General features: G+C 41.0%; 1 protein-coding gene across 2 annotated transcripts; it reads right to left on the bottom strand.

Moving 5' to 3' along the window:
* Positions 1–12,776: 12,776 nt before the first annotated feature.
* Positions 12,777–52,708, bottom strand: rtv (QVR superfamily protein rtv). 2 transcript variants are annotated; one of them, XM_067778512.1, is made up of 3 exons: positions 52,470–52,708; positions 33,086–33,259; positions 12,777–13,069 (listed from the first exon to the last, which is right to left on the bottom strand). In XM_067778512.1, the coding sequence occupies exons 1-3, from the start codon at positions 52,516–52,518 to the stop codon at positions 12,852–12,854; spliced, it is 441 nt and encodes a 146-aa protein (XP_067634613.1). In that variant the 5' UTR covers positions 52,519–52,708; the 3' UTR covers positions 12,777–12,851. The 2 variants fall into 2 exon arrangements, with proteins under 2 accessions (XP_067634613.1, XP_067634612.1); XM_067778511.1 differs by having other exon boundaries at positions 52,499–52,689.
* Between the last annotated feature and the right edge of the window lie 19,381 nt (positions 52,709–72,089).

The raw sequence follows: 72,089 nt of genomic DNA, 5'->3' as shown, positions 1-72,089 counted from the left end.
TACGAATAAGCACGAAGGCAACATCCAAACGTCGCCTTTTACCTGCCTCAGCCACACAAATCGATCAGTAAAAACCACCCTCGGTTCTGAATGAACACACAGTACATACACATAAATATACACATAAAATCCATTTTGACAAAACCTGCTCGCGTACCTAGGAACCATGATGAAATGAATATTCAGGTGTTCTTATCCCGTTGAAGCTTTCCCTTATTCTGACAAGTTCGGCATGCATATTTTGGAGGATTGTCTATCATACAGCACTGCCTTTGAGTTCTACTACGATCGGAGTAGATTGTGCTATACGTTTATAAATATTATAACTATATAAGCCGCTACTAGAATTGTTTAGCCAAAAAGATTAACGTAACCTTGTGTTCCACAAAAGAATATGGAAATTTTCATTGTTTCATTATATCAAACACTTTTATTTAGTTATAAGCTTATGTATTAAGAATAAACATATTTTAAAGGCTTTTTCTATTATAATAAATTAAAACCGTACTTAAAGAATGAGCTCAGCGTTGGTTTGAGGTGCGGGTGAGGAAGCGTTTTATTCATGCCATTCAAATAGCACTTCAATAATTTGCTCGCTTTCCTTTTCTAACTTTTTTTGATTCATTTACTCTTACTAGTATTTACTATTATAAATAAAAAAAACTTCTTCTCCAACTTATAATATTTCCACACAAATTTTCACTATCGTTATTTTGTTTGTATAGCACTAAAGCTGCAGACATTGGTGCTTTATCGGTAACCGTATCGGTAACCTTATAACAGCTGATTCGACCAACCATATGAGAATCAATGCAATCGATTATTGGTGCCGCTAAGGTCGTAACCGTATCGTATCCAACCAATTGGTTTTTGGTTACCGTCGTAACGATAAACAGCTGATTACGTTAGGGATGCGACTACAGCGATACGACATACCGCACCAATGACTCCCGCTTAAGGATGAGTGATCATGTCGTGCAAATAATCGATAACTGTGACAATAATCATAACATCAAATTTCTAGTGTTATTCGAATCGTTTCACAATCGAATTCTAACCAAGTTCTCTAACCTAGTTTTCGATTCAAAATGCATTAAAGAACTACATTAGAATTCTAATGTAAAATTATATCCCAGCGAACACAGTTTCTAACGTTTGAGAAATATTGTAATTTTACATTAGAATTCTAATGTAGTTCTCTAATGCAATTCGAATCGAAAACTAGGTTAGAGAACTAGGTTAGAATTCGACTGTGAAACGATTCGAATAACACTAGCAATGCGATGTTATGATTATTGTCACAGTTATCGATTATTTGCATGATATGATCACTCATTCTTCACAAATCATCCACAGAAGATTATGCATTCACCAGTTCAAAATTGCTTCGTTCTGCGCAACTACGTCACACTTGACTGCTTGAATGGAAGAAAGAGAGAAAAAAACAAGAGCTAAATGAAAATGACGTAAAAATTGACCATAAAAAACAGCCGAACTAATGTTTACATGCGCAATGTGCCACCTTCGATAATTCCATACAAACAAAATAAAAATAGTGGAAATATTACAAGTTGCGAAATATTTTTTTTTTATTTATAATAATAAATACTAGTAAGTGAAAATTAATCAAAAAAAGTTAAAAAAAGAAAGCGAGCAGATTATTGAAGTGCTATTTGAATGGCATGAAGAAAACGCTTCCTCATCCCTACGTCAAACCAACGCTGAGCCCAATCTTTAAGAACGGTTTTAATTTTATTATAATAGAAAAAGCCTTTGAAATATGTTCCTTCTTAATACATAAGATTATAATGAAATAAACGTATTTGATATAATGAAACAATGAAAATTTCGCTGATTTTAAATAATTGAACTTAATTGCGCATCACTTCAAAATTCTCATTAGAAACTCATTAGAATTTGACGTTGGAATGTGATTAGAATTCTAACCCTTTCCTCGATATCGAGAACGAATACCCCTTTTTGTCGAGAATGCTATAATTCGCGACAGTTTCGCAAACCGTCCTCTAACCTTCTACATTAGAGAAATACATTAGAATTCGATTCTTCTAATCGTTTTCTAACCTAAATGTTTGGTGGGATGTCTCTAACGTTAGAAACTGTGTTTGCTGGGGTTATGTTGTTGACATCAGCTTTATTATTACATCATGCCTACGAACTAGAGATATACGCCGTCGCCGATTTTCGTCGTTTTTTGCACGCCACCACCGGATGTCAAAAATATCGGCGCGGCGGCACACAGTGGGCTGGAATTGACTTTCAGTGGACTTAGGGAAATGAAAAAAAGTTTAGTTAATAACACAAAAACTTTGATTGGGATCGATTTTAAGCCTCATTACATGACGTTTTTATATATGAGTATTTTTTCATATAGTCTTAAACAAAAAAGTTATAGCAAATAAAAAAATTTAAAAATTTCCTCACATTTCCTCAAAACTTCATTAATTGATTTATATAGTTAGGGTTATATACTATGCAATGTACTCGGTTTCATGGTTCGAAAAGGTTCGCGTTTTTATTTTTTTTTATTTTATTTGAGTACTGCGAATCACTTTTTAATTTTTGGTAGAATTTAAAAAATATTTTTTTTGTTTTCATTTTTTTTTGGTTTTTTTTTAATGTTAGTATTGCGAAGCACTTTTTAATTCTGGGTAGTATTAAAAAATAAAAAATATTTGATAATTCATATTATGCATTTAATTCTTTTATATTGAATTTGAATTTAACAATCCAAAAATGGTTCAAATCAAAAATTTAACTATTCCAGCTTGTTCGTTAATTGTGTGTTTTTTTTTTTATATGATGCTTACTATTCCAGCTTGTTCGTTAGTACCAAAAGAGTAATTAAAAGCAAAAATTATTCGATCGGTCAATGCTCCATAAAATCTCCAAATATACATATAGGTATTTGACCTAAAAAAAAATTAAAAAAAAAGAAACAATTTTTTTTTTATTTTAAGTAAATGTTGCGTTTCTATGTACTATTTATATTCGTACCCAATTAAAATTGAGAGACTAAAATATTAAGTTTTCTGTATCATAGTTGAGGTTTTGCGGTAGGAGTAGTAGAGATTTCACTTCTTCGGATATTTCCTCATGCTTACTAGGTAATTTCGATCTCCTCGATGAAATAAATGGGTCAGAAGTAACTAACATATTATTTAAAATGTCCTCATTTGTGGTTTTGCGGCTAATTTTTCTTGCATGGTCTCGACGATATGCTCTAAAATCTTTATTTCTGGATTCAGCGGCTTCTTCGGACAACTTTCCGATAGGAATGGAACCAAAATGCTCTATTATTGAAGCTCCGTGTGCTAAAATTTTATGTACACTTGAAGGCATGTAATACCATTTATATAGTTCGACGTAAACTCGAATAGTTTCTCTGGCGTACATGTTGAACACCAGTTATAGAGGCGGTAGTTTTAATGTCAACGAAAAATCGTCTAGCGGTATTTCCATCATTCGATGTACCATGCCCTTGCTTTACCACGTCTACCAATAAACCAGTCTGAATAGTTAAAATTATTTTAGTGATGTCAAAATTGCTGGAAATTGGAAAAAATACCTATATGTACACATATGCTCGTTAGGGTATGTCCATGGCGCAACGATACAAGGTGGCAGCTTGGAACAGCTGATAATAAACTTTTTTTTATTTAATTTGATACATCAACTTCCGGTGCCGTACGATTTTGACATTTGTCCATCGAATTTACAAAAACAAAGTACATGAAATTTTTATATATGTTTGTAGGTATGTCACCATGCTGCCACCTTGTATCATTCCGCTATGGGTATGTCGATATGAAACCCGGTTACTAAACGTGTCATAACTTTTTTAAATTAGGTTTTACGAAAAAATGTTATATAACAATAAATTATGGAAAAAGATCACAGAATACGAAAATGTACATTTAAAGTCCTAAGTCCCAAATTTTCAGTTTCGTTCCACTGTGCGGCGGCGTTCGGCGCGTTACTATATTTTGTACTCATTTAAGAATGTCTAGGCCATTTATTGTTCATGTCGAAAATTGGCCCGATATGGTCGAAAGGGGTATCAACGGCTGCGCACCAGTTATCCAATTGCGAAATTCAACTCTTTCCACACATTCAAAAGTTATTTACGGCCGCTTTCAATGCCAGCTTAACACGGATTGTGCATCACCCAATTCACCAAGTTATTAACACAAAGCACTAAAAGAAACGTTATATAAAAAAATTAAATGCTCACTTTGCATAATTTTTTTCAACAAATTAATAAGGAACAATGAATTCAAATAAAATGATCCAAGTCGAGCATGTTTTCAAATTGTCCTTAAGTTATTAAAAAGCAAGTTACCCGAAAAAAGTGCAGATTTTTAAAAAAATTCTTAATTCCGATTGGCTAAAATAATGAGCGAAATCAGTGATGCAAAATCCTTTAGTAAGTTCCAGGGGTTTAAACACTCCTTTGACATGATTCCCACCTTATACTTAAGTTTATGAGAGGGGTTTGAAAAATCACTTGGCCTTATACTCAAACATCTGTTGTTTATTTGCGAAACTTTAAAATATCGTCTGAAATGTTAATTTTGATTTTCACACCCCATCATTCAATACCCAAGTCTCTTGGTTTGACACTTCTTCAAGTTGGCGGCCATATCCCCAACTAGCCCAATAGAGTGAATCACATTGTTTATAGCCTACCAAGAAAGTTTAAATATAACCTACGCGTTACGGCTCCTGTTACATATGTGAATACGTAGGCACATATATTTACCAGGTGAGGCTTTATCCTTCGCAAGAACACTCAAATTGGTGAAACTAAAGCTTCCCAAGACAGTCGTACAAATGACCGGGTGTGCTCACAAATCACACACAGAAGATTGCGCATTCACCAGTTCAAAATTCTTCGTTCTGCGCATCTAAGTCACACTTGACTGATTGAGCGGAATGAAAGAAAGAGAAAAAAAAAACAAGAGCTAAAGGAAAATGACCCAAAAATTGCCAATAAAAACAAGCTGATCTTTTGTTTACATGCGCAATGCGCAATCTTGTGTGAATGATTTGTGGTGTGTGCTACTACCCTAACGTCACTACAGTCGAACTAGGCTGAAAACTGAAGCTACGCGGTTATTTATAATGAATTCTGGTATCAAAAGGAATGAAAACAACAGTTTGGATTGAGCCTAACATTTACATCTTTCAACATAAGATCGGCCGACTTTCATTCTTAAATATCGTTTTGGTTTAACCAAAGAGGATGAATACAATAAGAGCCGTCACTCGTTATTTTGTGGCGAGTATCTCGCTGGAAATTGAAAAAATGGATGCCGAATGTTTTCTGAGAGGGACATTTTTAATTGTCTCGCATTTATCCATGCCGTGTAGGCCCCTTGTGCAACTGTGATTTTTGGAAAGAGAATTAAATAAATTAATTAAATACAGTCGGAAAAATAAACACAAATACCCCACGAAAATGTATAGAAGACATTTATAAACATCTCGCCAAAAAAAAAAAAGTAGCGACTACCTCTCAGTATACATCGAGTAAATGCCTAAAAAATAACGAGTGACGGCTCTTATTGTATTTATCCTCTTTGGTTTAACGAAGACTACTGAAACCAATGTTTCGAGCACTTCGGTCAGTGTCAAACCATTGTGAATGATGCCAAAGTGTGATCTCTTATCTGTCAACTGCCTGACAGGCTATTCAATATGGCTACTTTTCAGCGTTTTGACAGGCTGTTCAATATGGCGGCGCCTATCTTCAGCGGGTGATAGAAAGAGATACAGAATGAGACAGCGATAGTCAAATACGAATCAGGTGATCCAATCACTTTGGTATTTTGACGTTTATGCAGAAGAGATCACACTTTGTCATCATTCACAATGTGTCAAACTAGCGTGGAACCCAGTGAAACCTGCGCGGAACATGCATTTGACACTGAACGAAGTGTCAAAATTACCCGGGTTGCTGTCGTGGAAAGCGACGCAGGGAAACAAAAAAAGGAGCGGAATATCAGATATGGGTTGCTGTGATGGTAAATTTTTTTGAAAGAATTTAGTATGAAAATGTAGTGCATCTATATGGGTCCTATAGAAAATTATACAAAAGTCTTGAATTGGGGTATCTGAGGACGCGTAGTTATTCCAGTATTAAGAATACAAACACGGGTGCTAAGTTTTTCTACCCGTTCAAAAGCCCTCCGCGAAAAACAGTTTGAAACCGAGGTCGCCTGCAATAACCCGTCCAAAAATATGGAAAGAGAAATGAAAAGACGCGTCTTGTCTTGTCATCAATAGTCCAACGGCGAAAAGGTATTCGAATTATTGGAAGCGAGGCAAAAACGCGTTTATTAATACCTCCCCCGAGGGTCCTGGTCGTGTTTTAGCAATCGTCCCCGGTAATAAAGTATCACAATTTGTTAACTAAAATTGTTCAAAACATATGGATTTTAAAGAGAGATATAATTAAGGGCTCGTTCGTTTGGTAGTAAGTAAGGATATTTCTTTGTAATTTTACAATAAAAATTTTACGCAGTTTTCGTTAGCAGCTTGTACACTTTTCTTCGACCTAAGAAGTACGAAAGTGCCAAATAGCATCCACAAAAAAAAAACGAACAAGAACAAGCATTTTATCAGGTGAGCGTGGCTGTGTATGTACGTGCTGCTACATATCCTACTTGCAGACCTTTACAATGTTCGAATCATATGAAAATGCTTGAATTTCTTATGAAAGTGCCAAGAAAAAGCACTACCGTAATCAAAAACATTATAGTACTGAAATCAAAAATTTTAATCAAAATTGATTCATAAATAAAATTAAAATATATAATTGACCGCGGGGCTGAAACATATGGGGCATATAACCAAAGAATGTAAGCAAAACTGTACTAAAACAAGAGGATCCTATTCTAACTTCATATGATATTAGTTAATTACCCTCAAGGGAAGTCAGTAACTAGTGATACATAATTTGGTTCAGAACTAGACCTAGAGTGCTAAATAAGTATTAGTTCGGTAATAGCTAGATTTTCAGTTATAAAATCGACAAAAAAACTGCTACCAGCTTTAACGAGCTGCGGCTACATATGAGTTTGCCTCTTTCTCAACACTATTCCACCAGTTCGTAACTATCGAAAAAGTACCAAAAAGAAATTTGTATATAGTTAGGAACTAGTGAAAAGTTATAGTAGAGGGGGCAATTTCCACCGCCTAGGACATCGCCATGTTAAATTCGCCAGTTGAAAACATGTAAAAGAGATAGATGGCGAACTATTAGTGGTTCAGAATGCAGTAGAAATGCACTTATTTTGAACTAAAGATTCTCCTAAAGGGGTAGTTTCTGTGGCTTTTTGTTTCAAATCGGTGTATTATTTTTCGTAACGTAAAGAAACCATGCCTATCATTTACTTGCATGGTGCAATTATGTACAGGTTGGCTCATCTCATCAGCTGATTTTATTTATGTCATTGCATGGTCGAAGGGATTGTCAAAAGGAGATGGCAAACTCAAAATGAAACCAACACATTGGCAACATTTTACTTATACATACAAAAACTGCTAAGTTTTATGTTTCCATTCCATACCATTCGCACCAACAGCAATACACAGATTTTGACAATTTGAACAGACATATTTTGTTGCTTTACAGATGAGCCAACCTGTATATAGTTGAACCATGATTTACTTGTTAAATATTTTATTAAATTCAAATGTTATTTCAGCACCTCAGTAATCTGTGTTGCTAATATATGTATGTAAACTTGAACACACATTTAAAACAAAAAACACGCGGAGCCCTCTAATTAAGCATTTCAAAAGTTTTCAAATTCAATTTCCAATGCAACATTCGCGAGATCTCTACATACACTTTTAGTATGATTATTGAAACCCAAATTCCGACGATATATGTATATAGAATATGTTACTACAAAACTTGAGGCTAGAGGTCGATGTAGTTTTTGCCTACATTCAGAATTAAATTTATTGGCTCTTGTATGTTGGTTAGGTACATACATAACTATTGGCGTAATATTTTAAGCAAATATTTTGTAACATGAAACCAAATATTCAACTTTTTTCGACCTCAAACAATTAAAATTTTTTAAATATATTTTTTTAAATACAAAAAAGTTTCAGTGCACATACAATTTTGTACATGTATTATATATACATACATGCATTGTGTGTTTTCACCTATAAGTTACGCAATAATATAATAATAATAAAATATATCGCAATAATTTTTCTTACAAATTACTTGTTTTATGCCAACTCCGAACGGCATCTGCTTTGCCCGGATCGTTAACCCAGGATCTTCGATGTAGTAGGCACGCTACCACCACACCACCTAGACAGCATAGCGCGACAAAAAAATCAGTTAGAAAGTATTCGGTGTTACACCTAGAGCTTCTAGGAAAGTGACGTCGACGATGGTATGAGTTCGAAGTCGCAGTCCTATAGCTTCTTTGCTGGCATGTGGTGTGACCGCCAGGCGTCGCGGTAGTGACTTATGGTGGACAGGATTACTACTGTTTGCACATCGGGAATTATAGCTCTTAAAACAGCCGAAAAAACTAGAGACGCCCTTTGCCGCGATCAACAATAGGCCAGCGTTGGTGTTAATCGTTAAAACTGTGCCACGAGAGCCAAACTGAAAAACCCTATCAGAAACCAGGACCTATGTTATAAAATAACTCCGTCCTCTTGGCAAATACTAGAAGCTTCTTAGCACTTAAGCCACTTGCTGCTTCTAGATCTGACAGCTCTATCACTCCCAATAGCTGGAGTATTAGTCTGGCAAGTGCAGGGCACGAGCACATAACGTGCTCGATCGTTTCCTCCTCCAACCCGCACTTCCTACATCTGCTATCACTGACCAAGCCACATTTAAAGGCATGTGACGCCAGAACGCAGTGTCCAGTCAGAATACCCGTCATGTGTCTACATTCCTCTCTTTTTAATGATAGAAGCAACCTTTCCCGCTTGGTCAATCATGTGCAGCTCTCAGCTTCGCTTAATCTCGCCCAGTCTAATTGGGACGTCTACGGAACAAGCTTCAAGGGATGCGCCCTTTTTAGCTAGTTCATCCGCTTTTTCATTCCCATGTATTCCCATATGCCCTGGGGCGCAATATAGATGTATGCTTCTCTCTGTCCCGATTCTCTCCAGAGACTGTGTACACGCTAACGCGCATTTATGCGAGATTGTTGCCTTAATTGCTGCTTGACTGTCAAAATAAAAGTTAACACGGTTGCAGCTTAAGCTGTTCTCTTCCAGTGTTTATACTGCTTTGGTTACGGCTAATATTTCCGTTTGGAAAACGCTACAGTAATCCGGCAGCCTGTAGGATCTCTTTATTTCCGGATCAGCACAGTATACTGCAGACCTACTCCTTCCACTACTTTGGAACCATCTGTGTACACATGTATCGCCTCGTCCGCCATTTGAGCACCCTTGCGCCAACTATCCACCTATATTGTCGCCTTAAGATCTCCCTCGAAGCGCAGATAGGGAATCAGGTAGTCTGTTCGTCTTGTGATTGATGACGCTATACCACTAAGACCGTATGGTCGGCGCTCAAGCTGCCCCGAGGCCCCGAGGCACCGAGCCTGGTTGCAGTTGTTAATGCTATGTTCTTTGCTGCCAGGTCTGCAGGTGGAATGTGCAGAATGGCATACAGTGCAGCCGTCGGGTTGTTTTTAGGGCTCCCGTAATGCTAAGCGTCGATATTCTGCATACCCCCTCTAATTTTTTGAGGTATGTTGTTTTTTGTGTGGCTTTCCACCAAACAAGAACTCCATAGTATAGAATAAGGCTTACAATCGCTGTAAAAACCCAATGAGAAAGATAGGGCGATAAGCCCCACGTACATCCCAGCATTCTTTTACATGCATAGAGTGCCGTTGAGGCCTTATTCACCCTCTCCTCCACGTTGAGCTTCCATGACAGGATGATTCCTAGATATTTTGTGCAAGTTTTCTCCTGGAGGTTCACCCCTTCTAATTTAGGCCTGGTCCAATTTGGGACCTTGTACCTCTTTGTAACAAAGACCATATCCGTCTTCTCCGCGTTGACTTTCAACCCGACATTAGATGCCCAGGTATGAATATCCGGAAGCGCCCGGTCCATCAAAGAGCTAATCGTTGGAAGGCACTTTCCACTTATGACAACTGCAACGTCATCTGCGTAAGCCGTAAGTTTTACGGGACCCTCATCGAATCGCCTGAGCAGTTGGCTGATGACCAGCGTCCACAGCAGAGGTGATAGAACCCCTCCCTGCGGAGTGCCCCTGTCCACTGATTTCCTGGCCTCGTACAATCCCCATTGTGATGTAATCTTCCTGAAATTTAACATGCAGTCAATCTATCTGGTTAAGGCTGGATGTACTTTATCTATATCGCCATTACTATCCATAATCGCCCATTTAGAAACATTATTGAAAGCCCCGGCAATGTTTAAGAAGACTCCTAGAGCATATTCCTTATGTTCCAGGGCCAACCTTTCCTCCCGATGAGAGCCAGGGCTCCTGGATCAGCGCCACGTCAAACGGACCCTCCTCAAGGGTTAGGAGGAGTTCGCTCGACGCCACTTTACTGTGTTGGAGGTTTATCTGTAGGACTGGAAGCACCGTTGGGCTGTTTGTCCCCCTGATGGTGATGTCGTGACGTCGTCGTCGTCCCCTTCCCTTTTCGGTTTCGGTTGACGGAAATATTTTTGGGGTCATTTCGGGATTTTTTCGGGACTATTTCGGGCTTATTTTGGGACCCTTAGACCAAGGTTAGGTTCGAAGGCTCCCTGAAGTAAGTGAATGCAGGACATTCCCTCCGTAAGGAGCTGAATGATCTGCGAGACTTTGAGGCCGCGGATCTTTCCGAAATGGCTAAAACGTTGATTTCTTTAAATACATACAAACAAAACCTTTCCTAAATATTATTATTTATAGAGAAAAATCAAGCTTCTAGAGTAAGAACACCGGCGTAAGCCGCCGCCGCCGGTATAATAGTGCCTACGCCGCCACCGCCGATATAGTTATCGGCGTAAACCTCTACTAGGAACTATAAATACAAGACAAACGACAACCACGGATCAGAACGGAAATCGACACTGATGATGGCACAACACCGAAACCGGTTTTTCTCGAAATCAAATTTGGCAATGTTGACGGAAAATCGGTCCAATATACATCTTATCTTATCGGGGTCATTTCGGGATTTTTTCGGGACTATTTCGGGCTTATTTTGGGACCCTTCCGGGAGCATTTCCGGACCCGTTCGGGATCCCATCGGGGACATGCCGGGACTATTTCCGGATCATTTTGGGACCCATCCGGGATATTTTATGGATGGTGTTTGAGATCCGTCCGGGAGACCATCAGGGTCATTTCGAAACTTTTTCGGGACTATTTCGGGATGAAGGGTATCCAATACCCTTCAGGTTGTGTGGTTCTCTGGATCGGTCTAAAATCGTGTCATCATTTCGGGACTTTTTTGAGACTATTCCGGGGACCGTTTGGACACCCCTCCGGGAGCATTTTTTAATGGTTTTCGGGATCCATTCGTCAGAAAAAATTTTTAAACAGATAACTTGATAAGCAGGCCATTGTGAATAGCCCATATATTTAATTTTCTCCTTGCGGACGGGGCCGCGGGTAAAGGCTGGTTGATATTATAAATGCGAAAGTTTGGATGTTCAGACGTTTGTCTTTGTGACTCAATCACGTAAGAACGGCTGGACGGATTTGGATGAATTTTAGCGCACATATAGCCAATAGTCTAGATGGACCTACTAGCTATATAAGTTTTAAAAGGGGGGAGGTCCACGCCCCCTAGGAGCAGTTACAATTTAATTATATTTTCACGTCTTTGTGACCTAATCACGCCAGAACGGATTTTGATGAAATTTGGGACACAGATAGATACAAGTCTACTGGCTAAAAACTTTTCGAAAATGGAAAGGGGAGTCAGGGTCATCTTGGAACTATTTCGGGACATTGGGGAACCTTTCAGGCATAATTTCTGGATGGTTTTAGGAATTAGTCCAGGATGCGGTCAGGGTCATTTCGGGATAATTTGAGGATCCTTCCGGCATCATTTCTGGATGATTTTCGGGATCCGTCAGGATACTGTCAGGGTAATCTCGGAATTTTTTCAGGACTATTTCGGGATAATTTGGGGACCCTTCCGGCATCATTTCTGGATGGTTTTCGGGATCCATCCGGGATCCCGTCAGGATAATTTCGGGATCATTTGGGTCCCGTTCCGGCATCATTTCTACATGGTTTTCGGGATCCCGTTTCGGGGCTGTTTTTGGGAATATTTCGGTATTATTAGGGGATACTTCAGGGATCATTTCTGGATGGATTTCGGGATCCTTACGGGATCCGGGATGATAGTGACAAAACGAAGTACCCGCTGTCAATGAGAAAAGAGTCAGCCCATTTACGCCTTAGCAACCACGCCACTGTTGGCAGCCATAATTTCGAAATAGTTAAATACTTCGTTTATTTGGGAACCAGCATTAACACAAACAACAACATCAGCTCTGAAATCCAGCGAAGAAAGACTCTTGCTAATAAATGCTTCTTTGGACTTGGTAGTCAACTAAAAAAACTAAAGTCCTCTCTCGGCGAACGAAAATCATGCTCTACAAGTCACTTATCGTACCCGTCCTGCTACGTGGTGCATACACATGGAAGATGACAACAACAGATTAAGCGGACGGTTACCGCCAATCAAGTAAGTAATATATGTAGTAAGTGTACATACATCTCTTGTGGAATAACTTCGTAAGTAAATTACTTAACTCATATTTATTGAAAAATAAAAAAGGAAATGTTCTTAATATTATATCATTTCTGAGTATGAATATTTATATAAAAATACAGAGATCGTGACTAAAAAGGTCAAAATAGTTTTACCAATAACCGATGCCTTGTTACATAAGTCACCCTGGCAAAAGCACATGTATACTTTTTTATAATTATAAACTGTATTGGCACAACGATCTTGATTGTCATCCGGACCTCGTTGTACGCACATTCGTTGAACGGCTTGGTCGTAGTCTGAAATAAAGTACATATTATATGTATAGTCAGGTAAAGTGAATCCACTTTTTTTAGTGAACTAAGTATTTCATAATAATAATAGAATAATTATTCCTCTGATTGCAGCCCCAGATGATTGCAATACTTTTTTGTTGGCCCGGAATAATGAATTAAAATTTTTAGTCACTATTCCTTTTTTCATTCCGGACTAATTATTCCTTCGTTTATTCCTATTTTTTATCCCTCATTTTGCATTCTTTGGAATGCAATACTCGGAGGAATGCATTTCGAAATCCTTTGCATTTCTTTGAACGTTTGTCTTGATCTTACGTACATTTAAATTTTATTGTCGGGCAAGGAGCATTACTGATTTTAGAAAAAAAAAAATATATAAAAAATAAGTTCTCCGTTCAAAATATCAGAAGGCGTAAATGTTCGTTGGCATATGATATGCCGTATTGTAGAAAAAACGCGAGAGCAGATGTTCAGGAGGCAAACCTAGAGCCAGAAAGTAAAAATGGCGTAGGCGATGAAATAACAAAACGTAATATAATAAAGCGTTACAAAATCAGTAAATTAGGAGTTTAATATTGTAACGAATTTTGGGGAATTCCTAACTATTTTGCAGTTTCTGTTAACGTTCGAATCGCTGAAATGTCGAATAAACAACTCAAATATTAAGTATGGCAACAATACTCGCGTACTTCACTAATAGCGTGTTAAAATCAAACTCATTGATTCTTCATCAGCTTGCGCTGCTTTCATACGCTCTGTTGCCTCGTTCCTACCTTGGTCAGAATGTAACTCCATTGGTACACCATACCTTGCAGTTCAATTGTTTGTAAACACTTCTGCTACTGTTTCCGCTTCGTGATTTGGAATTGGGTATACCTCTGGCCATTTACTGAAATAATCCATAACCACCAGTACGTATTTGATTCCGTAGTTACTTACTTACTTACTTAATTGGCGCTTAACCGTCTAAACGGTTATGGCCGTCCAACAAGGCGCGCCAGTCGCACCTTCGCTCCGCCAACCGGCGCCAATTGGTCACACCAAGGGAGTTTAAATCGTTTTCCACCTGGTCCTTCCAACGGAGTGGGGGCCGCCCTCTACCTCTGCTTCCATAGGCGGGTTCCGATAGAAACACTTTCTTGGCCGGAGCATCATCTTTCATTCGCATAACATGGCCTAGCCAGCGCAGCCGCTGCGTTTTAATTCGCTGGACTATGTTGATGTCTGCGTATAGCTCGTACAGCTCATCATTAAATCTTCTTCGGTACTCGCCATCGCCAACGCGTAGAGGTCCATAAATCTTTCGAAGGACTTTTCTCTCGAACACTCCCAAAGCCGCTTCATCTGCTGTTGTCATGGTCCATGCTTCTGCCCCATATAGCAGGACGGGTACGATAAGTGACTTGTAGAGTATGATTTTCGTTCGCCGAGAGAGGACTTTACTTTTCAATTGCCTACCTAGTCCAAAGTAGCATTTATTGGCAAGATTGATTCTTCGCTGGATTTCAGTGCTGATGTTGTTGCTAATGTTGATGCTGGTTCCCAAATAAACGAAGTCTTTTACTATTTCGAAATTATGGCTGCCAACAGTAGCGTGGTTGCCAAGGCGCATATGCGCTGACTCTTTGCTCGATGACAGCAGGTACTTCGTTTTGTCCTCATTCACCATCAAACCCATCTTTACCGCTTCTTTTTCCAGCTTGGAGTAAGCAGAACTAACAGCGCGGGTGTTTAGGCCGATGATATCAATGTCATCAGCATATGCCAGTAATTGCACGCTTTTATAGTATATTGTTCCAGTGCGGTTAAGTTCTGCAGCTAGTATAATTTTCTCCAGCATCAAATTAAAGAAATCGCACGATAGGGGGTCACCCTGTCTGAAACCTCGTTTAGTTTCGAACGGCTCGGAGAGGTCCTTCCCAATTCTGACTGAGCTGATGGTGTTGCTCAACGTCATTTTGCACAGCCGTATAAGTTTTGCGGGGAAACCAAATTCAGACATAGCGGCATATAGGCAGCTCCTTTTCGTGCTGTCGAAGGCGGCTTTAAAGTCGACGAAGAGGTGATGTGTGTCGATTCTCTTTTCACGGGTTTTTTCCAAGATTTGGCGCATTGTGAAAATCTGGTCGATGGTAGATTTACCAGGTCTGAAGCCGCACTGATAAGGTCCAATCAGCCGGTTCACGGTGGGCTTCAATCTTTCGCACAATACACTTGAAAGGACCTTATATGCGATATTAAGAAGGCTGATTCCACGATAGTTGGTGCATTTTGCAGTATCCCCCTTCTTGTGGACTGGGCAAAGAACACTTAGATTCCAACCGTCGGGCATGCTTTCGTCCGCCCATATTTTGCTAAGAAGCTGCTGCATGCGCCTTACCAACTCCTCGCCGCCGCACTTGAATAGCTCCGCAGGCAATCCATCAGCGCCCACGGCCTTGTTGTTTTTCAATCTGGTTATTGCTATTCTAACTTCGTCATAATCGGGCGGGGGGACATATATTCCATCATCATCGATTGCGGGATCGGGTTCTTCATCTCTGCGCGGTGAATTGCTGCCTCCATTTAGGAGAGCAGAGAAGTGTTCCCTCCATAATCTAGTAGTAGTCCGTAGTTGCTAGTAGGAAATGGACCTGCGACATCCATGGCGATCCTTTAAAATGGTCAACCTGAAATATATTGCTTCATCTAGCCATGACTTCGGGTTTTTGGCCCTATTGCTCTGCTGCAAACCTTGCAGTTGGCAATCCACTCAGGGACCGACTGACGGCAACCAACCCTATAGAATCTCTGCTTAATTTTCTCGAACGTCTTCGTGATTCCAAGATGACCTCCACTTGGGCCGTTATGTAGCTCATTACGAACTTCAGGAATCCTCTTTCTTGGAACAACTATCAGTTTCCTCTTACATTGACCATCCTCACTCTCCCATATTCGATGCAGACAACCGGATATCAATTGTTAGCTGCTGACATCTCTTGTCTGTTTGGTCTTTCGTTTCGTTCAAGCCCTTGCATAACATGTGACAGATCTGTATCTTCTAGCTGTGACTTCCTTAGTTTTTCCATGTCTCATTCATCCGTATACGTTAAGGTCATCATAATCCGGACATCTATGAAATCCTCCTTAGCCTCAGCTTTCGAACAGTCTTCGTGACATTGCTTCAGCATTGCCTTTTCGATGCTCAATAGAAAAGTCATAGTTTTGTTGTCGCTCCAATTGTAGTCGTGCCAATTCCAACGCTACGTGATCTCTCCTGACGCGGAATCGCTGCCCGTAGAAGTACTTGTGAAAACGTTTAATGCACTCTACCAATACTAAAAGCTCTCCGTGTAATTCCTCTCTGGTTTTGCAACTGATCGGCTGTAATAGGCAACTACCTTCTCCTGTCCATCGACCAGTTATGACAAAACGCCTCCTAAAGCATATCCACTCACATCTGTTTCTAGAATAAACGTCGCTCCTGGAATCGGATATGCCGGCAGTGCACAAACGCCCTTTCAATGATTGGAAAGCCACTTCTTGCCCCTTCTTCCATTCAAAAACTTTATTTTTTCTTGTAAGCTCGTGCAGGCTATGGGCTACGCTGGAGAAGTTTGATACAAGGTTCTGTGGTCTTGGCCAATCATTTACAGCTTCTATCTTTTCATTCGCAGTGCAGATGCCCTCCGTCGTTACCTCGTGACCCAAATAAGTTATTTCCTTTTTAAACAGTGAACACTTTTTGGGACTTAGTTTCAGACCAGCGCCAGCTGTTCTCTGGAAAACTTCCTCCAAGTTCTTGAGATGTTCATCAAAGTTCTTTCCCAATACGATGATGTCGTCTAGGTAACACAATCAAGTTTTCCAATGTAGTCGTTGCAATACTTGATTCATGAGTCTCTCAAAAGTAGCTGGTGCATTACAAAGTCCAAAAGGCATCACCGTAAACTGCCAAAGACCATCCCCCGACACTGAAAACCGTTTTCTCTTTGTCTTCCTCTTTCACCACCACTTGTCAGTATCCACTTGTCCAGTCTAATGTGGAAACCATTTCGTACCAGATTGCGAGTCCAGAGTGTCGTAAATTCTGGGCAATGGGCAACTATCCTTTTTCGTGGCGTAGTTCAACTTGCGGTAGTCCACCCAAATATCATTTTGCATCCTTCTTCTTCATAAGTACCGCCGGTGAGCTGCATGTTTGCATACTTTAGGAGCAGTTGTTTTGCATTAGTTTGATATTCTTCCTCTAGTTCCTCACGTTCTTATACCGCAACGGCTTGCTTTTGATATCGATCTTGATGCCTTGGTCGGCCGAGAAGTCCACTCCAATTATGATTTCATCAACAATCTCCGCCACTACAAAATTGTGTAGTACGGTGACGTTCCTAATGGCGTCTTCACATGCTACTTCTCTCATTACCTGGGTGTCTTGCTCTAAGCAATGGTCTTATCTTCGTTTGAATAAATTCGATCGAATGATGGAATGAGAAGCACCGTTATCTACAGTCAGTAAACGTTCTCCGATAGTAAGATTGCTCGACCTTCTTCCACTTTTCGAGATAGAGATTATCGGGCATTGTCTTGCGGAAGCCAGCTGTCGTCCCTTGCGGCTAACTCGCTTGAGTTTAACTATTGAGTGGACTTGGAGATTTGCTCATCTTATTCAGCTCTGCGTTTACGACCACCCAAATTGTTGAAACTATTAGGGTTGGTACTGCAATAACGTGTAGTGTGCCCTGGCTTTCCACACATTTCATTTCATTTCATTTATTTGGGAATTATTAGTACAATAGACCATCTTCCGGTCTTTTATAGTACAAAATATTATTTATTTATTTATTAGTCTGCAAATTTTACAATTAATCAGACGAAATATAATTACGGATTACAGAATAAATTACAGAAGCATACATAGTGAGCAAAATTATATTATAAAATATGTATATACATTACTAATCAGTTGTCGTGATGCACTGTGATGCCGAGCAACGGAATTGATTATTAGTGCCGTCGGAATGGACGTGATTTCGAGCAGCTGATGTATATTTAACACACAATGAGTAGGGCTGCCGTGTGTGGGAGGTTGGAAAGGACGTGATTCCAAGCCACCCGCCCAACGTAACTATTGATTATTAGTGCTGTCGGAATGGACGTGATTTCGAGCAGCTTATGTATATTTAACACACAATGAGTAGGGCTGCGATGTGTGGAAGGTTGGAAAGGACGTGATTCCAAGCCACCCGCCCAACATAACTATTGGTTATTAGTGCTATCGGAATAGACGTGATTTCGAGCAGCTGTTGTACACACACAATGAGTAGGGCTGCGATGCGTGGGAGGCTGGAAAGGACGTGATTCCAAGCCACCCGCCCAAAGTAACTGGAGCTGATAACAGATTTAGTTTAACGTTTTAATTTTGAATAAGTTATGAGTTCAAGGCAGTGAGTATATATTTTTTTATACTGTAAAGTGTGTCACAAGTATAAATATTAGTGCAGTGATTATTGAAATCTTGACACAGACAACGAAGAGGTTCATGCATTTGAAAATTCGATTTACAGGTAATTAAATATAGCGGTTGGAAATACCGAGAGCGCCTAAAATTTTTTATAAACATTTAAGTAAACAGGAACAATAGAATTTAAATCTTAATATTAACAGCCTTCAAAGAAGAAGAAGCACATAACATGATTATATCAGCAAATATCCTAAATAAACCACACGATTAAAATAAATAATACGATATATAAATACTACAATATTACAATAGGTCAGGTCAATTCAGGTCGATTATGATGAAAAAAAAATTATAAATAATTTGTTTATAATTTCTTTCGTTTATACAGTTTCTTACAGTAGCTGGAATAGAGTTCCAAGTGCGTATGGTGTTAACAAAAAACAGTCGAATTGATTGAACAAAGTTGAAATTTGGAACAATAAGATTATTTAAACGGTTAGATCTAGGAAACATAAGTTTTTCGTATAAGTAGGATTGTGTTTTTGTGGCAATTAGTTTTACAAGAAAAATACAACTCCTAGCCTTCAAGTAATTATGGATATCACATCCCAGAAGCAATGACTTCCAAGCAGAAACATGGTCAAACTTACTTGGACCTTATACATAGCGTGTTATATGAGTGAAGGCTATATCAATTTTATGGGCAGAACAAGAGCGTAGTTTTTTGTATATTAACTCTGAATAAGTTATTATCGGCAACAGTAGCTGAATGGCCAATTTTTTACGTATAACGGCTGGTGTAACATTGACTATTGCCTTAAATTGCGTAGAGTACCGTATACCCTCCCTACCATAAAATTAATATGATATGTGCATGTAAGGCTAGAATTTATCATAAAGCCAATATTTTTTACTTTGTTAATTATTTTTATCAAATTCTTATCAATATATATGGCTGGGAGGTTACCAATTACGACCTTCTTTCTAGAGATTGGCAAAACATAAGATTTATTAGTGACCATTTTTACTAGCCCAGCGAGAAATACTCAGTAAGTCAGCATTTAATTTAGAGGATAAGTCATTGGTCCTGCTAAAATTATCAGCCAAGTACATTTGCACATAGTCAATATAGGCATGCAAGCTAACGTGGTTGCACTGTAGAAAAATGTCGTTGTTTAACCATTGCACTAGACACTTGATTAATAAAAGGAGGGCACACGGGTTTAAGCTATATATACGCGTTTTATTTAAAATTTATACCTTTATAATATTAAACCAAGCTGTATAAAAATTAATTAATTTAAATATTTGACACAAAGTAAAAATGCAATAGTTGCGCGACGGCAGGCGGGCGTTAATAAAAATGAAACGGGCGATGCGATGTGGGAACGATCGATGCGTGTGGGCGATTCGGTAGTTTATGATAAACTAATAAAACTGAGAGTGAGCGCGGTGGTGGTTGGCAAGCCACAGCTGAGCTGCACTGCCTGCGCTTGGCCGCACTGGCCGGGTGTTGCCAGACGGAGGGGGGCGGACTTAGTCCGAAAATTGGATCATGTCTTCAACATGCTCCCCCCCCGCCCGACGCGTTGATGGGTTCAGGGCGGCATCAACCCTATCTAAGGCTGCTCGTGCCTCGGCTACTAATTTACGAAGTTTGTCGTCGCGCTGTCTAGCCGACCGGCTTTGAGTTGCCCGTTGGCGATGTTGGGCTGTTGTTGCGCGCTGTGGGCCGCTGTCAGTGCGACGCTGGTTGGTGGGCGTGCGTCGAGCTCTGTGTAGGAGCGTGTGATGGCCGAGGGAGCATTTTCGGCAGCTGGACGGGGAGTCACATGCCCCGGTGCTGTGTGACACTGCCAGGCAGTTGATGCAGTACCGGTGGTTCCTCGCGCACTCGTAGCGCTCCTCAGGCTTCATTGCGAGGAACGCCCGGCACTGCCTTAGCGCGTGTCGCTGCCCACATAGCCGGCATTTCTGGGTCCCCATAGATTTGCGGGTCCTGTAAAGACAAGAAAAGAAAAAATACGTATTTCTCAAAAAATGGGTTAGAAAAATACGTTGGGGAGAGTAGCTTATATGTAGATTGCTGGGGGCATGAAGCAGAGGGTACCAGAGGTAGGGTTGGAACTGCTAGGCAGTTGGTAGCACGCACAGTTTGGCAATATTTCGGGTTATTAGTCCGTTTTGTGTTTTGAGTTCCACAACTCGAACATGGTTATCCGATCCAGGGTGTAAAGTGATTACCCGTCCCAAACGCCATTCGTTCGGGGGTAGTAAATCATCCTTTACCACGACTAAATCTCCAACTTGAATATTGCGTTGAGGGCATTTCCATTTGTACCGCTTATGCAGCTCCTTGAGGTACTCGTTCTTCCATCGTGTGCTGAACTGGTGGTGAAGCGTTTTTAGTTTCTGCCATTTGTTGACCAGGGTGAGATGCTCTGCAGTTGGCTCCGGCAGTGATAAGAGTGGCGCGCCTCGTAGGAAATGCCCTGGGGTTAGGACTAGGGGATCCATTGGATCTTCGGACATAGGGGAGAGCGGTCGGGAGTTGAGGACCGCCTCTATGCGTACTAAGAGGGTAGTAAGCTCTTCGAAGGAGAACTTCTGGTTTCCTGCTACTTTCGTAAAGTGTATCTTGAAACTTTTCACGGCCGCTTCCCATAGCCCACCCATGTGTGGAGCGTATGGTGGGATGAATTTCCATGAGAATCCGTGAGTTGCATATTTTTCTGCGACGTCTGTAGCGACTTCCTTGAGAAATGTGGTGAATTCCCTTTGAAATACGCGTTGTGCGCCGACGAACGTCTTTCCGTTGTCAGAAAATATCTGATGGGGTAGGCCACGGCGACCAGTGAATCGGGCAAAGGCTGCGTTGAAGGCATTCGTGGTGAGATCAGAGCACACTTCTAAATGAACAGCCTTTGTGGAAAAACAGACGAACACACAAACGTAAGCTTTGACATACGAAGCTCGGCGAAGGGGAGAAGTTTTTACCATAAATGGTCCAGCAAAGTCGACTCCTGTTGTATGAAAGGGTAGGGAATACGTTGACCTCTCGGGTGGCAAGGCTGCCATTATCTGCGTTTTCATCTGCTGTTTATAGATGGTGCAGGTTTTGCAGTGGAAGACGAGCTTTTTGACCTTTTGCTTCAAACGTGGAATGTAGTACTGTTGCTGTACCATTCGGATCATCAGCTGTTTGTCGGCGTGCAGCAAGTTCGAATGGAGGAAGTCTAACAGAAGAGAACAAAATCGAGAGTTTTCGGGTATGATAATTGGGTGCCGCTCATTAAAGCTATAGGTGGCATATGCTAATCTTCCAGAAACTCGCATGATTCCTGAGTCATCTAGCATGGGGTTTAATGTCAGAAGGGTGTTCCTTTTGGGTAAGGGTCCTGACGTTTGAAGCAGCTCTATCGTGTCTCCGTAATGATTCCGTTGAGTTTGAATGATGATTTTGATTTTGGCATCATTCACTTCGGCGTGGGTGAGGTTAAGCGTGGCTGGAACTTCTAGTTTTCTTGCTCTTCGGATAAACCGCAACATATAGGCCACGACTCTAAGTGCTCGAGAAAACGACGAAAACCGGTCGAGTATGTCTATATTTTCTTCCTGCAGGGTGTGGAATACGTCCACATGTCGTTGTTCGGGGGGAGTTGGGTGATGAGAAATATCCTTTGGCCACGAAGTTGATGGGTTGATAAGCCAATTAGGTCCTTCCCACCATAATGGACATTGGACTAAATCCTGAGGCTTGCAACCTCGAGTGCCCAAATCCGCTGGGTTATCCTTACTGGAAACGTGCCTCCAAGTGGCGTTGTCGACGTTCTTAAGAATTTCAGAGGTTCTGTTGGCGACATACGTTTTCCAGGTATGGGGTGGTTTTTCTAACCAGGCCAGTACGATGGCAGAATCGCACCAGAGAATGAGTTCGTGTTGGGGTAGATTCAGCTCACTTCGCAGCTGTTTCACTAACTTGGAGAGTAAAACTGCTCCACCGAGTTCCAACCGTGGAAGACTCACGGTTTGGAGGGGTGCTACTTTGCTTTTAGCAGCTAGCAAATGGGATGAAAACTTATTTTCATGGGTTTGTACTCGTAAATATATACAGGCACAAAATGCTTTTTCTGAAGCATCTGAGAATCCATGCAGCTGGATTAGTTTATCGGGGGAATACTGTACCCACCTAGGGATTTTAATGTCTCTGATATGAGGTAAATTTTCATAAATTGAGGTCCATTTTTGGAGAGCTCCGGGCTTCACGTCTTCGTCCCAATCCGTTCCTTCCATCCAGAGTTGTTGCAGCAACATTTTGGCAAGAATCATTATTGGTGAAAGCCATCCTGCGGGGTCAAACAGTTTTGCAACTGCTGATAAAATCTGCCTTTTTGTAGTCGTGTTTTCTGCTGATGGTGGATCATACGTGTAGGTGAAGGTGTCGGTTAGCGCGTTCCACTGAATTCCAAGGGTTTTTGTGGAACTCGAATCATGGAATTTAAGGAAATCGACGTCTAGCAAATCAGGTTCGGGAACGGGTTTTAAAATTTCAGGGTGATTTGCCGACATCTTCCTCAAAGGGAACCCTGCCGATTTTAAGGCTTCGATAACTTGAGTCATAGAGTTCAAAGTGGACTGTATATTATGACCGCCTGACAAAATATCGTCAACATATGTTTCGTTTAATAAAATGTTTTTAGCGAGCGGATATTCGTCTTGACAATCGTGGGCGAGTTGGTGTAGGGTTCGAATCGCCAAATACGGCGCGCAATTTACACCAAAGGTAACTGTTTTTAGTCGAAAATCTTCTATCGGCAGAGTTGGGTGTTTTCGAAAAACGATTCGGTGAAAATCTTTATCTTCTTCGTGGATGAGTATTTGGCGATACATTTTCTCAATATCGCCGTTGAAAACAAACTTATAAAGTCGCCATTTGAGTATGACGAGCATTAAGTCATTTTGTAGAATGGGGCCTGTATGAAGCACGTCGTTCAACGAGTTGCCAGAATGCGACATTTTTGATGCGTTGAAGACGACTCGTACTTTTGTAGTTTTGCTGTCGGGTTTTATGACAGCATGATGGGGTAGATAAAATGATAAATATTTACCATCTCTAATTATCTCTTGTTGGGAGGCGGGTTCCATGTGATCCATGGTTAAATATTCATTAAGGACTTCAAAATATTTGTCTCTTAATTCGGGTTTTCTTTCGAGGGTTCGTTCGATGCTGATATACTGCTGTTGTGCTGCGGGTCGTGAATGACCGAGTGCCAGATTGGCTGGAAATTCCGATTTGAAGGGTAGTTTTACTCTGTAGCGTCCATCTTCCTCACGAATTGTGGTTGTCCGGTAGAGTGCTTCGCAGTATTCATCATCTGCTGATCGTTGTTGGGTTTGGTGAACTTCTTCCTGTTCCCAAAATTGTCTCAAAAGTTGATTGATGGGGTCATCGGTGCATTCCGTGACATGAGTGCTGAAGGTTGATACCTTTTCAGTTACAGGGCCGCTTAATATCCATCCGAATATTGTGTTTTGGGCAAGTAATGTTCCACTCACATTTCGTAGGAGCCCTTCGGTGAGGATTTGCGGGGTGATATCGCTGCCGATTACCACATCGATTTTTGATGGTATCGAATACTGCGGATCGGCTAACGGTAAATGGGACAGTTCTTCGAGATCGATGCTTGAAACTCTGACTGTGGGCAAGAACTTCGTTAGTTTGGGCAAAATTATTGCTTGTGCGTCTATCATTTGGGTTAAGTCTGCTGAACAGAATGTTATCTGGCAGACTTTATTGGCATTTTTCACAACCGTTCCACCCATTCCAGATATCTGGTGGAGAGACTCTTTTGTGGGTAAACCAAGAACCTTTTGTATACGGGATGATACAAAAGTTTTTTGTGAACCTTGGTCTATTAGGGCACGAATTTTATGAAATTCGCCAGCAAAGTATACTGATACTATTGCTGTGGGTAATAGGGTGGTTCCATGATTGCTCGAGAAGAGTGAAGAAACCGGGTTTTTGTCTTGAGATTGTTGGGAGGAGGTGGCTCTTGCGGCGGCTTTTGACGTTGAGGCTCGCTCGTCGTCCGTTCTCCTAGGGGTGCCGGCTTGGGCATTTTGAGCTCTGGGGTTTGGTTGTGATTGTTGGGGTTTGGGCTGCAAATGCAGTAGCGAATGATGACGCTTTTGGCAATAAACGCACGTGAAACTACTTTTACATTCGTTCTTGGGGTGTGACGTAGACAAACAGTTTTCGCAATAACTATTTTCTCTCACAAATTTGATTCGGTCTGATACCGATAAATTCCTAAACCTGACGCAAGATTTGACTGCGTGGTATTGGTTGCATAGTCTACACGAAGCCGTTTTATTGAACTCCGTATGATATGCATGGGTTCTATTATTGTTGGATTGTGTCGAGTTTTGATTCACCGTTCGTGGTGTAAAACTCGAAAATTGGGGTTTCGCCTTGCCTGGTCTATAGGTACTTATTCTCTCTACTACCTCGTATCTGCTGGTCAAAAATTTATTCATATCCTCCCAAAGTGGGAGTTCTTTTCGGGAGCTGAGGGATTGTTCCCATAGTGAAAGGCTTTCACTTGGCAGCTTGGATGAGCAGAGGTAAACGAGGATTGGGTCCCAGTCCGTTGTCGGGATTCCTTGGGTGTTAAGGGTTGACATGCAGTTGTTGATTGTTGTCTGCATCTTCTGTATTTGTTCTCCGCTTTCTGCGAATATTGTGGGTAGGTTGAACAGCGTCTTCAGTTGGTTGTCGACGAGTATCCTTTTGTTCTCGTACCTAGATCTGAGCGCTTCCCAGGCAAGCTCGAAATTATTATCGCTCAGTGGGTATTGTTTTACAATAAGCCCAGCTTGTCCTTTTGTTTTCAGGCGTAGATGGTATAATTTTTGAGCGGGTGATAATTTAGGGTGGTTTTTATAGACTGCCGTGAACATATCTCTAAAGGATGGCCAGTCTTCGTATCCACCATGAAATACTTCGGTGTCGCATGGTGGTACTTTTAAATAAAAACCGTTTGCGTCTGAATTGTTCATTGGGTGGGCGGGTATTTGTTGTTGGTTGGTGCTAGCAGTATTAAAAAGCTGTAAAGCTTCTAAAATTCCTGATTTGCATGTTTGGTAAGTTTCCAAGCATTTAGCGAATTTTTGCTCAACCGAGCCGCTAACATCTGTGTAATTATCTGAGAAACTTACTTCTCGATGGGACTCTAGCACCTTTGCCCATATTTTATCAAGGTCTTCTAATTTGACCTTAAGCATACACTCTGATAAATCGGTAGCTTGGGAGGGTGACCATCTTGAGCAGTAAACCTCTACTTGGTTACCGTCATATATGAATTTCTGCAGGCATTTATCTGCAGGGGTCAATTTTTGGGTTTCGTCCGACGATTTCGGCATTATAAATTAGTTTGGTTTCTTAATAGAAATGGGAGCTTTTATTAAGCTGTGAAAATCGAAAAAAAAAAAAAAATTTTTTTTTTTTTTGAAACCAGCCTAATGTACGCTTGGTTCGTTATACGGGCTTGTCTCAGCGCTTCTGAGTGCAAGTAATGTGGGTATATAATAATTTAAATATTATAATTTTTGTGTTCACTGGGATTTTATTTTTTTTATTTTTTGAGACCGGCCTAATGTGTACCGGCTTTTTGCTTTGTTATATGTACTTGTCTCAGCGCGTCTGAGCACAAGTAATATGGGTATATAGTACGTATGTAATTATTTATATATATAGGTGAAATATATTTGCCGACAAACTGTGGTGTACCAACAACCTTTTGTTTGCCGTGCCAATGCACTTGATCTATTGTTAACAAAGTAAATGTATGCAATATGTGATCGATGATCTTTTGTTGCTTCCTTCTATTATGTAGTTACATATGGTCATGCAATTACTTTGTTGAGGGTGGGTTTTTGGCTTATGCAAAAAGATATACAAGTGCGTGTGGGTATTATGGGTGCATATAATTGTATGTTTGTATGCAAAATTAATTTTGGGTGCACCGGTAAAATAAACTTTAGGAAAAGTGACAAAAATTTGGCAAAGTTTGTTGCTATGGGTTTTTTATAAAATATATATTATGTAATATATGTATATAAGGGTAAACTGGGCAGCGGTGCTTTTCACGCTGGAGAAATATGTAGCTCGGGTAATATTACCGAGCTAAGTGGGTATATACATATATTACATATATACGTATATATTTTTATAATTAAGTAGGTATTTTGCGCAACGAACTTATTGGATATATAGAACCGGGCAATAGATTTTCCGTTGGTACGGGAATGCAAATTTATTTGTTGAAAAATATATGTGTTTTTTGAAGGGACTGTACCTGTTGGTAACAGTGAGTCAGCAAATGGTAATTTTGCCGTTTAGGCTTTTGATGTGGGTTATATACCCAGGGTCCGGATCTTAAGATCGGAGGGGTATATAAATTTTGGGATTTTTTGAATTTGGGTCCGTACTTTAGACGGAGGGAATATATATGGGGGTATATATTGGGTATGTTTATAATGAAGGGGTCCGGATTCTAAGATCGGAGGGATATATATGTATGTATATATATGGGTAACAAAGTACTCACTCTGACATGTTATTTCTTCTTACGTGTTTGTGTCCTGGTTTTTGTAAAAATTCCTCTTTGTTTGTGTAGTTATTTAATGATATTGTAGTATATTTTTTGATGATCTTTGTCTTTGTTGTAGTGTTGTGTTTAAAAAAAATTTCCAAACAAACTTTTTCCAAACTAATTTTTATTTTCTTTTCAAATTTCTATACATATATATATGTATATATTTTTCAAATTTTCAATTTTCAACTTTTTCTTAAAATTTTCGCTTTTTTTCCAAAATTTTCAATTATTCTTTTTTCTGTTTTTCTTTTCCAAGTTTTTATTTGCTTTTTCTCAAAATTATTTCAAAAAACGTTATTTAATTTTGAATGTTACCACAAGAATATTAAATTGCTTCTCTTTTTTTTTCAGAACTTAATTTTGTTTAATTCTTTTTTTGTATTTTTGGTAATTCGTATTTTTATTCACTCTAACTTAGCACTTCTTATCAAGTTTTGTTTGTTTGTAAACTTTTTGTTTAATAAAATTAAATTGTTTCTTTTCTTCCTTTATGTTGGATTTTAGTTTTTTTTTCTCAAAAACAACTCCCTTTTTATCAAATAATTAAATTTTTCCAAAATTTATTCTTCTTCTTCTTAAACAATTTTTGTTTATAAAATAAATTTTTCCTTTTTTGTCACACCTTAATTTGTTTTAGTTATTTTATGTATTTATGTATGTACACTATTTTTTTTTTGTTAAATTCTTAAATCAATTTTATTTATTTACTTAAGTACTTTTTTGTGGCCGTACCGAGCGCGTATTATTTTTTATGTTTTATTTATCATGTAGAATGTATATCACTTTAAATAATTTTTGTTTTATGTTTTTGTCGCTGGTTGCCTTTTTAGCACATAAGGACCATGTTTAACCATTGCACTAGACACTTGATTAATAAAAGGAGGGCACACGGGTTTAAGCTATATATACGCGTTTTATTTAAAATTTATACCTTTATAATATTAAACCAAGCTGTATAAAAATTAATTAATTTAAATATTTGACACAAAGTAAAAAATGCAATAGTTGCGCGACGGCAGGCGGGCGTTAATAAAAATGAAACGGGCGATGCGATGTGGGAACGATCGATGCGTGTGGGCGATTCGGTAGTTTATGATAAACTAATAAAACTGAGAGTGAGCGCGGTGGTGGTTGGCAAGCCACAGCTGAGCTGCACTGCCTGCGCTTGGCCGCACTGGCCGGGTGTTGCCAGACGGAGGGGGGCGGACTTAGTCCGAAAATTGGATCATGTCTTCAACAGTCGTTAATAAACAAGCTGAATAATAGAGGTCCAAGGATAGAGCCCTGTGGAGCTCCCATGGTCAATGGTTTTGACACATAAGGCCGAACCGTTAAAAACCTCTTTATAGAGAAAACTTTTTTATCGGATTTAAAAATGTCGAAAAAGGAAAAATGACCGAGAATGGTCGAAAAAAATCGAAATTGGTATACTGAAAGCAAAACTCCAAAAATAAATTTTTTAAGCAGTGTTTTATTATTATGGTTGTAAATGTAGATGTAAAATGTAAACAATAAAAGCGAGCCATAGTGAGAAAAATAGCAAACTTTTTGGGCTCAACGCACGCCCAATAATTAAGCAAACGATCTAAAATTTATATACATAATTTTTTTCTAATTTGGAACAAATTTAAGGGGTGAGCCATGTGAAAATACGAAAAAAATAACGGTTACACTATTATGACAGCATCAAAAAAAGACTATACTGGTACAATGAGTGGTAGGCGTAAAGCGGCACCAATATAAATAAAATAATAAAAAAAATGTTTGAGTTAAACAGTTTTATTAGAAACAATACTTACATAAAGTAAGAATATGTAATACTAAAAGCTAGAAAATAATTAGGTAGGTCCTAGGTAGTAGTCATCACACTCCTCATCAATCTAGGGCGTTGATCAGACAAATAAAAGCGTTGGGCGCGTGAAATTTTTGGCTTTTAGTATAATTATTACTTCATGTAAGTATTGTTTTCAATAAAACCGTTTAACTTAAAAATGTTTTTTTAATTATTGTATTTTCAAGTTTTTAGTCTTTATTTAATTGCGTATTATTTCTCATTCTACTTAGTTCATTTATTGACTCATTATTACAAGAACTCTTTCCTGACAATTTGTTACAATCTGAGTCCTCAATACATAATCCTTCCAAAGACTTTAGTCGACTCTGCGCTACGTATGCTTGTCCCTCCTCGAACTCCAAAATATTTTGATGTCACTTCTACCGGACTGTATGTAATATTTATTCCAAATATGAGCCAAATCGGACATCATAGATCGCTTTCTATTCACGTATGTATTATGTGTTCTAAATATGGACCAAATCGGACCACAAATACGATTTTTTTGAACATCTCGATCCTTTCGCCACCTAGCGGTGATTTTTTCACAGACCGCTTTCTATTCATGTATGTATTATGTTATGTTCCAAATATGAGCCAAATCGGACCACAAATACGATTTTTTTGAATATCTCGATCCTTGCCCCACCTATCGCAGTTTTTTTTTTTTATTATTGCATTGTCATCGGGTTCTGAACTACATATATTCCAAGCTTCAAACTTGTAGCTTATCGGGAAGTTACTTAAATTTCAATTACAAATTCGTGCCGGCCAACCAGCCGGCCGACCAGTCAAGTCAAACTAAATAAAACCGTTTAAAAATCTGTTTCCTAATCATAATAACGTAATTTTTGGAAATAGTATTCATATATATCTAGTATATACATAGATAATAAACCAAATAACTAAACTCAAAAAATTTATCAAACTTCGAAAATTGTTTGCCAAAATTTATAGCTTATTATAAATATTTGGTTCACTCTACACGGTATATTCATACACACATACACATTAGCAGCAGGTTACAACAGAAAATTGCTTTCATTAATTTCAAATTAAAGACACAAATTACATAACATAATTTCGGATTTACTAAACAAACTAAATTTATTTGAAAGTTACATTTTAAATAAATATATGGAAGTATCTAGAGTTACAAATAAATTACGTACGCGTTAGCAACGCGAGGTGGAATATGCTAAATTTCTCAAAACTTCAATTTTTGTATACTCTGTATTTTTATAAATAATATTTCGAATTTTCTCTTTTGATATACTTTTTTAGGTTTTGTTGCATCTTCAGTACTAAGTAAGCTGATTTTATTGAAAAACGGCTGATTATTTGTTGTGCGTATTTAGGTTTACCAGAAAAAGAAAATTACCGGCAGAAAGAAAAATACTTCCTACGAAACAGTACATGTATAGAAAACATGTCCAAACAATGGAATGGATGATGTGTCGCGCGAATTCATTACATTGTTTCGACATTTTTTTCTTCGGCATTTTACTTTTCGATATTTCAATTTTAAATATTTTTGGTTTTCGACATTTTTAGTTTCGACATTTAAATTTTCGACATATCGTACCAGACCTTTCAATGCCACGAACAGGGCAGCAACTTTATCTTCAGCATTCCAGTTGTTCACTGCTGACGTCTTCTCAAATTAAGCTTAAATACATGGAAAGGAACAGAGCCCTCAAAAGATAGATGTTTTACCTTCGGATCGCACGCTGGAACAGCTGGGCGATATGGTTGCACCTGCTCCATACGACTTTTTAAATCATCGACTTCTACCTGAAACTGAGTTATTTTTGCATTCTGCACTTCCAGTTTTGGTGATAACCTTGCTTTCTGTGTTTTTAACTGCGAAGACATTTGTGCCACCTGCAATGATAAGGGCTCCTTCTGGGCTTCCAATATGTCTTCTATTCATCCAGCTGTGATGACATATCGGTTGATATTTGTGACGACATTTGCTTTAGCATTGTTAGTGTTGCGTTAGTGCCACCACTTGTCAATGGTTTCGGAGCCTCTATCTTCTCCTCCATTTTAGTTGGTAACTATTCCACATTACGATGAAAGGTGTGTTCACCAACTTCGATTCCTTTCAATTCCATAACTTCCCTTAGTAGTGATTGTACCTAGGATTTATTGCCAGTAGTATTCAATGCACGGGCTTACAACAATTCAAACATTTTTGGTTTTCGACATTTTTAGTTTCGACATTTAAATTTTCGACATATCGTACCAGACCTTTCAATGCCACGAACAGGGCAGCAGCTTTATCTTCAGCATTCCAGTTGTTCACTGCTGACGTCTTCTCAAATTAAGCTTAAATACATGGAAAGGAACAGAGCCCTCAAAAGATAGATGTTTTACCTTCGGATCGCACACTGGAACAGCTGGGCGATATAGTTGCACCTGCTCCATACGACTTTTTAAATCATCGACTTCTACCTGAAATTGAGTTATTTTTGCATTCTGCATTTCCAGTTTTGATGATAACCTTGCTTTCTGTGCTTTTAACTGCGAAGACATTTGTGCCACCTGCAATGATAAGGGCTCCTTCTGGGCTTCCAATATGTCTTCTATTCATCCAGCTGTGATGACATATCTGTTGATATTTGTGACGACATTTGCTTTAGCACTGTTAGTGTTGCGTTAGTGTCCCCACTTGTCAATGGGTTCGGAGCCTCTATCTTCTCCTCCATTTTAGTTGGTAACTATTCCACATTACGATGAAAAGTGTGTTCACCAACGTCGATTCCTTTCAATTCTATAGCTTCCCTTAGTTGTGATTGTAGCTAGGATTTATTGCCAGTGGTATTCAATGCACGGGCTTACAACTCCTTTTTCAGTTGCTGAATCTTCAATCAACTTGGCCATGCCCTTGTTGGCCTCTGGAATTGATTCAACTAATCCTCTTCTGACAACAATCGTAACGAATTTTGGAGCAGTCCTGATTGTTTTGCAGCTTCTGTTAACGTTCGATTCTCTGAACTGTCGGATAAATAACTCAAATATTCAGTATGGCAGAATGTTCTTTATTTACAATTCTACTGTGGCAGTAGTACTTCACAATTACAATACTCGCGTACTTCCCTTATATCGTGTTAAAATCAAACTGATTCTTCCTCAGTTTGCGCTGCTTTTATACTCTCTGCTGCCTCGTTCGCCTACTTCTCCTAGGGTCTAGACTTTTCACGAAAAGCCTTCTAGGACAGTTGATTGTTTATTTCTCATTTCTGTGCTCACATTCACATTCGCCTTCCCGTCACATGCGTGTATATATGTGTGAGTAACAACTTATGTGTGGCTGCTTACTTCGCTGTTTTTGTTGCATTTATTTACTAACAGCTAATATTCGCCTCAATATTTTCTCCCTAAAATATCATCATAGTAAAGCTATTTTTTCTTTTAACTGTATTTTAAATTCACACTGAAAAACTCGGCTTTATAATTAAATAATTTGCTCTTTGGGTGTAAAGGTCCAATTATGGTCACTTTATAAAAAAATATATGATTTTTATACCATTTTTCTCTTGAGGAATGCTTTTCGAGATTATTATTCGACATGAGGAATGCAAAAAGGAATAATTAGTCCGGATTTACGAAAAGGAATAATGATTCAAGAAATGTATTAATTATTTCAAAAAACGAATAAAGGCTGCAATCTAAAAGTGTTAGTCCGGAAATGTGAATGCATTTCGAGGTTATTGCATTACTCAAACACTCGGTCCACTACCGCCAAAATTTGAGTGGTAGTGAATCAATTTTCCACTAAAAAAGTAGTGGTAGTGGAAACATTTTTCACTACCACTACTTTTTTTCCACTAAATGTTTGAAAAGCCTGCAGAAAATAGAGAAAACAACTTTCCAGTGCCACTTATATTTTAGTGATAGTGAAAAGTTATTTGCTCTTATTTATTTCCATTATTTCCCGTAGGGCTCACTTAATTTTAGTGGAAAAATTTGTGAAAATAACTTTCCCCTACAACTAAGTTTTTAGTGGTAGTGAAAATTAAAATTTAGTGAACTGTGTCCATTTATGTTTATATTTATTTTTAAAGCTGTAACCCTTAAATTACCATCAACGGCATATGCGCCACCACCTTCGATGACCTTTCCACACCATCCAGATGCACATGGTATAGCAGATATGCCAGGCTCATTTTCAACATCAGTTGCATTGAAAGTAAAAGGATCTTTACAGCTCCCAAGTTCACTTCTGGAGCGACATTGATAACAGCGGCGTAATAATCCTTAAATAAATTGGCAAGTGGAAAGTGGTGTACAATTTAGTAAATGTATGTAAAGGTAATTTACAAGCTCTTCTATTCGTTGTATGTGCTTTTAAAACCCTCATATAAGCTTTGTTCTTTTGTCTCACATACAATTGAATAAAAAATACAATTCAGCAGCCTGTCTATATGATCTTACAGAAGAGAAATAATGTCAATTAACGTTAATTCCATACATTCTATTTTTAAATTTTTAGTTTATTTAATAATATCATAATATATTATAATATCAGGACGAACGAGATTTAGACCGAGGTGCTTTTCCAATTTGCATCGTGCTCGTTTTTGTTCTTCCCACAAATTGGCGGGACGGGACCTACATGCTTTACGCCGACTCGGAACAGCGGCTGCAAGGCAAATGAGTTTTCACTGAGAAGCTTTTCATGGCAGAAATACATTTGAAGTGTTTGCCAAATCACTGCCGAGGAGCCACCCCACTCAGAAAAATTGTTTCTAATTCAAAAAACTTTTTTCTAAAAGTTTGATGTTGCTTTTATCGGGACATTTCGACCTTTTTGAACCCAGGATCTTCGGTGCGCTAGGCGGAGCATGCTACCACCACACCACCGCATCCGCGAAAACTTCGCCTTGAAAAAAAAATTAAACGGTATAAAGAACATTCAAACGCACATGCATACGAGAATGTTTAGAGCCAACACTCTTTTATTTAAGTACATAATTTTGTATATTGCTGCTTTGTCCATTTTTAACTGGGAACTTTTTAAATAGTTGATTCCAAATTTCAAATCAAAAAGTCAAGAGCTGAAGAATATATATCTGAAATTTTTACATTAGTATGATTTTTGGTATCGTATTAGGGTAATTTCTAGACTATATTATGACCATATTGGGATTGATTTTCGACTGCTTATGAATCATTTCACATTGTTTTCCATTGCAGAACCATTTCGGGATTTATTTAGGACTATTTTTTCGGGGACTCTGCTTTCGGGGTTAAAAAATATTTCGGGATCACTTTACGACCGTTCCGGGTCTATTTACGAAACCATTCAGGACTGTTTTCGGGCCATGTCGGAGCTTAATTCGGGACTATTTTAGTACAATTCCTTATTCGATTTTCTATTTCTTCTGGATCTCTTCGGGATTTTTAGGAGTTAAGGGGCATTGCAAAATGTTTAAAGCTTCATTTTTAATACAATCAGCCTTCAAAGGGACCCCTCAATACGCTGAGACATCTAATCAAAAGGTATAACCCATTAAGTTTCACGCCTATAACCGCTACTATGAAAACTTTTACAAAAACATTCCCATGAGTCTTAAGTATATACGTATGCCTTCTAATAAAATTTCAATGCGTTCTGATGTGTTACCCATAAGATGTGACTTTACAAAATTGTCTCACATTTGTCTAAACCGTCTTTTATATAGGCTATCTAAAGATAATGTGGTTTTAATATAATGTGGTAAAATTATATTCGCTACTGTGCAAACATTGATCAATACTTCCCCGAATAGATCCCGAAAACAATCCTGAAATAGCCTGGAAATTATTCCGAAAAAATACCGACACAGTCCGGAAAATGTGATCAGAAAATATTCCAGAAAACAAATTTCAAAAGGTGCGCAAAATACACTACTGGAAAAAATTAAGGGTTAAAAAAAGTTACACATTTTTGGTAAATTTTCAACAGGCCGTAACATCGAGGAGAATGGTTATACACTAAATCCAAAAACATTGTTACTCCAAGTACCTAGTTTTCGGACTAGAACTTCAAAATTTTTTAGCTTCCGCGGTTTTTCAGAATTTTTTGTCTACAGGCGTGAACATTTTTTGTTGTTTAACTTCTTTAAGATTGGATACTTTGTTTATTTAGCTTTAATTTTCTTACACGCCTCGCTGCGTCCCATTCTTGTGAAGATATCGGTCTTCAAATGGAAAAGGATCCTTTTGTCTTTTATATCGATATCTCAGCAACTAATGGTAGCACAGAAAGTTAAAGGTAGACTTCAAGAACTTGAATAAATTCTCTTTAAAGACTATTCTTTACTTCTTCGAAAACATTTATTTTCTATTTTTGTCATATGAAAATGCAACAAAAAAGGGGATTTTGGTAAACCCATCTGTACGGAAACTGCGTGTTGACTAAAACCTTCGTCAAAAAGAGTCACTAACTAAGTAAGTTCCACCTAAGTCAATCCTGCTGATATTCGATAAAAGAGCTATGGGAGTATTCGGAAAAATAGTTCCGACTATGTTTTTCATTTTCATGAAAGGGTTATTTAATACATGAGTATGAGTTGCCCCACAATGAGTTAATTCTGTTAGTTTACAACTTTTGACACAACAGATTCCCATACAACTGTCAATCACACTTTGTTGAATTTGAGTGGAATATCACCCTATCTCGGCTGCCGTTTCAAAAAAGGTCTTTCTAAAAAACGGTTGATTAACGCTCTATTTCAAAACTTGTTCCGGAAACTCCCTATTTTAGCTCAAATTCAATACATTTAGACATGAGCTCATGATACAACACTGAAAGAAATGGTGCTAGTAAAATCAACAAATCGGTTCTGTTGTTTTTGACTTAACGGAGATTCGGTGAAATTGATCGAATTACGGTTAATTCGATCGAGTTCTTTGACACACGAACAAATTACAAACAAAATTACAAAAATTGACAGATTCCTGGTAAATCTAACGGATTTTTCTGGTAACACAACTGATCTCACTGGTCATTTGAACAGCGATCAACAGTCAATACATGAGCAAATTTCAAAGAGACTTTTACGCTCACTGCGCTCTCTTCTTTGTACTTATGATGATGGTGCTAATTGTTTAAAAAAAAAAAATACCAAAATAAGAAAGCCACCAAATCGAAAAAGCACACAAAATGGGGAAACAACAAAAAACTAGTTTTTCAGTTATCAATACAATACGAAAAACCCTTTTTTGAATTTACCGTGCAAAAAGTTATGAGATACCGGGACACCTATTTATCGGGTACAATTTTGTAACTTCTCCTCCTAGCGAATGGAAAAGTTACTTACCAAAGGAACATCACAACCCGTAGGTAATACATCCGATTCAAACAAAGGCCCAGAGTTCATCCTAGAAGCGCTTGCAGCCAACATATCTGAATTTTGTTTAGACGTGGAAAACAATGTAACCTTCGATACGTGGTTCGCACGCTACGAAGATCTATTTTTAATAGATGCAGCAGAGTTAGACGATGCCGCAAAAGTAAGATATTGCTTCGTAAACTTAACACTAACGCTCATAGTAAATATCTAAATTATATTCTTCCTAAACACCCACGTGAGTTTTCATTTGACATCACAGTGCAGAAACTAACCCAACTTTTTGATAGTCAAACATCAATTTTCAATGTACGATTCAACTGTTTACAATTGACAAAAGACGGGAATATGGATTTTTTCAACTTAAAGTGTTACGAAAATTAAACTTGCCGAATTACATGTAAAGTTACTCCAGTGGTGAATTACCTTCTAGCGATTTGATTCTTTACTTTTCTATAACGTACAAGTTTTCTATTTAAAATGTTATGTCAATCATTTATACAAGTTTTGTTCGAAAAAATCAAGTGTGGCAACTACATGCGAGAGAAGAAATTGAGAACGAGCTGAGCTGCAACAGAAAGAATTGAGAATCTGTTTTGTGACTACTATTTTCATTTCTTCTTGCAAAGCGAAGTTCAAAACTATAAATTAAATAAATTATGAAATATAAAATTTGGTGAATTTGGTGCGTTTAGTAAAACAAAATAATAAAGTGTAAAATTTTGATGTTGCTTTGCCCGGAGTGCGAACCCAGGGCATACGGCGTGGCAGGCGGAGCACGCTACCATCACACCACGGTGTCACTTACTAACCGAACGTCAATTGGGTTTACATCAAATATGCTGGCACACATTGAAATGGTAGCGTGCTCCGTCTGCCACGCCGTATGCCCTGGGTTCGCACTCCGGGCAAAGCAACATCAAAATTTTAGAAATAAGGTTTTTCAATTAGAAGACAATTTTTCTAAGCGGGGTAGTCCCTCGGCAGTGTTTGGCAAGCGCTCCGAGTATATTTCTGCCACGAAAAGCTCTCTGCCATGAAAAGCTCAATGCCGTTCGGAGTCGGCATGAAACATGTAGGTCCCGTCCGGCCAATTTGTAGGGAAAATCAGGAGTAGCACGACGCAAATTGGAAGAGAAGCTGGGCCTTAGATTTCTTCTGAGGTTATCGCGCCTTACATTAATTTATTTATATGGCAACATAGGTACTTTCGTACAAAGCTGTCGCAACACCTTTTTTCTTCAATTGACGAATCAACGATTTGTGCGCAGTTGAATCAACATATTTTTGCGATGGATAAAAATTAACAGTAATTTCGGTTGAATTGACCCGTATTTCGGTGGATTTTACCAGTCTTTTTCTTTCAGTGAATAAAATAATTTAAACAAAATCTTTAAGTTAAACGGTTTTATTGAAAACAGTACTTACATGAAGTAATAATAATACTAAAAGCTAGAAAATAATTAGGTAGGTCCTAGGTACTAGTCATCACACTTCTCATCAATCAAGGGCGTTGATCAGACAATTAAATAAAAGCGTTAGGCGTGTGAAGTTTCTAAAAATGTGAGGCGTAGCATAACCTGATTAAAGTTCAGTTGGTCTTATATATGACTATCTATAGAAATCCAACGGTATTATTTAATTGTCTGATCAACGCCCTAGATTGATGAGGAGTGTGATGACTAGTACCTAGGATCTACCTAATTATTTTCTAGCTTTTAGTATTATTATTACTTCATGTAAGTATTGTTTTCAATAAAACCGTTTAACTTAAACATTTTTTTTTAATTATTTTTTTTTCAAGTTTTTAGTCGTTATTTAATTGCCTATTATTTCTCATTCTATTTACTTCATTTAGTGACTCATTATTACAAGGACTCTTTCCTGAGAATTTGTTACAATCTAAGCCCTCAATACATAATCCTTCCAAAGACTTTACTCGAATCCGCGCCACGTATGCTTCTCCCTCCTCCAACTCCAAAATATTTTGATGTCACTTCTACGGGCTGTATGTAATATTTGTTCCAAATATGAGCCAAATCGGACATTATAGGTCGCTTTCTATTCATGTATGTATTATGTGTTCCAGATATGGAACAAATCGGTACAAAAAATACGATTTTTTTGAATATCTCGATCTTTGCACCACCTAGCGTCGATTTTTTTTATAGGTCGCTTTCTATTCTTGTATGTAGCATGTGTTCCAAATATGAGCCAAATCGGACCACAAATACGATTTTTGTGAATATCTCGATCCTTGCGCCACCTAGCGGCGATTTTTTTCTTATTATTGCATTGTCATCGAGTCTGAACTATATTCCAAGTTTCAACCTTGTAGCTTATCGGGAAGTTACTTAAATTTCAATTAAAAAATTCGTGCCAGCCAGCCAACCAACCAGCCTGCCGAGTCAAGCTAAATAAAACCCTTAAAAAAATGGAGGTAGTTCCACTTAATGTGACGTTAGCCACTTGACTCTTGCGGGAACAATGACAATTTCATAAAACTCTCGCTACCAGACTAAAAAATGTTACGATTTTTTCTGATTTTGATGGATTTTACATTAAAATAATATCGAACTAGGTTAGGTTAGGTTGAACTGGCCGGTTTATGAGGACCTCACACAGACTGATTGAGTCCGTAATGTTACCAGAAATTTGTTTTAACGACCAAACTGAAAAACCCTATCAAAAACCAAAACCTATGTTATAAAATAATTCCGTCCTCTTTGCAAATACTAGAAGCTTCCTAGGACTTAAGCCACTTGCTGCTTCTAGATCTGACAGCTGTATCATTCCTCATAGCTGGAGTCTTAGCCTGGCAAGTGCAGGGAACGAGTACAGAACGTGCACGATCGTTTCCTCCTGCAACCCGGACTTCCTACATCTGCTATCACTGACCAAGCCTAATTTAAAGATGTATATTGGAACGGTTTTCCGTCATCCCTTGTCAAATTTGGTTTTGAGACAAACCGGTTTCGGCGTTGTGCCATCGTCAGTGTCGATTTTCGTTCTGATCTGTTGTTGTCGTTTGTCCTGTATTTATAGTTCGTAGGTATATGAGCGTATATGGCGGCCACCGTGGTGTGATGGTAGCGTGCTCCGCCTATCACACCGTATGCCCTGGGTTCAACTCCCGGGCAAAGCAACATCAAAATTTTAGAAATAAGATTTTTCAATTAGAAGAAAATTTTTCTAAGCGGGGTCGCCCCTCGGCAGTGTCTGGCAAGCGCTCCGATTGTATTTCTGCCATGAAAAGCTCTCAGTGAAAACTCATCTGCCTTGCAGATGCCGTTCGGAGTCGGCATAAAACATGTAGGTCCCGTCCGGCCAATTTGTAGGGAAAAATCAAGAGGAGCACGACGCAAATTGGAAGAGAAGCTCGGCCTTAGATCTCTTCGGAGGTTATCGCGCCTTACATTTATTTATTTTTAGGTATATGAGCAGGTATTGTCAAATTGATGCTTGTGTATATTTAGTTATGTGTATGTGCTGTGTGTTCATTCAGAACCGAGGGTGGTTTACTAATCGATTTGTGTGGCTGACTGGGGTAGGTAGAAATCTGTGATTTTAGTCGTTTGACCTTCTTTGTCTGTTTTTTGTTTTGGTGTGTTAATTGTTTTGTGTTTATTTGTTGTTGTGTGTTTGTCTGTTGTACCTGTGTGATTAAGTTGTTTCCTGTAAACAAGTTTTAAAGGCTCGAATATTGTGTCAGAAATTGTGTTTATCTGTTCGTTTATTATTCTACCGTCGAATGTTTTCTGTTTGTAGATTTCCATGTTTTCGAGTACGTTGAGACGTCGGCCCTTTTCCTGTATGTGAAGAACCCTAACTGTTTTATTGATGTTTGCTGGGGAACATTCATTCTCGACCATGTGATTCGCGAAGTTAGACTCGGGTATAATGTTTGGATTCCGTGTTTTTTTGTTGTAATCTCTAATATGTTCTCTGAACCTCGTAACTATGCTGGCATCCGCAGGTAAGCTTGTATACGCCGTGGCTGCTAAACGGATCCTCTGAGTTAATGTTAGTTCTTAGTTTTCGTCCTAGATTGTTCGATGTTTTGAATGCTGTGTTAATGTTGTATTTTTTAAAGAAGTTTGCCAATTTATATGTTGCTTTTCCAGTATATGTCATAGTCGTCCAGCTATTATTTTCCTTTTCATTATTTCTTTTTGGTTCTCCATTTGTCCTTCTGAGCTTATCTACTAGTGCTTTTTTATATCCGTTGTTTGCAGCGATATTATATATGACCTCAAGTTCTCTCTTATATGCCTCTTGTGTAAGCGGTGTTCTTTCAAGTCTATGTACCAAGTGCCTTAATGCTGCATTTTTATGCTGTTGAGGGTGATTTGAGGTATTGTGTATTATTGTATCGGTGGCCGTTGACTTTCTATATATGTCATAGTTAAATCTTTTGGCTTCTTTATCAATATTTATCGTGAGGTCTAGATACTTGATGCCTCCGTCTTTTTCGGTTTCCATTGTAAATTTTATATTTCCGTGCTGCTTGTTGAGGTACTCCAGTACAAGCTCTTCGTTATTAGTAGTTAAAACGCATATTATGTCATCCACGTATCTAGCATAAAATGACACGCCTAATTTGGACTTCAGCTCCTGTATGTACTTTTCTTCCAGATTTTGCATGAACACTTCCATAAGAATTGCTGATGTGGGGCTTCCCATTCCAAGACCGTTTGTTTGTCTATATATTTTATTGTTGAATTGAAAATAGTTTTGACGTAAAGTGGTTCTTAGCGTATTTATGATTTGCATACTTTTCACTTTGTTTTTTGTGTTATGAACTATTGTTGAGCTAACTATGTCCAAAGTCTCCGATAGTGGTATAGATGGGTATAAATCTTTTATGTCAAAAGATACCAATTTGCTGTTTCTTGTTAGCTCTACGGTCTCGAGTCTCTCTATTAGTTCTGTTGTGTTAGCTATTGCATATTCGTTCCTTAGCTCCAGAGTATCTATCAATATCGTTTTTAAATATTTGGACAGTTTGTAACATGGTGCCGATTTAAAATTAATGATGGGCCTCATTGGCATGTCCGGCTTGTGGATTTTTGGTACCGCAACCAGTGGAGGAGCCGAAGGGTTCATTTGGACCAATCTATGTGCCATGTTAGAATCTACTATATTGGTTGCATTCTTTATAGCAACTTTGATTTGTTTTTGGTATTCATCTGTGGGATCCTCTCTCATTCTACGACATTTCGTTTCCTCTATGAGATCCTCGGATTTGGATATATATTGCTCTTTTTCGATTAACACAGTGGTGTTTCCTTTGTCCGCTTTCGTTGTGACAATATTGTTTTTCCTTAGTTTATGCCGTAGATTCTTTATTGTTTTCTCTTCTGTATTCGATTTTTGTCCTCCCTGTGCTTTCACCCCCTTTTTTATGATTTCCCTGCACATGTGTCTTGCGTGCTCCTGTTCTTCCTGTGGTATCAATGATATTGCGATCTCCGTATCTACAATCGCTTGCTCCGTTTTTCTTACTGTATTCTGGTCCATGATATTGTGCTTCAGGCCCTTTTCGAGAAGTTGTGCCTCTTTCTTGGTAATGGCAACTGTTGTGAGGTTAACGAACTTGTCATGAAACTGGTGAGTGTTTTGGTTTTGGTTACCCTCTCGTCGTCCTGCCAGCTTGTCCAATTTTCGGTTCAGCGACCTGTATTTTTGTTGTAGTTCCTGATCGACCTCTATCTTAATGCGGTCGAAACATTCCATTAATGAAGTCGTAGGTAGTTGTTCTGCCAATCTTAAATGGATAGATAATAACTCGGCATTTATCTCATCCTTCTTCGAGTACAAGCTTTCCAACTCATATTTTAAAAAATCCTTTTCCGCTTTTCTAACTGTTTTCCTGCTAGATTTGGTATTTGCCTTTATTGTTATTTTTGCGAATTTTGGAGTAACATTCAATTCCAGGCATTGTTTGTTGAACCAAATGCTCGCCTTTGCTTTATATATTTTCAGTAGGCGTCGCTTGTAAATTGTTAGTAGTCCGTTCGCGTTCAAGTTAAAAGCCTGACAAGCAATAACTGACTTATCTTGTTTGGTTGATTTTCCGACAGGGTGGATAAATGATGTATATTGGAACGATTTTCCGTCATCCCTTGTCAAATTTGGTTTTTTAATTTAAAGACATGAAACGCCAGAAGGCAGTGTCCAGTCAGAATACCCGTCATGAGTCTACAGTCCTCTCTTTTTAATGAAAGAAGCAACTTTGTTAGCCTAAGGTTGTAAGACCTACACATAATCTTCGACACTTTACAGCCCCGCGCTTAAATTCACGCCTTTACCGCTTGGTCGATCATGTGCACCTCTCCCCTTCGCTTAATCTCGCCCAGTCTAAATGGGACGTCTACGGAGCAAGCTTCAAGGGATGCGCCCTTTTTAGCTAGTTCGTCCACTTTTTCATTCCCGTCTGCTCCCATATGACCTGGGATCCAATACAGATGTATGCTTCTCCCTGCCCCGATTCTCTTCAGAGCCTGCTTACACTCTAACACGCATTTAGATGCTGTGCTATGCGAGATTATTGCCTTAATTGCTGCTTGACTGTCAATATAAAAGTTAACACGGTTGCAGCTTAAGCTATTCTTTTCCAGGGTTTCTACTGCTCTGGTTACGGCAAATATTTCCGTTTGGAAAATGCTACAGTAAACCGGCAGCCTGTATGATCTGCTTATTTCCGGGTCAGCACAGTATACCGCAGACCCTACTCCTTCCACTACTTTGGAACCATCTGTGTACACATGTATCGCTTCGTCCGCCATTTGCGCACCCTTGCGCTAACCGTCCACCTCTATTGTGGCCTTAAGATCTCCCTCGAAGCGCAGATAGGGAATCAAGTAGTCTGTTCGTCTTGTGATTGATGACGCTATACTACTATGGCCATATGGTCGGCGCTCAAGCTGGACCGAGGCACCGAGCCTGGTTGCGGTTGTTAATGCTCTGTTCTTTGCTGCCAGGTCTACAGGTGGCAGAATGGCATACAGTGCAGCCGTCGGGGTTGTTTTCAGGGCTCCCGTAATGCTAAGCATCGATAGTCTGCATACCCCCTCTAATTTTTTGAGGTACGTTGTTTTTTGTGTGGCTTTCCACCAAACAAGAACTTCATAGTATAGAATAGGGCTTACAATCGCTGTAAACCCCAATGAGAAAGAGGGGGCGATAAGCCCCACGTACACCCCAGCATTCTTTTACATGCATTGAGTGCCGTTGACGTGTTCTTCACCCTCTCCACCATGTTGAGCTTCCATGACAGCTTTCTGTATAGGATGATTCCTAGATATTTTGTGCAAGGTTTCTCCTATAAGGTCACCCCACCTAACTTAGGCCTGGTCCAATTTGGGACCTTGTACCTCTTTGTAAACAAGACCATATCCGTCTTCTGCGCATTGACTCTCAACCCGACATTAGATGCCCAGGTATGAATATCCCGAAGCGCCTGATCCATCAAAGAACTAATCGTTGAAAGGCACTTTCCACTTATGACAATTGCAACGTCATCTGTGTAAGCCGTAAGTTTTACGGGTCCCTCATCGAATCGCCTGAGCAGTTGGTTGATGACCAGCGTCCACAGCAGAGGTGATAGCACCCCTCCATGCGGGGTGCCCCTGTCCACTGATTTCGTGGCCTCGTACAATCCCCATTGTGATGTAATCTTCCTGCAATTTAACATGCAGCCGATCCATCTGATTAAGGCGGGATGTACTTTAATGTAATTAAGACCATCCATAATCGCCCATTTAGAAACATTATTGAAAGCCCCGGCAATGTCCAAGAAGACACCTAGAGCATACTCCTTATATTCCAGGGATTTCTCTATGCTAATTACCAGCCTATGCAATGCGGTATCTACCGACTTGCTTTTGGTGTACGCATGCTTGGTTGTGGAGAGCAGCTTTTCATCCACGTTGGACTTTATGTACACATCTGTCAGCCTCTTAAATGTTTGAGCAGAAATGCTGTTAAGCTAATGGGTCTACAGTCTTTGGGATACATGTTATCGATCTTCCCCTCCTTTGGTAGGAAAGCTACACGAGAAGTTCTCCAAGAGTGCGGTACATGATTCAGCCTTATGCACCCATCGAATATTATTTTAAGCCATTCCACGACCGCCATACTTGAAACTTGTAGCATGGCCGGGAATATACCATCTGGACCCGCCGATTTAAACTTATAAAACGTTTTCACTGCCCATTCGATCTTGGTATCGGTCACCAAGCCCGGCACTACCCGCTCCGTGATCGAAGTGTGAGTGATGTCTGCTGGCTCTTCTAAACCGCCTCCCGATCGGAAAGGTGTGTCGAGAAGCACATCAAGGGATTCCTCACTTTTACGTGACCATTCCCCTTTCTTTTTCTTTATTAGTCCCTGGACTATGTTTCCCCTTGCTAGGACTTTTTTCAACCGTGCTGTTTCGCTGGAGCACTCTATATCCGTACAGAAACTTTTCCATGAGATTCTCTTCGCCCTGGAAATTTCACGCTAGTAGATCCTCAGTAGATCCCTTTACTCGCGCTTTGCGCCCTTCCTCCTGTACTAGCCTTTTGCACTCCATCGGTGGAACCAGCATGGCCCATGTAGCAGGACGCCAGTATAAATGCCTGCTTATTGTTTTGCTCCACGGCCACCACTACGAGGTCCTCAGTAGTGTAATTAGGCAGCATATATGAATACAGCTGTTTCCTTACCATTACTACAGCTCGCGCCCGTCCTTCCGTTTGCGCGTAGTAAACGCCAAACCCGCGCGCGCTAAGTCCAGAAACCTTTCCTCCCGATGAGAGCCACGGCTCCTGGATCAGCGCCACGTCAAACGAACCCTCCTCAAAGGTTAGGAGGGATTCGCTCGACACCACTTTACTGTGATGGAGGTTTATCTGTAAGACTCGCTGCACCATTGGACTGTTTGTCCCCCTCCGGCACCTTCGTCGTGACGTCGTCGTCCTCTCCTTGCCCTTTTGGTTTATAGTATTCGAGGCCCCCCTCAGCCTCTCGTTACTGTTATGTCGGGTGTTCCTCTGTGCGAGTCACAGCAACATTTGGCGGTTGGTCTTCTTCTAACACCTTGGTGGTGACGTCGGGGACCTCCACCTGTCTTTTTTCCCTTAGGATTTTGAGGTCCTTATCGACTTCGCCCACCTCTAGCGTGTTAGGATCTTTATCCTCGGGACTTCTTTTCCTGAGTCGCATGTAAATTTTGCCAGTGCCAAAGAACATTTTGCCAGGCTGCGTTTACAAAATATCCTCCGCCTGATTGTTTATTTGGAAGATGTAGAACTGACCTTCCTCGGTAGGCCGAGATACAGTAAGTATCTTCCAATCCTGTGTCGTTATGTTCGGATTCTGATTCTGCAGAAGTCGCAGTGTATCCTCCGACTTCATCACGCATGGTATCCATACCTTAACTTTTGGTACCGTGGGGATATGCGCTTTATCCACCACCTCAAACCGCGCGTTCGTGCCTTGCGTTTGGAGGTTTGGAACCACTTCCTCTAGCCAGCGCAAGCTCGCGATGTTGTCGCACGCTATCATCCTCACACCATTATACCATCCCCCCGAATCAAAGGCTGGAAGGGGCTTACTTGGTTGTTCCCGCATCATCTTAAGCATTAAGCTAATAAGCTCCCTTTCCACAGATCTCCACCTTTCAGTAGTCATTTGTCCGAAAGGGCTGCTACGATCAACCAGCGCCACAGTCAGTGACTGCTTTGCCACATCACTCATCTTCTCGGGAAAAGCCGGAGTCTTAGCGTTAACTCCCTCCAGCACTTCCGAGAAAGCCGGAGTCTTAGCGTTATCTTCCTTTGGCTTATCTCCTACTTCCGTAGTTGGAACTTCCCTCTGACTCACAGCTTTCGAGGTAGTTGCTACCTCGCTATTGGGGCCCACCTCTCTTACAGCTTTGGGCCTACTTGTCTTGTCTATGTGACTGCCCTGCCTCGCGCCTCTAGGACTGGGTCCTTTCTGCTTCTTGAAAGCAGACTTGTCGCCTTCCGCCGAACGTTGCCTCTTCATTCTGCCATTCGACGCTTCTTCCTCCTCGTACCGGTTGCAGAACCGAGGTTTCTCGCTGCAAACCTTTTGAACTGCCTTCGACCTACTTCTACCGCCTTATGGGCCCATTCCAAGGGCTCGATCTCCACTTCTGTTGGGTCGAACACTGCTCCCAAGCGGTGTACAATTCTTAGTGCTGCACGGTACTGCGAGAGAGCTCTTTTACTTCCTCTGCTCCGTACCCTTCTCCACTCTTCTACTCCGTTTTCATTTGTGTGCTTCTCCAAAACGGAGTTCATTGAATCAGCACTACTCTCGCTCCCCGAGTCCGACGCATCGCTTAAAGCGTATTTGTCGTCCTTGGCTGGCCACTCAGTCCTCCTCTTATCATCGTCCTTATTACAATCAGGTAATGAGTCCTTCATCTTGGTCGTACGACCACCTGCCCAACAAGGCGGGCTCAGCGATCTAGTATTATATACGGGGAAAGAACCGTCCACCACAGCAGCGCCCCTTACTGGGGTGAGGCCGAGCTGACTCGGTATCGGGAAGGCTCCATTCGAATACAGCCGAATTTATCCCATGGCTGCAAATCGTCCAATAGGCACGGTCCGTATAACACTCTGGATTAGGGGGATGGCAGTTCTTGGTCACCGACATCCCGCCGCCCTCCTATGAGGCGAAACGGCGTAGATGTCAGTCCTAAATAGCTACGCTTCATAGTCGGGCGCTATGGAGTTCGGCTAAGCCCTCACACCAACGATAAGGTGACCCTAGTGAGGGTAATATCGAACTAAAAAGTTAAAAATAAGTTTTTTTTTTATACTCAGCTGAGCGGAGCTCGCAGAGTATATTAACTTTGTTCGCATAACGGTAATCCGTAACGGCATAAACTAATCGAGATAGATATGGACTTCTATATATCAAATGATTTGGGCGAAGAAAGAAATTCATTTAGCCATGTCCGTCCGTCCGTCCGTTCGTAAACACGATAACTTGAGTAAATTTTGAGTTATATTGATGAAATTTGGTATGTTGGTTCATGGGCGCTCATCTCAGATCGCTATTTAAAATGAACGTAATCGGACTACAACCACGCCCACTTTTCAATTTCAATTTAATAATAATAATAATTAGTTACATTAGCGGATTAAGACTAAGTCTTTTATCACGCAATACAAACAGAAATCTTACATTAAAGTAACAAATTTTTTAACACAATGTATGTAAAATAAAATATAAAGAAAAGAAAAAATTAAAACAAAACAAAATAGAATAAAAATAAAAATTAATAAAATATATATATAAAAATATATTAGCGATACAGAGTAAATTACAGTTAGATAGAAAATTATAACCACCTCATTATGCAATTTCATTAGTGAAAAAACCAAAAATAAGTTCTTTAAAATTATTTTCCCGCAACAAATTTCGCAATTCGATATCGAAAATTTCGAAAAATCGAAAAAGTGCGATAATTCATTACCAAAGACGGATAAAGCGATGAAACTTGGTAGGGGAGTTGAACTTATGACGCAGAATAGAAAATTTGTAAAATTTTGGACAATCGGCGTGGCACCGCCCACTTTTAAAAGAAGGTAATTTAAAAGTTTTGCAAACTGTAATTTGGCAGTCGTTGAAGATATCATGATGAAATTTGGCAGGAACGTTAGTCCTATTACTATATGTATGCTTAATAAAAATTAGCAAAATCGGAGAACAACCACGCCCACTTAAAAAAAAAAAAATTTTAAGTCAAATTTTAACAAAAAATTTAATATCTTTACATTATATAAGTAAATTATGTCAACATTCAACTCCAAGTAATGATATGGTGCAACAAAGTACAAAAATAAAAGACAATTTCAAAATGGGCGTGGCTCCACCCTTTTTCATTTAATTCGTCTAGAATACTTTTAATGCCATAAGTCAAACAAAAATTTACCAATCCTTGTGAAATTTGGTAGAGGCATAGATTCTATGCCCCTAACTGTTTCCCTTGAAAATGGGCGAAATCGGTTGAAGCCACGCCCAGTTTTTATACACAGTCGACCGTCTGTCCTTCCGCTCGGCTGTTAACACGATAACTTGAGAAAAAATCAATGTATCTTTACTAAACTTAGTTCAGGTACTTATCTGAACTCATTTTATCTTGGTATAAAAAATGGCCGAAATCCGACTATGACCACGCCCACTTTGACGGCATCGAAAATTACAAAAAGTGAAAAAATACCATAATTCTATACCAAATATGAGAAAAGAGGTGAAACATGGTAATTGGATTGGTTTATTGACGCAAAATATAACTTTAGAAAAAACTTTGTAAAATGGGTGTGACATCTACCATATTAGGTAGAAGAAAATGAAAAAGTTCTGCAGGGCGAAATCAAAAGCCCCTGGAATCTTGGCAGGAATATTGTTCGTGTTATTACATATATAACTAAATTAGCGGTACCCGAAAGATGATGTTCTGGTTCACCCTGGTCCACATTTTGGTCGATATCGCGAAAAGGCCTTCACATATACAACTAAGGGCCACTCCCTTTTAAAACCCTCGTTAATACCTTTAATTTGATACTCATATCGTACAAACACATTCTAGAGTCACCTTTATGTCGATATCCCGAAATGCCGTCCACCTATAGAACTATGGTCCACTCCCTTTTAAAATACTTTTTAATATCTTCCATTTGAAACTCATGTCATACAAACACGTTCCAGGGTTACCCTAGGTTCATTTTGCTAAATGTATGTGTAAATGTGAGTATGTAATGTTCGGTTACACCCGAACTTAGCCTTCCTTACTTGTTTTGTTTTTAACTTATTTTGAAAATTATTTTAACTTTTAAGTTCGATATTATTTAAAAGTGTGTTTTTGAGTTTTCTTAAACCGTGCTGATTTTATTTCATATCCAATTCAAGCAACTTAACTCTAGTTTTTCGATTTTTGAAATATTTAAGTAACAGAGTCTTTTAGGTGTACAATTTACGATAATGTTTTCCTTGTTGAAATCCATCAGCCCAATTCAAAACAAAAATTCCTTGCGAGTTTTTTCCTTCCGCCATTCCTTGTATTCTAAATAAAAATCCTTGTGAGCTTTTTCACTTCTCCCTTTCCTCTTATTCTAAACAATGTTCGAAAAAGCGGAAACCGGTTATGGGAGAAAAGTAGGTATTATGAATGTGAGTGAGAGGGAGATTTCTCTGCCATTTCTTATGAGTTTTTTAACTTGTTAAATTAAAGGGAATGCATCAAAATAGTTAAAGTAAATTGGTTCTTTTAACAAAGGACACTTATTTGACAAATTTGTGCTAAAATATGTACATTCTACCACAATATTCTTTATTTTCGGTCGAAAAGTATATCATAAGCAACGGAAGAGCTATTGGTATATTTGATGCCGTCATCCAGAAATAACGCATGAAATTTTTAAGAAACGCTTAAAAGATTTTGACATATGACGAAGATGAATTCAATTCGACTTGGCCGCCAGAAAATTGCTTTGCTGAATGGAAGCAGGCAACTCCAGCGGATGTGTGTTATCCCGCCTTCTTCTCCTTCTTATGCTCCTCTGTTGATGTTGGTGTGGCTCCAATTCATTACTCATTTCAGTGAATAGCATATAAAATGCAATACTTTGCATTGTTTATACTTTGTTTCTTAATTTCAAACAAATTCACAACAATAATTTAACTTTTCAATTTTTTCAACAAATTAAGAAATGCGCAACGAAATTTCAATTGACAAAACGGCTGACTTCGAAAACTCGAAATTTCTATTCTCCAATTATTGTTCTCCCCAGGAGAAAATAATTGGAGGAATTTTTCCGCGGGAATAAAAAAATCCGCGAGAATAAAATTCCGAGGGAATATTTAGAATTGCGCTCATTATGTACTCTGCGTATAAGGGCCAAAAGGAAGGCAGCAGGTGCGAAAAGGAGAGTTCCAAACAAACTAGTATTATTGTGAAAAAGCGTCGGGCGCTCGATATACGAAAAATATGGCCCATGCTTTTTTCACAATAATACTAGTATTTTTTATTCATTTTTTATCTTCACCACTGAAATTGTTGCGCCGAAAATTATTACTGCAAAATTTCAGTATACATTGCACTCAGCAACTGAAATGTGTCTCTCCACTTAATCTCTACACTATTCTCTACTAAGTGTGTGTGTCCACGATTCATCGCAACCGATCATTCAGCTAAGGTTATACACTATGGCCAACAGAGGTTCGTGTCTCCTCTATTAAGCCCAACTCGTTCTGTAGCGAGTTATTTAAGCACTAGATGGCTCTCCTAAAGATTATCTATCACTCTTTTGCGCGCTTAGCCTAGAGAGTTATAAGCATACATGCAAGTTAAGCCAATAAATAAATGTAAGGCTCGATATCATCCGAAGAGATTTTAGGCCGAGCTTCTCTTCCAATTTGCGTCGTGCTCCTTTTAGTTCTGCTTACAAATTGGGAGGACGGGACCTACATGTTTTATGCCGACTCCGAACGGGATCTGCAAGGCGGATGACTTTTCACTGAGAAGCTTTTCATGGCAGAAATACACTCGGAGTGCTTGCCAAATACTGCTAAGGGGTGACCCCGCTTAGAATACTTTTCTTCTAACTGAAAAAAGTTGTTTCAAAAATTTTGATGTTGCTTTGCCGCGGCCGCCGTTATGCTAATATATTATATGTGTGTTAAAAAGGAAAAAAATGAGTATATAAAAAAATTACTCTAGAAAAACAAGTGTTTTATCATTTGACGAGATGAAAGTTCGGGAAGAATGGGCATTTGAGCGCAATTTTGAAACCTTCGCGAAAGGTTTCGCTGCGTGGAAATTGGAAACACCAAATATTTTTTGATACGAAGATTACTGCAAGTGCTTTTAATCTAATTATACATGATGTAATTGGCTGTACGGCTGTTAAAGAGGTCAGTGATGTGTTGTCCTGAAAACCAAAGATTATCGAGACCGATGCAAATCGAGATTAGTGAACTTTCTTTTCAAACATCCTTGTGGTAGTTCAAAATAAGTTTTTGTATGTCGTTAAACGAAACGTAAACGGTAAAAATGGTATCGATTTCTAGGGGTGGAGGTGCCATTATTTTATTAATTTTTCTCAAATTACATGCTTTACCCTATTCTCAACAGATATGTGCACACATAAAATGCTTTAGGCATACACATATTGTCACAGACAACTATTGTGTTTGCATCCTGAAACAAAATCCCATCCCGAAAAACCACTAATTGTGCTTTAAACAGTAACGGTATGGCAATGTTTATCAGCGGTCGACTGCTGAAACTCATCCAAAATATCTGGAGGGATCTGAAACGACGCGTATTGGCCCCGACAACAATAATCCGAAGGCAGACAATTTCAACTCTGTCAGGAGATATTTGCAGTTGAATTTGACGATTTTCATCTTGTTGTGTAATTATGTTGTACGCAGAGGGAACAATGTTGTACAGAGGGATTTTAGTTTTGATTCCAAACCATTGGTAGATCGGCCAGGCTAGCTTTTTAGAAGCGCGACCCCATGCAAAAAGGTGTTTTGTGAAAAATACTATACAGTTTCGTAGTGTTCCGGGGGCATTTTTTGGTTTTCGAGAATATCGGTTGATAGACGCGAACATTTTTTCCGCCCTCGGATTAATGATACAGAGGTCGAAATGCATCTTTTGACACCTCTCCCCATATTTTTGAACGCGTTTTAGCAGTCGACCGCTGTTCTGGTCTTTAGTATTAAGAGTCGTTTGTAAGCATCCAGTTCACTACATCCAACAAAGAAATCAAACTCGTTTCGGCAAAAAAACAAAAATATTTCTGACACGGCTCAATGCACATACATACATTCTTTCTTTAATTGATATAAAGCAAAATCGAAATACGGATCGACAATTCTCTCGATATTTTTGGACGCGTATTAGCAGTCGACCCCTGTTGTGGACTTTTACCAGGCTTTCCCATAACACCCCCTAAATAGAAAACCATTCCTTAGATATATGTATTATGTTAGTATAAGCCCAACAATTAAAGATTAATGTATATATGTATGTAGTATCAAGCAATGGAGTTGCACTCTGCCACTAATAAAACAAAAGACTTCAATAGAAACAAACCCGCTGCAAAATGCGTTAATTTTACCAACCATTCGATATATGCACACATAAAAGTAAGGCTAAAGCGATAATTTGCTTTGTGTACATTTTGCAAATCTTTATAATCCAATGGTTTTTAATAAAATAAATTCGTATAATGTTCACTGGAAAAAATAAAAATATGACCAATTTCTTTATTTTGGTTTACGTGACTGACAACACTGTGAACATGGCTCAACTATATGGTTGGCTCATTTCATCAGCTGATTTTATTATTTTTTTTCACTCAAAATGAAACCAACACCTTGGCAACATTTTCTTACAACACACAAAAACTGCTAAGTTTTATGTTTTAATTCCATTCCATTCGCATAACACCAACACGCAGATTTTGACGATTTGAACAAAGGTATGTTTTTGCTGTACAGATGAACCAACCATATAGTTCGGCCATGACTGTGAATGAGAGAAATTAACGAATGACGAAAAAATGAGGAAATCAGGTTTGTGCTTTACGTCACATAAGTCACACCATTATAACATTGAGAGGCAATGGAAGCTTCCGGCGAACACACGTTTTTTTTTTGTCGGCACATTCGCTCAACTGTTTATTTGGCTATCTGACAGTGCTTTGACAGTCTAGAGTCTTGCTTATGAACATTAGGAGCGTTCCATTGAGTTATTGAGCTCTGGTTCATGATCATATCTCATTGCAGCGATCTGGATCAACTTTATGAGAGCTGGCAGCGCTAATATAAAACATTTATTTTGTTGATAGTGAGGGTCCACATTCTTTTTTCCCTAACAGTGAAATGTATATTATTAACTTTTAAATAGTTTCACACGTAAAGAAACTATTTATTTTCCTTACATTTTCTTCAAGTTGCTTACTCTTTCCGTGTTTTTGCTTTTAAATATGGTGAAATCTTTTATGTATACACATATGTACACATATTTATTTCAGTGCTACTAACTCAAAAGTGGTTAGCTGTCAAAAAATCTACTACAGAAAGCAAAACGAACTGAGCTGCTATACGGATCAGAAATTTAACCAGGTAAACATCAGGATTTCAACGTTGTTGTTGCATTTGCATGTTAAATTTCTATCCGTATCTGGTTCACGCGTCCCTCACTAGGGCAGGCACCTTGTCGTTGGTGTGAGGGCTTAGCCGAACTCCATAGCGCCCGACTATGAGGCGGAGCTGTTTAGGACTGACATCTACGCCGCTTCGCCTCATAGGAGAGCGGCGGGATGTCGGTGACCAAGAACTGCCAACCCCCTAATCCAGGGTGTTATGCGGACCGAGCCTATTGGACGATTTGCAGCCAGGGGATAAATTCGGCTGTATTCGAACGGAGCCTTCCCGATACCGGACCACCTCGGGAAGTATTTATGGCCTTATCACAGTAAGGGGCACTGCTGTAGCGGACGTATATAATACTGGACCGCTGAGCCCGCCTTGTCGGGCAGGTGGTCGTACGACCAAGATGAACGACTCATTACCTGAGTGTAATAAGGACGATGTAAAGAGCACGACTGAGTCGCAAGCCAAGGACGACAAATACGCGTTAAGGGATGCGTCGGACTCGGGGAGCGTGTTGGAGAAGCACGCAAATGAAAACGGAGTAGAAGAGTGGAGAAGGGTACGGAGCAGAGGAAGTAAAAGAGCTCTCTCGCAGTACCGTGCAGCACTAAGAATTGTACAACGCTTGGGAGCAGTGGTCGACCCAACAGAAGTGGAGATCGAGCGCTTGGAATGGCCCCATGAGGCGGTAGAAGTAGGTCGAAGGCAGATAAAAAGGTTTGCTGCGAGAAACCCTCGGTTCTGCAACCGGTACGAGGAGGAAGAAGCGTCGAATGGCAGAATGAAGAGGCAACGTTCGGCGGAAGGCGATAAGCCGACTTTCAAGAGGCAGAAAGGACCCAGTCCTAGAGCCGCAAGGCAGGGCAGTCGCATAGACAAGACAAGTAGGCAAAAAGCTGTAAGACAGATGGGCCCCAATAGCGAGGTAGCAACTACCTCGAAAGCTGCGAGTCAGAGGGAAGTTTCAACTACGGAAGTAGGAGATAAGCAAAAGGGAGATAATGCTAAGACTCCGGCTTTCTCGGAGATGCTAAAGGGAGTTAACGCTAAGACGCCGGCTTTCTCAGAGATGCCAAAGGGAGATAACACTAAGACTCCGGCTTTTCCCGAAAAGATGAGTGATGTGGCAAAGCAGTCACTGACTGTGGCGCTGGTTGATCGCCGCAGCCATTTCGGACAAATGACTACTGAAAAGTCGAGATCTGTGGAAAGGGAGCTTATTAGCTTAATGCTTAAGATGATGCGGGAACAACCAAGTAAGCCCCTTCCAACCTTTGATTCGGGGGATGGTATAATGGTGTGAAGATTATAGCGTGCGACAACATCGCGAGCTTGCGGTGGCTGGAGGAAGTGGTTCCAAACCTCCAAAGGAAAGGCATGGACGCGCGGTTTGAGGTGGTGGATAAATCGCAAATCCGCAGGGTACCAAAAGTTAAGGTATGGATACCATGGGGGATGAAGTCGGAGGATACACTGCGACTTCTGCAGAATCATAATCCGAACATACCGACACAGGATTGGAAGGTACTTACTGTATCTTGGCCTACCGAGGAAGGTCAGTTCTACATTTTCCAAATAAACAAGCAGGGGAGGATATTTTGTTCACGCAGCTTGGCAAAATGTCCTTTGGCACTGGCAAAATTTACATGCGACTCAGGAAGAGAAGTCCCGAGGATAAAAATCCTAATACGCTAGGGGTGGGCGAAGTCGAAAAGGAAAGCCCAAGAGAAAAAAGACAGGTGGAGGTCCCCGACGTCACCACGAAGGTGTTAGAAGAGGATCAACCACAAAATAGTGCTGTAACTCGCACAGAGGAACACCCCGCACAACAGTTACGAGAGGCTGAAGGGGGCTCGAATATTCTAAACCAAAAGGGCAAGGGGAGGACGACGACGTCACGACGAAGATGCTGGAGGGGACAAACAGCCCAATGGCGCTGCAAGTCCTACAGATAAACCTCCAACACAGTAAAGTGGCATCGAGCAAACTCCTTCTAACCCTTGCGGAGGGTTCGTTTGACGAGGCGCTGATCCAGGAGCCGTGGCTTCCATCGGAAGGAAAGGTTTCTGGACTTAGCGCGCGCGGATTTGGCGTTTACTACGCGCAAACGGAAGGACGGGTGCGAGCTGTAGTAATGGTAAGGAAACAGCTGCATTCATATGTGCTGCCTAATTACACCACTGAAGACCTCGTAGCGGTGGCCGTTGATCAAAAGAATATGCAGGCATTTATCCTGGCGTCCTCCTACATGGCCCATGCTGCGGAGGTTCCACCGAGGAGGTTCCAGGAGGAAGGGTGCAAAGGGCGGTTGGTCATAGGCGCAGATGCAAATGCGTACCACAATGCGTGGGGAGGAGCAGATACGAACGAGAGAGGTGAATCTCTATTTTGTTACATCCTGCAAACCAATTTGCAGATAGCCAACAGGGGAAATGTTCCTACATATATTGGTCCAACATCCAGCAATGTTCTGGATATTACATTGAGCTCCGAGTGTGATATATCAAGGTATATTTGGATGGTTCTTGATGGACCATCCTTCTCCGATCATGCGTATATCAGCTTTATCATATCAGAATCCCCCTAAAGAGGGTAGAGAAGGGAGGAACCTTTAGAAACCCTAGGTCAACGAACTGGACTAAATTCCAGAAACATGTAGAAACAAAACTGGAACACCCAAAGAGGTTGCCAATGTGGAGGAACTGGAGGAGTCGAACCTAACAAGGACGCTTATGACTGCGTATAACAAATCTTGCCTTCTAAGAAGATTCAGAGGAAAAGGAAAGCCGCCATGGTGGAGCAATGAGCTGAGTCTTGTAAGAAGACAGCTAAAAGAAATGTTTAAGCTCGCAAAGACCGCGGAAAGCGGAGCGTGTCGGGACGAGTACAGGGATCTACTGAGGATCTACAAGCGTGAAATTTCCAGGGCGAAGAGAATCTCATGGAAAAGTTTCTGTACGGACATAGAGTGCTCCAGCGAAACAGCACGGTTGAAAAAAGTCCTAGCAGGGGAAACATAGTCCAGGGACTAATAAAGAAAGGTAACGGGGAATGGTCACATGATAGTGAGGAATCCCTTGAGGTGCTTCTCGACACACATTTCCCATTGGGAGACGGTTTAGAAGAGCCAGCAGACATAACTCACACTTCCATCATGGAGCGGGTAGTACCGGGCTTGGTGACCGATACCAATATCGAATGGGAAGTGAAAACGTTTTCTAAGTTTAAATCTCCGGGCTCAGACGGTATATTCCCGACCATGCTACAAGTTTCAAGTAGGGTGGTCGTGGAATGGCTTAAAATAGTATTCGAAGGGTGCATAAGGCTGAATCATGTACCGCACTCTTGGAGAACTGCTCGTGTAGCTTTCCTACCAACGGCGGGGAAGATCGGTCACGTGTATCCCAAATACTATAGACCCATTAGCTTAACATCATTTCTGCTCAAAACCTTTGAGATGCTGATAGATCTGTACATAAAGTCCAACGTGGATGAAAAGCTGCTCTCCACAACACATCATCCGTACACCAAAGGCAAGTCGGTAGACACCGCATTGCATAGGGTGGTAATAAGCATATAGAAATCCCTGGAATATAAGCAGTGTGCGCTAGGATTCTTCTTGGACATTGCCGGGGCTTTCAATAATGTTTCTAAATGGGCGATTATGGATGGTCTTAATTACATTAAAGTACATCCCGCCTTAATCAGATGGATCGGCTGCATGTTAAATTGCAGGAAGATTACATCACAATGGGGATTGTACGAGGCCACGAAATCAGTGGACAGGGCACGCCGCAAGGAGGGGTGCTATCACCTCTGCTGTGGACGCTGGTCATCAACCTACTGCTCAGGCGATTCGATGAGGGACCCGTAAAACTTACGGCTTACGCAGATGACGTTGCAATTGTCATAAGTGGAAAGTGCCTTCCAACGGTTAGTTCTTTTATGGATCGGGCGCTTCGGGATATTCATACCTGGGCATCTAATGTCGGGTTGAAAGTCAATGCGGAGAAGAAGGATATGGTCTTGTTTACAAAGAGGTACAAGGTCCCAAATTGGACCAGGCCTAAGTTAGGAGGGGTGACCTTCAGGAGAAACCTTGCACAAAATATCTAAGACAGTAAGTTGTCATGAAAGCTCAACGTGGAAGTGAGGGTCAATAAGGCCTCAACGGCACTCTATGCATGTAAAAGAATGCTGGTGTGTACGTGGGGCTTATCGCCCTCTCTTTCTCATTGGCTTTTTACAGCGATTGTAAGCCCTATTCTATATTATGGAGTTCTTGTTTGGTGGAAGGCCACACAAAAAACAACATACCTCAAAAAATTAGAGGGGGTATGCAGACTATCGATGCTTAGCATTACGGGAGCCCTGAAAACAACCCCGACCTGGTAGCAAAGAAGATAGCATTAACAACCGCAACCAGGCACGGTGCCTCGGGGCAGCTTGAGCCATATGGACAAAGTAGTATAGCGCCATCAATCACAAGACGAACAGACTACCTGATTCCCTATCTGTGCTTCGAAGGAGATCTTAGGGCCACAATAGAGGTGGACGGTTGGCGCAAGGGTGGGAAAATGGCGGACGAGGCGTTACATGTGTACACAGAGGGTTCCAAAGTAGTGGAAGGAATAGGGTCTGCGGTATACTGTGCTAATCCGGAATACTGTAGCGTTTTCCAAGCAGAAATATTAGCCGTAACCAAAGCAGTAGAAACCCTGGAAGAGAATAGCTTAAGCTGCAGCCGTGTTAACTTTAATATTGACAGTCAAGTAGCAATTAAGGCAATAATTTCGCATAGCACAGTATCTAAATGCGTGTTAGAGTGTAAGCAGTCTCTGGAGAGAATCGGGACAGGGAGAAGCATACATCCATATTGGGTCCCAGGGCATATGGGAATAGATGGGAATGAAAAAGCGGACGAACTAGCTATAAAGCGCGCATCCCTTGAAGCTTGCTCCGTAGACGTCCCAATTAGACTGGGCGAGATTAAGCGAAGGCGAAAGGTGCACATGATCGACCAAGCGGGAAAGGCGTGAGTTTAAGCGCGGGGCTGTAAAGTGTCGAAGATTATGTGTAGGTCTTACAACCTTAGACTAACAAAGTTGCTTCTTTCATTAAAAAGAGAGGACAGTAGACTCATGACGGGTATTCTGACTGGACACTGCCTTCTGGCATTTCATGTCTTTAAATTAGGCTTGTCAGTGATAGCAGATGTAGGAAGTCCGGGTTGGAGGAGGAAACGATCGAGCACGTTCTATGCTCGTGTCCTGCACTTGCCAGGCTAAGACTCCAGCTTTAGGAGTGATACAGTTGTCAGATCTAGAAGCAGCAAGTGGCTTAAGTCCTAGGAAGCTTCTAGTATTTTCCAAGAGGACGGAGTTATTTTATAACATAGGTCCTGGTTTTTGATAGGTGTTTTCAGTTTGGTCGTTAAAACAAACTTCTGGTAACACTATGGACTCAAACAGTCTATGTGAGGTCCTCATGGACCAGCCAGTTCAACCTAACCTCGTGCACGCGTCATTGGAACGTTACTATTGTGAATTCCTACAAAAAATCTTTCTATTACTGCATTGCCATACCTAACTGTCAAATAATAGCTGACATGGAGAATGGCCAGGGAATGGAAGAAAGGTTTGTTTTTTGCTCGCGGCTATTAAATTAAAGTGCCATGAATTGCCCTTTTGTATTTCAAATCAGCTTTTACATTTAAATGTGTATATATAAAATCAGACTACATATTAATATTCATTTCAAAAATCTATAGGGTAACCCTGGAATGTGTTTGTATGACATGGGTTTCAAATGGAAGGTAGTGGGCCATAGTTAAATAGGTGGACGCCATTTAGGGATATTGCCATAAAGGTGGACCAGGGTTGACTCTAGAATTTGTTTGTACGATATGGGTATCAAATGAAATGTGTTAATGAGTATTTTAAAAGGGAGTGGGCCTTAGTTCTATAGGTGGACGCCTCTTCGAGATATCGCCATAAAGGTGGACCAGGGGTGACTCTAGAATTTGTTTGTGCGATATGGGTTTCAAATGAAAGGTGTTAATGAGTATTTTAAAAGGGATTGGGCATTAGTTCTATAGGTGGACGCCTTTTCGAGATATCGCCATAAAGGTGGACCAGGGGTGACTCTAGAATTTGTTTGTACGATATGGGTATCAAATGAAAGGTGTTAATGAGTATTTTAAAAGGGAGTGGGCCTTAGTTCTATAGGTGGACGCCTTTTAGGGATATTGCCATAAAGGTGGACCAAGGCTGACTCTAGAATTTGTTTGTACGATATGGGTATTAAACGAAAGGTGATAATGAGTATTTTAAAAGGGAGTGGGCCTTAGTTCTATAGGTGGACGCCTTTTCGAGACGTTGCCATAAACGTGGACCAGTGGTGACTCTATAATGTGCTTGTACGATATGGGTATCAAATGAAAGGTGATAATCAGTATTTTAAAAGGGAGTGGGCCTTAGTTCTATGGGTGGACGCCTTTTCGGGATATCGCCATAAACGTGGACCCGGGGTGACTCTAGAATTTGTTTGTACGATATGGGTATCAAACGAAAGGTGATAATGAGTATTTTAAAAAAAGGGAGTGGGCCTTAGTTCTATGGGTGGACGCCTTTTCGGGATATCGCCATAAACGTGGACCAGGGGTGACTCTATAAATTGTTTGTACGATATGGGTATCAAATCAAAGGTGTTAAGGAGTATTTTAAAAGGGAGTGGGCTTAGTTCTATGGGTGGACGACCTTTTGGCGATATCGCCATAAACGTGGACCAGGGGTGACTCTAGAATTTGTGTGTACGATATGGGTATCAAATCAAAGGTGTTAATGAGTATTTTAAAAGCGAGTGGGCCTTAGTTCTATGGGTGAACGCCTTTTCGGGATATTGCCATAAACGTGGACCAGGGGTGACTCTAGAATTTGTTTGTACGATATGGGTATCAAATGAAAGGGGATAATTAGTATTTCAAAAGGGAGTGGGCCTTAGTTCTATGGGTGGAAGCCTTTTCGGGATATCGCCATAAACGTGGAGCAGGGGTGACTCTAGAATTTGTTTGTACGATATGGATATCAAATGAAAGGTGTTAAGTATTTTAAAACGGAGTGGGCCTTAGTTCTATGGGTAGAAGCCCTTTCGAGATATCGCCATAAAGGTGGACCAGGGATGACTCTAGAATTTGTTTGTACGATATGGATATCAAATGAAAGGTGTTAATGAGTATTTTAAAAGGGAGTGGGCCTCAGTTCTATGGGTGGGCGCCTTTTCGACGCTTATTCAACAGTTTAGTGATTCGAACTTAGCAGAAGGTTGCAAATAAAAGGGAATTGCAGTAAACGTCGTTACAATTGGTGTCAGAAGAGGAAGTGTTGAATAAATTCCAGAGGACAACACGGGCATGGCAGAGTTCAGTGAATTGAAGATCCAGCAACTGAAGAAGGAGTTGGAGAGCCGTGGATTGAATAAAAAAAAAATAAATAAATGTAAGGCGCGGTAACCTCCGAAGAGATCTAAGGCCGAGCTTCTCTTCCAATTTGCGTCGTGCTCCTCTTGATTTTTCCCTACAAATTGGCCGGACGGGACCTACATGTTTTATGCCGACTCCGAACGGCATCTGCAAGGCAGATGAGTTTTCACTGAGAGCTTTTCATGGCAGAAATACAATCGGAGCGTTTGCCAGACACTACCTAGGTGCGACCCGCTTAGAAAAATTTTCTTCTAATTGAAAAATCTTATTTCTAAAATTTTGATGTTGCTTTGCCCGGGAGTTGAACCCAGGGCATACGGTGTGATAGGCGGAGCACGCTACCATCACACCACGGTGGCCGAATACAACCGGCATTAAACTCGAACTTCAGGCACGACTACGAGAGGCAATGGAAGAAGAAGGAATTAACGTGGAAGAGTATCTCTTTCATCTTGATGTCGACGAGACAACAAAAATTGAAAAGAAAAATGAAACATCGCAGATAGTTACGAGCACAGACTTGTACATGATTTTAGCTGCAATATCTGCTCAAACATCGACATTGTCATCTCAAATGGCAGAACAGAAGACATATACGGCATCTCAATTAGAATCCAAGATGGAAGAACAGAAGAGACGTATTGCAGAATTGTCGTCAGAAATAACATCGAAGATTGAAGCACATGAAACGCGTATTTCAGAAATGTCGACACAGATTACATCCAAGATGGAAGCACAAGAGGAGCGCTTATCATTGCAGGTGGCACAAATGTCTTCGCAGTTAGAAGCACAGAATACAAAAAACGGGGACAAAATGGATGCCAAGATAGAAGCTTTGAGAGGTCGTATACAGGAGTTGCAAATAAATCGCCCAACAGTTTCAGCGAGTAATCCAAAGGTAAAGGCACCATCCTTTAACGGTTCTATTCCTTTCCAGGTCTTTAAGCAACAGTTTGAGAAGACCGCAGCAGTGAACGACTGGAATGCTGAAGATAAAGTTGCAGCTCTATTCGTAGCATTGAAGGGGCCAGCAGCCGAAATCCTACAGACGATTCCCGAAGGAAAGCGGAAAAATTATGAAGCATTGATGGCCGCTATCGAGAGACGTTATGGAAGCGAGCATCTAATATCTAATCTAATATATCTATTATCTAATATCTAATCTAATTCTAATATCTAATCTAATCTAATATATATTATAAATGGGAAAGTTTGGATGTTAAGATGTTTGGATGTTTGGATGTTTAGATGTTTGGATGTTTGGATGTTTGGATGTTTGGATGTTTGGATGTTTGGATGTTTGGATGTTTGGATGTTTGTCCAGACGTTTGTCTTTGTGACTCAATAACGCAAGAACGGCTGGACCGATTTGGATGAAATATTGCACACATATAGCCAATAGTCTAGAAGGATCTACTAGCTATATATTTTTCAAAAGGGGCGTGGTCCCCGCCCCCTAGGAACAGTTATAATTTAATTATTATATTTTTTCGTCTTTGCGACTGAATCACGCCAGAATGGCTACACGGATTTTGATGAAATTTGGGACACAGACAGTAGTCTACTAGCGAAATTTTTTTCGAACATTGAAAGAGGGGTGGGGGTCCCACGACCCTTCGAGAAATTATTTTTCATAATTTTTACACATTATAACTTTACGTATACTGGCCTTCATCAATATCACAGACTCAAGGGGTCAAATAAGTCGAGGGCTTACAAAGTAAGCAGTGACACCCTCCGACCGCCCCCTTATCTCCCCCTCTGGTGTAATATCCATAAATTGTTATAACTCAATCTAAATTTTCTCCTAAATCAATAGTTTTTGGTATCTGGTACATACAGAACGAGATCTAGACAATTTTGGAGGAACGATCAGTGGTCCTCTCCTCTACTCCCGCCATCCGCCCTCCATCAATTGTTTTTATTAGCACGCTTTTATTAGCTTTACCTGTATGTTTCTATCTAAATTTTTATTCGCTCCAATGCGCCTGCTGCCTTATTAACATGGTTTTATAATTAGCTTCACCTTATTTGTAATCCCGTAAGGGTCATATCGAGACCCTTCCGGGATCATTTCTGGATGGTTTTCGGGATCGGTCCGGGATTACGCCGGGGTAATTTCGGGACTTTTTCGGGACTATTTCGGGATCATTTTGGGACCCTTCCGGGATCATTTCTGTATAGTTTACGGGATCCGTCCGGGATCCCGTCGGGGTTATTTTGGAACATTTTCGGGACTATTCCGGAATCATTTCGGGACTATTTCGCGATCATTTGGGACCCTTCCGGCATCATTTCTGGATGGTTTTCGGGATCCGTGCGGGATCTCGTCGGGGTCATATGGGGACTTTTTCGGGATCATTTGAGGGCTCTTCCGACATCATTTCTGGATGGTTTTCGGGATCCGTCCGGGATATCGTCGGGGTCATTTGGGGACTTTTTCGGGATCATTTGGGGGCTCTTCCGGCATCATTTCTGGATGGTTTTCGGGATCCGTCCGGGATCTCGTCGGGGTCATTTGGGGACTTTTTCGGGATCATTTTGGGGCTCATCCGGCATCATTTCTGGATGGTTTTCGGGATCCGTCCGGGATCCCGTCGGGGTCATTTCGGGACTTTTTCGCGACTAATACGGGATCATTTGGGAACCCTTTCGGCATCATTTCTGGATGGTTTTCGGGATCCGTCCGGGATCCCGTCGGGGTCATTTCGGGACTTTTTCGCGGCTAATACGGGATCATTTGGGAACCCTTTCGGCATCATTTCTGGATGGTTTTCGGGATCCGTCCGGGATCCCATTAGGGTAATTGCGGGACTATTAGGGGATCATTTGGGAACCTTTCCGGCATCATTTCTGGATAATTTTCGGGATCCGTCCGGGATGCCGACGAGGTCATTTCGGGACTATTTCGGGATCATTTGGGATACCTACCGGCATCATTTCTGGATGGTTTTTGGGATTCGTCCGGGATCCCGTCGTGGTCCTTTCGGGACTTTTTTTCGACTAATACGGGATCATTTGCGGACCCTTTCGGCATCATTTCTGGATAGTTGTCGGGATCCCGTCACGGTCATTTCGGGACTATTAGGGGATCATTTGAGGACCTTTCCGGCATCATTTCTGTATTGTTTTCGGAATCCTTTCGGGATCCCGTCAGGGTCATTTTGGGACTTTTTTGGGCTAATACGGGATCATTTGGGGATCCTCTAGGGGTCGTTTCGTGACTTTTTCTGTTTTATTTCGGGATCATTTGGGGACCCTTCCGGCTTAATTTCTTGATGGTTTGCCGGATCCATCAGGGTCATTTCCGGACTATTTCGGGATCATTTTGGGATCCTTCCGGAATCATTTCTGTATGGTTTTCGCGATCCGTCGTTGATTCCCTCGGAGCCATATCGGAACCTTTTCTGGAGTATGTCGGGGTCATTTGGGGACTTTTTCGGGATCATTTGGGGCTCTTCCGGCATCATTTCTGGATGGTTTTCGGAATCCGTGCGGGATCTCGTCGGGGTCATTTGGGGACTTTTTCGGGATCATTTGGGGGCTCTTCCGGCATCATTTCTGGATGGTTTTCGGGATCCGTCCGGGATATCGTAGGGGTCATTTGGGGACTTTTTCGGGATCATTTGGGGGCTCTTCCGGCATCATTTCTGGATGGTTTTCGGGATCCGTCCGGGATCCCATCAGGGTAATTTCGGGACTATTAGGGGATCATTTGTGGACCTTTCCGGCATCATTTCTGGATAATTTACGGTATCCATCCGGGATACCGACGAGGTCATTTCGGGATTATTTCGGGATCATTTGGGATACCTACCGGCATCATTTCTGGATGGTTTTTGGGATTCGTCCGGGATCCCGTCGGGGTCATTTCGGGACTTTTTCTCGACTAATACGGGATCATTTGCGGACCCTTTCGGCATAATTTCTGGATAGTTGTCGGGATCCGTTCGGGATCCCGTCACGGTCATTTCGGAACTATTAGGGGATCATTTGAGGACCTTTCCGGCATCATTTCTGGATAGTTTTTGGAATCCTTTCGGGATCCCGTCAGGGTCATTTCGGGGCTTTTTCGGGATCATTTAAGGATGGCTTTCAGGATTCGTCCGGGAACCCGTCAGGGTAATTTCTGGACTTTTCCGAAACTATTTCGGGATCATTTTGGGACCTTCCCAAGATAATTTCTGGATGGATTTCGGGATTTGTCCGGGATGCCCTCAGGGTCATTTTGGGACTATTAGGTGAACATTTGAGGACCGTTCCGGCATCACTTCTGGATGGTTTTCGGTATCCGTTCAGATTCCCGTCGGAATAATTGCGGGACTTTTTCGGGATCATTGGGGTCCCTTCCAAAATCATTTCTGGATGGTTTTTGGGATTCGTCCGGCATCCCGTCGGGGTCATTTCGGGACTTTTTCTCGACTAATACGGGATCATTTGCGGGCCCTTTCGGTATCATTTCTGGATAGTTGTCGGGATCCGTTCGGGATCCCGTCAGGGTCTTTTCGGAACTATTGGGAGATCATTTGAGGACCTTTCCGGCATCATTTCTGGTTAGTTTTCGGGATCCTTTCCGGGTCCCATCAGGGTCATTTCGGGACTTTTTCGGCATCATTTAAGATTGGTTTTCAGGATTCGTCCGGTATCCGTCAGGGTAATTTCTGGACTTTTCCCAGACTATTTCGGGATAATTTTGGGACCCTCCCAAGGTCATTTCCGGATGGATTTCGGGATCTGTCCGGGATGCCGTCAGGGTCATTTTGGGACTATTAGGTGATCATTCGAGGACTTTTTCGGCATCACTTCTGGATGGTTTTCGGTATCCGCTCAGGATCCCGTCGGAATTATTGCGGGACTTTTTCGGGATCATTTGGTGTCCCTTCCGGCATCATTTCTGGCTGGTTTTTGGGATTCGTCCGGCATCCCGTCGGGTTCATTTCGGGACTTTTTCTCGACTAATACGGGATCATTTGCGGGCCCTTTCGGCATCATTTCTAGATAGTTGTCGGGATCCGGTCGGGATCCCGTCAGGGTCTTTTCGGAACTATTAGGTGTTCATTTGAGGACATTTCCGGCATCATTTCTGGATAGTTTTCGGGATCCTTTCGGGGTCCAGTCAGGGTCATTTCGGGACTTTTTCGGGATCATTTAGAGATGGCTTTCAGGATTCGTCCGGGAACCCGTCAGGGTAATTTCTGAACTTTTCCGAGACTATTTCGGGATAATTTTGGGACCTTCCCAAGATCATTTCTGGATGGATTTTGGGATCAGTCCGGGATGCCGTCAGGGTCATTTTGGTATTAGGTGATCATTTGAGGACCTTTCCGGCATCACTTCTGGATGGTTATCGGTATCCGATCAGGATTCCCTCGGAATCATTGCGGGACTTTTTCGGGATCATTTGGGGTCCCTCCCAAGATCATTTCTTGATGGATTTCGGGATCTGTCCGGGATCCCGTCAGGGTCATTTAGGGGTGCGTTCGAGATTCCGTCAGGGTCATTTCGGGACTTCTTCGGGAATATATCGGGATCATTTCTGGATGGTTTATGGGATCCGTCCATGACCCCTTAAGGGTCATTTCGGGACTATTAGGTGATCATTTGAGGACCTTTGCGGCATCACTTCTGGATGATTTTCGGTATCCGTTCGGGATCCCGTCTTAATCAATGCGGGAATTTTACGGAATCATTTGGGATTCCTTCCGGCATCATTTCTGGATGGTTTTCGGGATTTGTCCGGGATCCCGTCGGGGTTATTTCGGGACCTTTTCGGGGCTAATACGGGATCATTTGGGCATCCTCTAGGGGTCGTTTCGTGACTTTTTCTGTATTATTTCGGGATCGTTTTGGGACCCTTTCGGCATAATTTCTTGATGGTTTGCCGGATCCATCAGGGTCATTTCGGGACCATTTTGGGATCATTTGGGGACCCTTCCGAGATCATTTCTGGATCCGTCCGGGATGCCGTAGGAGCCATTTCGGGATTTTTTGTTACTTTTCCGGGATAGTTTTTGCACCCTTCTGGGATCATTTCTGGATCTGTGCGGGATCCCATCTGGGTCAATTCCGGACTATTTCGGGATCATTTTGGAATCCTTCCGGAATCATTTCTGTATGGTTTTCGCGATCCATCGTGGATCCCCTCGGAGCCATTTCGGAACTTTTTCTGGAGTTAGTCGGGATAATTTAGGGACCCTTCCTGGATATTTTCTGGATGGTTTCTGAGATCCGTCCGGGAGCCCGTCAGGGTAATTTCGGAACTTTTTCGGGACTATTTCGGGATCAATTTGGTACCCATCAGGCATCATTTCTGTGTGGTTATCTGGATAAGTCTAGAATCGTGTCGTTGTCATTTCGGGTTTTTTTGGGACTACTTCGGGATCATTTGGGGATCCTCTAGGGGTCGTTTCGTGACTTTTTCTGTTTTATTTCGGGATCATTTGGGGACCCTTCCGGCTTAATTTCTTGATGGTTTGCCGGATCCATCAGGGTCATTTCGGGACCATTTTGGAATCATTTGGGGACCCTTCCGAGATCATTTCTGGATCCGTCCGGGATGCCGTAGGAGCCATTTCGGGATTTTTTGTAACTTTTCCGGGATAGTTTTTGGACCCATCCGGGATCATTTCTGGATCTGTGCGGGATCCCATCTGGGTCATTTCCGGACTATTTCGGGATCATTTTGGGATCCTTCCGGAATCATTTCTGTATGGTTTTCGCGATCCGTCGTTGATTCCCTCGGAGCCATATCGGAACCTTTTCTGGAGTATGTCGGGGTCATTTGGGGACTTTTTCGGGATCATTTGGGGCTCTTCCGGCATCATTTCTGGATGGTTTTCGGAATCCGTGCAGGATCTCGTCGGGGTCATTTGGGGACTTTTTCGGGATCATTTGGGGGCTCTTCTGGCATCATTTCTGGATGGTTTTCGGGATCCGTCCGGGATATCGTAGGGGTCATTTGGGGACTTTTTCGGGATCATTTGGGGGCTCTTCCGGCATCATTTCTGGATGGTTTTCGGGATCCGTCCGGGATCCCATCAGGGTAATTTCGGGACTATTAGGGGATCATTTGTGGACCTTTCCGGCATCATTTCTGGATAATTTACGGTATCCATCCGGGATGCCGACGAGGTCATTTCGGGATTATTTCGGGATCATTTGGGATACCTACCGGCATCATTTCTGGATGGTTTTTGGGATTCGTCCGGGATCCCGTCGGGGTCATTTCGGGACTTTTTCTCGACTAATACGGGATCATTTGCGGACCCTTTCGGCATAATTTCTGGATAGTTGTCGGGATCCGTTCGGGATCCCGTCACGGTCATTTCGGAACTATTAGGGATCATTTGAGGACCTTTCCGGCATCATTTCTGGATAGTTTTTGGAATCATTTCGGGATCCCGTCAGGGTCATTTCGGGGCTTTTTCGGGATCATTTAAGGATGGCTTTCAGGATTCGTCCAGGAACCCGTAAGGGTAATTTCTGGACTTTTCCGAAACTATTTCGGGATCATTTTGGGACCTTCCCAAGATAATTTCTGGATGGATTTCGGGATTTGTCCGGGATGCCCTCAGGGTCATTTTGGGACTATTAGGTGAACATTTGAGGACCGTTCCGGCATCACTTCTGGATGGTTTTCGGTATCCGTTCAGATTCCCGTCGGAATAATTGCGGGACTTTTTCGGGATTATTGGGGTCCCTTCCAAAATCATTTCTGGATGGTTTTTGGGATTCGTCCGGCATCCCGTCGGGGTCATTTCGGGACTTTTTCTCGACTAATACGGGATCATTTGCGGGCCCTTTCGGTATCATTTGTGGATAGTTGTCGGGATCCGTTCGGGATCCCGTCAGGGTCTTTTCGGAACTATTGGGAGATCATTTGAGGACCTTTCCGGCATCATTTCTGGTTAGTTTTCGGGATCCTTTCCGGGTCCCATCAGGGTCATTTCGGGACTTTTTCGGCATCATTTAAGATTGGTTTTCAGGATTCGTCCGGTATCCGTCAGGGTAATTTCTGGACTTTTCCCAGACTATTTCGGGATAATTTTGGGACCCTCCCAAGATCATTTCTGGATGGATTTCGGGATCTGTCCGGGATGCCGTCAGGGTCATTTTGGGACTATTAGGTGATCATTTGAGGACTTTTTCGGCATCACTTCTGGATGGTTTTCGGTATCCGCTCAGGATCCCGTCGGAATTATTGCGGGACTTTTTCGGGATCATTTGGTGTCCCTTCTGGCATCATTTCTGGCTGGTTTTTGGGATTCGTCCGGCATCCCGTCGGGTTCATTTCGGGACTTTTTCTCGACTAATACGGGATCATTTGGTATTAGGTGATCATTTGAGGACCTTTCCGGCAACACTTCTGGATGGTTATCGGTATCCGATCAGGATTCCCTCGGAATCATTGCGGGACTTTTTCGGGATCATTTGGGGTCCCTCCCAAGATCATTTCTTGATGGATTTCGGGATCTGTCCGGGATCCCGTCAGGGTCATTTAGGGGTGCGTTCGAGATCCCGTCAGGGTCATTTCGGGACTTCTTCGGGAATATATCGGGATCATTTCTGGATGGTTTATGGGATCCGTCCATGACCCCTTAAGGGTCATTTCGGGACTATTAGGTGATCATTTGAGGACCTTTGCGGCATCACTTCTGGATGATTTTCGGTATCCGTTCGGGATCCCGTCGGAATCAATGCGGGAATTTTACGGAATCATTTGGGATTCCTTCCGGCATCATTTCTGGATGGTTTTCGGGATTTGTCCGGGATCCCGTCGGGGTTATTTCGGGACCTTTTCGGGGCTAATACGGGATCATTTGGGGATCCTCTAGGGGTCGTTTCGTGACTTTTTCTGTATTATTTCGGGTCGTTTTGGGACCCTTTCGGCATAATTTCTTGATGGTTTGCCGGATCCATCAGGGTCATTTCGGGACCATTTTGGGATCATTTGGGGACCCTTCCGAGATCATTTCGGGATCCGTCCGGGATGCCGTAGGAGCCATTTCGGGATTTTTTGTTACTTTTCCGGGATAGTTTTTGCACCCTTCTGGGATCATTTCTGGATCTGTGCGGGATCCCATCTGGGTCAATTCCGGACTATTTCGGGATCATTTTGGAATCCTTCCGGAATCATTTCTGTATGGTTTTCGCGATCCATCGTGGATCCCCTCGGAGCCATTTCGGAACTTTTTCTGGAGTTAGTCGGGATAATTTAGGGACCCTTCCTGGATATTTTCTGGATGGTTTCTGAGATCCGTCCGGGAGCCCGTCAGGGTAATTTCGGAACTTTTTCGGGACTATTTCGGGATCAATTTGGTACCCTTCAGGCATCATTTCTGTGTGGTTATCTGGATAAGTCTAGAATCGTGTCGTTGTCATTTCGGTTTTTTTTGGGACTACTTCGGGAACTTTTGGAAACACTTCCGGGGCGTTTCTGGATGGTTTTCGGGATCCGTCCGCAATAGCGTCGGGGTCATTTCGTGGCTTTTTCTGGATAATTTCGTTATCATTTTGGGATCCTATCAGGTTATCAGCTCATAAAGTTCTTTTTTTTACTCAATTACAAAAATAAAATGCATTAGACAGAAAAAAAATTTTAAACAGATAACTTTATAAGCAGGCTAACGTGAATAGCCCACATATTTCATTTTCTCCTTGCGGACGGGGCCGCGGGTAAAGGCTAGTATCTAATATATATTATAAATGGGAAAGTTTGGATGTTAAGATGTTTGGATGTTTGGATGTTTGGATGTTTGTCCAGACGTTTGTCTTTGTGACTCAATAACGCAAGAACGGCTGGACCGATTTGGATGAAATTTTGCACACATATAGCCAATAGTCTAGAAGGATCTACTAGCTATATATTTTTCAAAAGGGCGTGGTCCCCGCCCCCTAGGAACAGTTATAATTTAATTATTATATTTTTTCGTCTTTGCGACTGAATCACGCCAGAATGGCTACACGGATTTTGATGAAATTTGGGACACAGACAGTAGTCTACTAGCGAAATTTTTTTCGAACGTGGAAAGAGGGGTGGGGGTCCCACGACCCCTTCGAGAAATTATTTTTCATAATTTTTACACATTATAACTTTACGTATACTGGCCTTCACCAATATCACAGACTCAAGGGGTCAAATAAGTCGAGGGCTTACAAAGTAAGCAGTGACACCCTCCGCCCGCCCCCTTTATCTCCCCCTCTGGTGTAAAATCCATAAATTGTTATAACTCAATATAAATTTTCTCCTAAATCAATATTTTTTGGTATCTGGTACATACAGAACGAGATCTAGACAATTTTGGAGGAACGATCAGTGGTCCTCTCCTCTACTCCCGCCATCCGCCCTCCATCAATTGTTTTTATTAGCACGCTTTTATTAGCTTTACCTGTATGTTTCTATCTAACTTTTTATTCGCTCCAATGCGCCTGCTGCCTTATTAACATGGTTTTATAATTAGCTTCACCTTATTTGTAATCCCGTAAGGGTCATATCGAGACCCTTCCGAGATCATTTCTGGATGGTTTTCGGGATCGGTCCGGGATTACGCCGGGGTAATTTCGGGACTTTTTCGGGACTATTTCGGGATCATTTTGGGACCCTTCCGGGATCATTTCTGCATAGTTTACGGGATCCGTCCGGGATCCCGTCGGGGTTATTTTGGAACATTTTCGGGACTATTCCGGAATCATTTCGGGACTATTTCGCGATCATTTGGGGACCCTTCCGGCATCATTTCTGGATGGTTTTCGGGATCCGTCCGGGATCCCGTCGGCGTCATTTCGGGACTTTTTCGCGACTAATACGGGATCATTTGGAAACCTTTCCGGCATCATTTCTGCATAGTTTACGGGATCCGTCCGGGATCCCGTCGGGGTTATTTTGGAACATTTTCGGGACTATTCCGGAATCATTTCGGGACTATTTCGCGATCATTTGGGGGCTCTTCCGGCATCATTTCTGGATGGTTTTCGGGATCCGTCCGGGATCTCGTCGGGGTCATTTGGGGACTTTTTCGGGATCATTTTGGGGCTCATCCGGCATCATTTCTGGATGGTTTTCGGGATCCGTCCGGG

Source organism: Eurosta solidaginis, chromosome 4, assembly GCF_040869045.1.
Source record: "Eurosta solidaginis isolate ZX-2024a chromosome 4, ASM4086904v1, whole genome shotgun sequence".
Classification (NCBI taxonomy): domain Eukaryota; kingdom Metazoa; phylum Arthropoda; class Insecta; order Diptera; family Tephritidae; genus Eurosta; species Eurosta solidaginis.
Note: the sequence above shows the minus strand (reverse complement) of the source record. Positions and strands in the feature narration are given on the sequence as shown.

Excerpts from the sequence above, each read along its gene's own strand:
- rtv (XM_067778511.1), bottom strand. The coding sequence starts at position 52,556 with ATGTACACAAAGCAAATTATCGCTTTAGCCTTACTTTTATGTGTGCAT. Across the intron at positions 33,260-52,498 it reads ATGTGTGCATATATCGAATG|GATTATTACGCCGCTGTTAT; the intron begins GTTGGTAAAATT and ends AATTTATTTAAG. Across the intron at positions 13,070-33,085 it reads TGGCGCATATGCCGTTGATG|ACTACGACCAAGCCGTTCAA; the intron begins GTAATTTAAGGG and ends ACTTTATTTCAG.